Source organism: Melanotaenia boesemani, chromosome 19 (assembly GCF_017639745.1).
Source record: "Melanotaenia boesemani isolate fMelBoe1 chromosome 19, fMelBoe1.pri, whole genome shotgun sequence".
NCBI classification, from domain to species: Eukaryota; Metazoa; Chordata; class Actinopteri; order Atheriniformes; family Melanotaeniidae; genus Melanotaenia; species Melanotaenia boesemani.
This window is the reverse complement of record NC_055700.1, coordinates 25,749,859-25,821,947: the sequence shown is the minus strand read 5'-3', so window position 1 is coordinate 25,821,947 and position 72,089 is coordinate 25,749,859. Positions and strand designations below refer to the sequence as shown.

General features: G+C 40.0%; 1 protein-coding gene across 1 annotated transcript; it reads right to left on the bottom strand.

The window, feature by feature from the left end:
• Positions 1-35,118: 35,118 nt before the first annotated feature.
• parm1 (prostate androgen-regulated mucin-like protein 1) lies at positions 35,119-54,550 on the bottom strand. The gene is made up of 6 exons (XM_041970244.1): positions 54,479-54,550; positions 52,320-52,571; positions 52,089-52,238; positions 40,348-40,920; positions 36,946-37,024; positions 35,119-35,518 (listed from the first exon to the last, which is right to left on the bottom strand). The coding sequence occupies exons 1-6, from the start codon at positions 54,507-54,509 to the stop codon at positions 35,434-35,436; spliced, it is 1,170 nt and encodes a 389-aa protein (XP_041826178.1). The 5' UTR covers positions 54,510-54,550; the 3' UTR covers positions 35,119-35,433.
• Between the last annotated feature and the right edge of the window lie 17,539 nt (positions 54,551-72,089).

The following is a 72,089-nucleotide window of genomic DNA, read 5'->3' as shown; positions in this document are numbered from 1 at the left end:
CGCGCAGAGAAACCTGTGTGGATGTGTTGGAGAACTCGGCCACACGGCGACGCAAAGACTGTGTGGAGACGTTCAGGAAGGAGTGACCATGCAGAGTGATCATGCAGATGCCACCTCACTTGAACAGAGGCCAGAGTCAGGCCAGCGGTCCCGAGACCCAGGCCACCAGCCCCCCCGCAGGCAACAGACCCCGACCGGTCCACAGAGACGACCACTCGCCCGCCCAGGAAGGCAGCAGCAGGAGACCCCAGCAGGAGCCGCCCCGCGGACCCAGGGCACCGGCCCCGGCGGGCCGAGGCCAGCAGTCCCCGACCCCCCCCGGCACCGGCCGCCCGGGACAGACGGGGCAGAGGGCCCGGGCCCAGGAGCGCAGGGACACCCCCCTCCCCCACAGGCCGAGGGCCAGCACGCCACCCGGGGGGACCCGGCCCGCCCAGACGGCCACCACCAGAGGCCAGCCCCACACCCCAGCGCCCAGCCGCACACCCCGAGAACCAGTCCTGCCCCCCCCAGACCAACACACACACACACAAACACACACACTCTCCTTCCACTCCTCCATTTATCCTCCCACGCATACACCATTCAACCCTCACATACTCTGTCCTCCCACACACACACACCATCCTTCCACCATCCATCCTTCCACACACACACCATCCTTCCTCCCACACACTCACCATCCTTCCACCATACACTCTCCCACACCTATCCCATCCTCCCACACACACATCATCCCTCCACCACTCATCCTCCCACACATACACCATCCTCCCTCTCACACACCATTCATTCACCTTCACACCTCCCATACACACACACACACACACCTTCCTTCCACTACCCATCCTCCCACACATACATCATTCTCCTACACCAAACATCCACCTTCACGTACCCCATCCTCCCACACACACACACCACCCCTCCATCACCCACTCTCCCAAACATACACCACTCCCCCACACACACACCATCCTCCCTCCCATACACCATCCATCCTCCCGCACACACACCATCCTTCCACCATCCATCCTCCCACACACTCCCCCATCCCTGCACCATACATTCTCCCACACATACCCCATCCTCCCACACATACATCATCCCTCCACCATTCATCCTCCCACACCCACACCACCCCCCCTCCCACACACCACGCATCCACCTCCACACACCCCACCCTCCCACACACCATCCCTCCACCACCCATCCCCCCACACCCACACCACTCTCCCACCCCCCCCCCCCCCACCCCCCACACACACACACACACAAACACCATCCCCCCACCACCATCCTCCCGCCACCCCACGCCACGGGGGGACAGCCCCAGCCAGGAGGCGAGGAGACACGAGCCAGGCCCCCAACCCCCCACCCCGCCCCCGCCCCCCACTCCCCACCTACAAAACAGCACCTTCCCCCCAGGGCCAGCAGCCAAAACCCCCCTTGTCATATTTTGCGCCATTGTGTGATCCCACCAATCAGCTGTTATCTATGACGTGCAAAACTAGTGCTTTTTCAGAAGCTGAAAAACACCGGTTCTGCTGCTTGATCCCATTCTCTTTACTTTTGGATCTTTAAAACCATACATTGGTAAGTTTATGAAACTCTCACATTACATAGTTGAAAAGTAGTGCTACATAACGACACGTTTGTGTTCGACTTCATTAAATCAGCCAAATTGTCATGTGAAAAACAGAGTGATCATATTTGATCATACACCCTAAACAGGTAAAGACAATGTGACTATTTTGAGCCATATGCCATGTTCGTCCAGTGAACTATACTTACCAGATTTTTTTTATATCCAACAAACATTAAAACTTCAGATAGTGTATCACAATCTTACGAAATGCTAAAGGGATTTTTTCACAATGATTTACTAAGAAATAAAACCCACTTGCAGAGGTTATAAAGCTAGAAACAGTGAATAAGAGGGGTTTTCATTTTATATTATTATTATCAGTGCTTTTCAAGTATACAGTTGATTATTGTTCATGATTATGGTTATCATATATGTTAAACATTATATCAATATTAATACATTTATTTAACATTTCTTTTGCAGATCTCAGTGAAATTATGCTATGGAAAGATGAAAAAGGTTGCTGTTGTTCCAGCCCATCTGAAAATCAGTGACGATGATGAAAAGGAGGAAGATGATTTAGAAATAGTGTAACACTTACACTCACAATACTGCACACAAAATTTGCTTTGTTGCTACGGAACGTCTTAGGGGTGAATCAGGAACTAATGGGTAGTTAACCAGTACCACAAAGACCAGGCTTATTAGGGAACTACTGGTTAGTTATCAGGGGAACCACAAAGGAATGAATCAGTGACTAATCGATACTTAAGTGGGTAGAGTGGTTGTCCTGTAGCTTGAGGTTCGATCCTGGTCCAGAGAGCTCATTTGGAGGTGTCCCTGAGTTAAACACCAAACCCCTAATTGCTCCTGATGGGTTATGGTGAGCCCCGTGCATGGCAGCTACCACCATCAGTGTGTGAATGGGTGGATGTGATGTGAATGTAAAGCACTGTGGGTAAAAGCCCTATAAAAGTACAGACCATTTTACCATTTAGGGGAACAAACAACAAATTCTTCATGTGAGTATTGGATTAACTCTGATCCAGTGACTCAACAGCTCATCTTGTCAAAAACCTGTTTCCTAGTTATAAACACCTCTTTTTTTTAAACCTTTGTAAGGATGAAAAGCTTTACTTGCTCATCGCTTACAAAGTAACAAGTCTTTACTTGATCATTGACTGGTCATTATTTATTATATTGTTGACCTTCATGTAAAGTCAAACATCATACCAAGTACTTACTAAGGAACAGTGTTATTTTTGGCAGACATCTCAGTTTTAGTCTTAGTTTTAGTCAAATAAAAACTTAATTAATTTAGGTCAATTATGCATATTAAAAATGGAATCAAGGATGACAGGTTATAACAAGTATTGCAATTCATAAAACAAGTTAACTTTATTGCTTTTACATAATAACCAGATCCTTTACCAGACCGATAGATTTAGTTGAGACTTTCCCATCAACAGGGATGCGATGCTGCCGTGCTATACTTAACTGCTGTTGGGCAGAAACCTTTTAAATCTATATATTTCAGCTTTTTTCATGAATTGATGCCCTACCTCATCATACAAAAATGTCTTCCGACCACGGTCAGAAGAGGAAAGCGGGAAAGGTTAACATATGAATGAATAAACTACTTGTCTGTGTGTGCTGCACGTCTGGTGGAGGGCGTGGCCAAGGTGCAGCAGCATTGCTGACTGACAGATTGCACTCACAACAAGCAGAAATGTTGTGCATTTTTAATGTCGGACAATCAGCCCTTGAACATTTTCGTCTCGTCAACAACATTTCACAAATGTCTCGTCATGTTTTCGTCATCAGAGAGCCATTTTTAGCTTGTCACTGTCTCGTTATCGTAATGAAAAAAAGGTTTGTCATCGAAATAAATTCGTCATCGTTGATGAAAACAACACTGCTGAGGAACGCATCATTAACTAATCAGTACCTGACCAGTACCTACTACTTTTGTGTACACTAATGTAAAGTCAAACATAATACCAAGTACTTACTGAGGAACGCATCATTAACCAATCTGTACCTGACCAGTCCCTACTACTGTGGCATTTTTTTCTATATTGAAAATAACTATTGGATCTCTTTCTAACCAAAGGTATTATCCTATGTTAGATACCATTTTTATCATGATACGTATCATGACTTTATGCATAAAGCTATCTAACATGTGCAAACCATTCAAGATTGATAACAACTGCAGATTAAGAGATAGTATTTATTAAAAAAACTGTACTTTAAAGTTAGACACAGACACACACAAGCATTTCCCCCACCCTAAAGATACTATCGTTTCCATATATTTTAAACTTTATATTGTTCGCGTATCTCGTAAAGCATACTTCTAAGTTCACCATTCTTGTAAGATTTGACCAGCCAATGTGTCCACTCTGTTGAGGCAAGGTGTTTCTTCAAGGTCTTCTCCATTTGATTGCTGCACAGTCTCCAGACCTGGGATTTGTAGGTAGACCACGCACACTCAATGTTTTGTGTATGGGCACCTGTTTCTGCGTTTACAAATGACCGGCTGTGTTTTAATGAATAGTGAACATATTCACTATTAGCCAGTGCCGTCACGTAAACCCTTCATTGATCTGAGATGATAATGGTCCCTTGGCGAACATAACCTCATATGGCTGGGATCAGGTACAGCGGGCATCGTTTTCTGACTAGCCTCAGAATGGGTCGCCTTTTCATGCCTTTAATGCCTAGCATTCTAAAGACCCATGTTCGCCTCCTCCAGTTTTGTCCCAATCTTCCCCGACCATACTGTTTAAAAGAAAAAAACCATGGTAGTAAAAGAATGTTTAATGTTGTCCAGAAATTCACGGTTTTTTGTATTTACTTGTAAAAGCACAAAGAAATATCATATATTTGGATATACTATTGTAGCCAGGTCATTAATATCATTATCATTATATCATCATTAATATAATCTGTCACTTAGGCATATAATGTGTCCTGTAGTGGCCTTTATAAATGGCTACAGTGTTGTTTATTTTATTGTGCAATGTTTGTGGTTTGTGATATGTTTTCTGCTTTGGTTTGTATTATTTTGTGGTTCTTTGCATGTATAGAGATACACTAAATATGTTTTAAATAGTGTAAATAGATGTCCTGTGATGCGGCCATTAGATGGCAGTGTCACAAGAGCATATATTTTTCCGACAACACTTGGCCAGGGGCATTTTTGGGCCTTCTTCCTTTTTGACATCTGACTTGGCTAGAGACACAGAGAGTGCTAATTAAGAGTTCATCTTTTGGTAAATAGAGACCGATCTCTGAGTGAAGGTAAATATATACAACCCTTGTTGAAATGTAAACTTGGAGTTACATTTAAGATGTTGCTACTGCATTTTAATGAGATGTTATGGAATGGATTACACAGAGAGCCTGCATGTGGTGCAGGGCGGAGACTGCCATGTTCCTTTATGTATAGGAAGAGCAAGAACCTTGGTGCCTGTAACTTCCAGTGTCTCATTGATGTGTTGAAAAGAACTGCTGTGACATGTGGGTGTATAAAAAAAATAATACATTCAACATCTCTGCCAGTTGATGGGCTTTAGGTTAATTGTGACTAATGGTTTTCTTTTATGCTTCTCTGTGAATGACCAGAGCCCACTGCCGTATTTTCTTGGGTTTTTATTTTTATTACTTTTATTGTTTTCCCACTTTTGTATAGTTTTAAGTTTGTCATTTGTATTAAATTGCTGTAAAAGAACCCCAGTAATTGTGTCCTGTGAGGTAACTCATTTCCCAGGCTACACTATATGTTAGATCATTTAATTGGCTGTGTTAATGTCAGGGTTAAAAAGTACAAAAATAATGTATAAAAAAATTACTTATAAAGATCTTTACAAGATATTATCATTCCAAGTTTAGATCACAAAACCAAAGTGTGATCAAATTTTGTCTTTTTAATTAAGAAAAAGTTGTCAAATTACACTGATTTACCACAACATTAAAACATGACATCCGATATAACATTATCTTCTTACAATAGTGTTGAGGAATCTGACCTCTGATTCTGATTTTTTGCCTAACTGACCACTGCAGGGCTTTGGTCAGAAAGCATGTGAGCCATCAGTGAAGTTCATAATGTTTATTGAAGAACTGTATGAATACAGCGATGCGCTCAGAGTATAGAGCAGTTTCTGAAAATAACAAGAAACAAAAGATTTATCAGTGTGTACTGTTGTAAATTAAATACAGTGTCCTAAAGAAACACTTCACAGTAAATAAAATACATATCAGCATAAATCAACCAGTATTCATCAGTACTGCTATATAACATTTAGCATAAACATGTTAACTGAAAGTAATCTGAAGTTAACAGTCATACAAACTCAGTTAGCTAAACGATGTTAAATCCCAATCACGCTAATGGGCAGAAATGGGCATTTTAAAGAGTGCAAACAAGCAAGTGGGACAACACTAGCAGAAAGGGTAAGTTACATTTACATATTCATCCTGCTTCACAATAAACACAACTTACATCGTCAGTCATTGCCATACTGCTGGAAATATGTCGAAGGTAGTACGTGAAGGAAAGGAAGATGAACTGCATAAACCGTCTTTAAAATAAAATGCCTACTTCACATTAAAAATATGAATACATGAACATTTATAATTTGAAGAATCCATAACAAAAAGCATGAAGCTATTTAATAATTTGAGCAATAAGATTTTTTTTTTTTTTTTTTAAATCTTGAGTTTTATGTCTTGTAAACGGGCAACAGTAGGAGGAGTTAATAGAACCATTCAAGAAAGCGGGTTAAACTCATTTTAGAAAGAGATTAACTAAGTTTTAGGCTATATTCACACAGCAGGTCTTAAAGCTCAAGTGCAATTTGTTTCTGTCACGCCCTCACCTGTTCTGCCCAAGCCTTTCCTACCTTTCCTCCCCTGATCACACCCTCTCCTGGTCTGCCCAAGCCTTGCCTGCCTTTCTTCAGAGATCACTCCCTTGACTGTTCACACCTGTCCCAGATCAGCCGCACCTGTCTCCCTTTCACCCGTCAGCCCTTATATACCCCAGCACCACAGTCACTCCCTGTCGGACCTAAATCTATGCACTACATGGACTTCTCCTCTTCCCCAACTCAGCTCCATGATTCCTGTGCCTCAGTCTGTTCCACCAGTTTTCCTCCAGCAGTAAGCTCATTCTTCTTATCTCTGTCTGTTTAATAAAGTCTTGTTAATCGTTCTCTGTCTCCGAGGAGTCCATGCATTACAGTTTCAGTCGTCTTTCGTATTAACTACATGTGGCCCCTATTAGACTTCAGTATGAACCGTACACTGTCCTGAAGTGACCCACATGCACAGAAGAACATGTGACGTCACATGCAGCACACTGTGTCCATCAAAATCCTTCATCACGCAATGTGGACATGTAGAAACATCACATCACATTTCTATACTTGTTAGATTTGTAAATGACTGTAATTTGGGGTGTTTTGATCATGTTCATTCTGAATGTTACAATTGAAAAGTCCATTTTTCAAAAGTGATGTGTTTGATTTACTGTTCAGGGATATTTCTATTGAAATACATATTCTGAAGATTAATAAAACAGTTGGTAGAGTCCTGACTAATTACAGGTGAGAACTTTGATAGTGGTCAGGGGTGGAATGGAAACCATTAAAAGATTAGGAAAGAAAAAAAATTCTTTGAGTTGTCAACATGACTTTATAAGTGCTATACAAGTACAGTATATTTATCAAAGAGTATTTTTAATGGAGGGTCATGTGGCTTTCAGAGGTCCAACATTGTTTTCAAAGCGTATTACCACAAATTCAGCCTTGGTCCTTCATTCCAAAAGTAGCTCTAATGAGCTCTACTGAGAAAGGGCTGCTTCTGTGTCTAAAATGGTAAATGTTCATGAGTGGTGCCTGTTCACGCCCCTCTCTGGGAGAGAATCTAGCTTTCACTGGCACCTGCACTGTGATTTTAGAGGGCAGGTTCCACTAGCCGGGGGGACAGGTCAATGGCAGTATCCACTACAGGGGGTAGTGGTTATTTCCCTTCGTGAAGTCACAAAAGGAAAGATCTCAGACTCACCTGTTTAAGCACACATTCACTAAAAAGTGGAGCAAGCAAGTAAGAGAGGTGACAGAGGGAGTTTCGGGGGTCACGTGACCAAGATGGCTGCTCGTTAAAAAGCTCCTAGACCGTGCATTAATTTTGTTAAAATAACCCTTCTAAACTGTCAATGACTTTTATAAAACGACAAGAAATTGCTATGTCAAAACCTTCGGCTGTAAAAAAGTGTGACATTTTCACTTCTGGACTTCACTTCTGAAGTACTAAAATAACTCCAGCAAGTCCACTGAGTAGCACGGAAGCTAGCATAGTTAGCATGGAAGACGTATTACGTGAGCTGAGATCTCTGCGGTCAGACTTCGGAGCAAAGTTAGACAACATTGGCACCAGGCTGACTGGAGTGGCAAATGCTTTGACTGCACTAGAAAGTAAGATGACAGATTAAACAGGACGTTTTGACCAATGCAGCCCGTATCGAAGAAGCCGAGGCTTGTATCAATGAGACTGAAAAGTCGCTCGAAGAAACCGAAGAAGCGCTGAAATCAGCTATTAAATGAATTTCCTTTCTGGAGGCAAAGACGGATGATCTAGAGAACCGGGGAAGAAGGAAGAACCTGCGCATCTTTGGCATAAGAGAAGGCGCGGAGGGGACATGGCCGCTTTATGATTTTATTAATGACATGCTGCTGAAATGGCTGGGAATGCCCCCTCAGAAGTCATTTACATTGGAGAGGGTTCACCGCACAGCAGCCTCAGGGAGCCCAAACCAAAACAGAGCAGTATTTGTCCGCTTCCTGAAATTCCAAGAAAAGGAGTTTGTGTATAGAGGAAGATGGAAACAAGAAATTATACACGATAGGTTCAAGCTTGCATTTGTGCAGGATCTCTCTGCAGAAATGGTCCGCATACGATGGGGGTTTCACCTGGTCATAAAGAAACTCCTCGACATCAACGCCTTCCGTGGATTTCAACATAGCCCCTGCAGGCTCAGAGTCCTATATAGTGGCAAGATACACCTCTTCTCAACACCACAGGAGGCTGAAGAGTTTTACAAAAACCTTCCTCAAGCTACAGCAGAGGACCGAGATGAGTGAGACCAGAGGGGAAGGTTTTCTTCAAACACCATAGAGGCAATAATGACAGGACTGCACCTTTACAACGAATCAATAACAGGTGACACCTGAACTTAAAGTATTTTGAGAGTGCAGATAAAAGGTTTAAATATACAGGTTTTGTTCTGAAAATGTGTATGAAGTTCAAACTCTACTTTGAGCAAACTTTGTTGACAGATATGTTTTAATAAGATACGTTATTTTACAGATAAGGGTTAAGTGTACTAATTTTAGAGCACGGTTGATGGATAAAGCGAGAGTAATATAGGTGAGGTCACACCGACAAGTTGCTCCCCACTGCTGTGGATCAACTTCCTTAGAACTCGCTTTGTTCAAGGGGAAGGGACATGATTTCACAGGGGAAATGCAGATGTTCACTGGGGATTTGTTCAGAACAGGTTATAATGTTGAGTATGTGTGGGTGTTTGAATGTATGTGTGAGCTTGCACTTCTATGGTAATGTTCATTTTAACGTTATTTTATTTATTTTAATTTTCCTTGAGTGATACTATAAGCCCTATATGGAGAGAACAAAACAAACAAGTAATCTGAATGCAATATTTCAAGTTGGAATGTTAGAGGAATAAGGAAATTAGTCAAAGTAAAACAAGTATTAAATAGGATAAAGAGTTTAGAATCTAACATTGTTTTCATACAAGAATCACACTTGGTCGCATCAGATATACAAATGTTGACCAAAAGATGGCCAGGTCTCGTATTTCATGCTTCTTTTACTAGTCATGCCAGAGGGGTCGTTACCCTTATACATAAATCAATACTGTTTCAAACACTAAAACTTATCGAAGATCCAGCTGGCAGATACATTATTGTGCAAAGTAACATTCTTTCACAGAAAATAAACCTTATAAATGTATACGGCCCCAATGAAGACTGCCCATCCTTTTTTGATAGACTGTTTTTAACTGTGTCTGCTTTAGAGGGCCTTTACATTCTAGGAGGTGACTTTAATTGCACCTTAGACCCAGTACTAGATAGGCACACACAAGGCGACAATACTCATATACAAACCAGAAAAGTGCTCCACAACTATATGCAAGATCTGAGAATAATTGATATATGGAGGATGAAAAATTCTGAAAACAGGCAATACTCGTGTTATTCAAGTTCACACAAAATCTATTCACACATTGACTATTTTTTAATATCTATGGAGTTACAACCTCAAGTAAATAATTGTGGATATAGTAGTATTGTAATCAGCGATCATGCTGTAGTTTCGATGAAAGTGCAGCTGGGCAAGGTTGAACATTGTTCAAAAAGATGGAAATTGCAAACGTTTTGTGAAAGGATCCAACTTTTCTTAAATTTGTAGACAATTGCATCGACAAATATTTTGAGCTAAACAAGGAGGAAACCACAGCCAGTATTAGATGGGAAGCTTTTAAAGCTTATATAGGGGGGGAAATTAGTAGCTTCACCAGCACTCAAAACAAAAAATACAATCAAGAAATCCAATCACTAGAAAAACAAATTAAAACTCTCGAGAACGAATTTTACCGCAGCAAAGATTCTGGAAAATTACATAATCTTACTATTATGAGAGCCAAATATGATAAATTGACAACTGATAAAGTGGCAAAGAGCTTAATGTGGACTAAACAGGCATTTTATGATCAGGGTGAAAAAGCAGGCAAATTATTATAGAACAGAATAGAATAGAAATACTTTATTAATCCCTTCGGAGAGCCCTCAGGGAAATTTGGGTACCAGCAGCAATACAACACCAACAGTAAAGCAGGACAAGCACAAGACACAATATGCTGCTAATAACAGTGTCAGATGTGATGTTCTTTAGCCTGACGTACTGCGGTCTCTCTGTGAGGTAGTTACCATCCAGGACATCAAGCAGGGGTCCACCTGCATCTCCCTCAGTTTGTCCAGAAGCATAAGGGGCTGGATTGTGTTGAAGGCACTTGAAAAATCCAAGAAGAGGATCATCACTGTGACCCTCCCCTTATCCAGATGAACTTGGACACGGTGTAGGAGGCAGAGAATAGCATCCTCCACACCCACCTGCGCGATAGGCAAACTGTAGGGGGTCCTGGGCCTGTTGCACTTGGGGCTTGAGGAGATTGAGGATGAGCCGCTCCATCGTCTCCATCAGCTGGGATGTAAGTGCCACCGGTCTGTAATCGTTCAGCTCATATTAACATGGAGGATTAAAAAAACACAAGTCGAAAGAATGATTTATAATATAAAACAAACACCAGATAACTTGACAACTAACCCCTCAGAGATAAACCAAAGTTTTAGGGAGTTTTATAAAATATTATACACCTCAGGATGTAGTGTTAATGAAGAAGCCCGGAATACCTTTCTTGATCAACTAAAATTCCAGACATTATCAGAAGAGGATAAACTGACAATTGACTGTCCGTTAACAACAAATGATCTGTTGGAAGCTATAGGGGATATAAACAATGGTAAAGCACCTGGACCAGATGGACTGCCTGTAGAATTTTATAAAACATTTAAAAATAAGTTAGTACAGCCACTTCTTGACATGTATAAAGAGTCATTTGAATTAGGAACTCTCCCGGACTCTTTGAGGTTAGCTACAATAACTCTTATATTAAAACCTAACAAGCCCCCAGATGAGTGCGCCTCTTACAGGGGAATTAGTCTCATGGGATGTGACACGAAGATCGTATGCAAAGCACTTTCTAGACGACTGGACAAAGTTATACCGAAATTAATAATAGATGATCAACAAAGCTTTGTTAAATAGAGACAGGGCTATCACAATATTAGGTGTGTTCTAAATATACTATATGAGAAACAAAATACAAAAGATACAGCAATGTTAGCTGTGGATGCATGTCAAGCATTTGACAGAATAGAGTGGAATTATCTTTTTGACTTGCTTCCAAGATATGGTTTAGGTACAAAATTCATCAAGTGGATTCGATTATTGTATACTAAACCCACAGAGCAATTTTTAACTAATAACAATGTCTCAAAACCATTTAGCCTACAACGGTCAACAAGACAAGGTTGTCCTCTGTCACCACTACTTTTCACATTAGCAATAGAACCTTTGGCAATGGCAGTAAGAGCGCACACAGGAATACCGGGTATTGGAATTGGGGGAAACGATCATCTTATCTCTTTATTTGCAGATGATATCGTATTTTTCCTAACAGATTTAAAAAATAGTGTTCCCAACCTGGTGAACTTAATAGAAGACCTTGGAGAGTTCTCTGGATATAAAATAAATAATTCAAAATCACAATTAATGTTACTAAATAAGGAAGAAAGGGAGAATCCCACTTTAACCACTCAATTTGCAATAATCAAAAATGGTTTTAAATACTTAGGTATTAATATCACTCCAGAACTGGATAGAATAATCCCAGCTAATTATGACCCCCTGGTTGCAGAAGTTACTGAGACATTAAATCGATGGTCCAATTTACCTATATCTATGATAGGCCGAATAAACATTTTAAAAATGACAATTTTACCCAAAATTTTGTACTATTTTCAGACACTTCCTCTACCATTACCAGCTTTGTTCTATGAAAATTTAAATAAATTGTTCAGTCAGTTCATTTGGAATAATAGGAAGGCAAGACTCCGTTTAAAGTTGCTGTATCTGCCTTATGAGAGGGGAGGACTCCAGCTTACATCAGCTACACATTATTTCTGTGCAAATTCACCTCCAGCCTGGGTTAACATCAAACAAGACTCCATTTCTGATTTACCATTACACCATCTTATATTCATCAGATGTCAAAACGCTAAGAAAACGTACAAAGAATCCCTTCCTTAAAAATACTTTATCAGTGGCGCACACAGCACACAAAGGGGACGCTCCACCACTCTCACAGTTCACTCCGATTTGGGGCAATGAACAATTTACACCTGGTAAAAAAGATGGAGGATTCAGATTGTGGACTGTAAAGGGTATACGAAAGGTTAAAGATCTGTACATGGATGGAGTATTGCTTTCAATCAGCTATGTGAAAAATATCATATTCCGCATAAAAACTTCTTTAAATATCTACAGCTAAAAAGTTACATCTCATTCAGATCCACACAGGTAATGTGCGCTCCCCAGCTGTCAAAAATAGAAGAAATTTCTCTTGAAGGTTTGAGAAAAAAAGGTTGACTCTCTATATTTTATAATTTACTCATGTCTACTTCTAAAGATTCAACTATGGATAAGTTAAATGCCTGGAGAGATGACATCCAAGAAAACATTGACGAAATAGAATGGAATAATGCTTGCTTGAAAGCACAAAGACAAACAATCAATACACGATGTAAGCTGCTTCAATACAAATGGCTGATGAGGATGTACATAACCCCTGTCAAACTCCATCATATGTCAGTGAATATTCCTGACACGTGTACTAAGTGTCTAGATGAAAAAGGAACTCTTTTTCACTGTTTATGGAAATGTCAGAAGATACAGAAATTTTGGAAAGATGTAATTAAATGTCTGTCAGAGGTTTTTAATTTGAATATTCCTCTAAATGCGAAACTTTGTATGCTCGGTGTGTATCCTGAGGACTTCATACAAACACAGAAACTGACTAAACTGTTAGACTTTGGGCTTGTACAAGCGAGGAGAGTTATTGCACTATGCTAGAAAAGTATGGATCCTCCCTCTGTGAAGCAGTGGATAAAGGAACTCTCAACATCTATTGGTCTGGAAAGACTAACATATATTGCCAAAGGAAAACGGAAAGAATTTGAATATCTTTGGGATCCATATATGATCATTATAGAAACTGAGAAGTAAGGATCATTCCTGCATTTATAATTTCTTAATGTCGTTGGTTTGTTTTATATATATTTATTTAGTTTTTTTTTTTTTTTTATTTCTCACTTTGTATGCTATTTTTGAGGACACATATGACTGTTAGAAAACCTTTAGAAAGTGAATTTTGCATGATATGGGACCTTTAAGTGTCCTGTAGCAAATGATCATAAAGGTACACAAGTAGTACAGGTTAGGTACTGATTAGTTAATGATGCGTTCCTCAGTAAGTACTTGGTATGATGTTTAACTTTACATAAATATAATAAATAATCACCGGTCAGTGATTGAGTAATGACTTGTTACTTAGTAAGCGATGAGCAAGTAAAGATGACACAGCAGTACAAGAATTTTAAATTTGGACTACTTTTCACCCTTACAATATTTTCCAAAATAGAGATTATAAACAATTAGGAAACAGGTTTTTGACATAATGAGCTGTTCACTTACTGGGTCAGAGTTAATCCAGTACTCACATGAAGAATTTCTTATGTTCCTCTGATACCTAACCAGTAGTTCCCTAATAAGCCTGGTCTTTGTGGTCACCAGTAAATACTGGTTAACTACCCATTAGTTCCTGATTGACCCCTAAGGCATTCCCTAGTAACAAAGCAAATGATTAACCAGTAGTTCCCTAATAAGCCTAGTCTGTGTGGTCACCAGTAAGTACTGGTTAACTACCAATTACTTCCTGATTTGCCTTTAAGGCATTCCCTGGTAATTTACCAAATAATTATCCAGTTGTTTCCTAATAAGCCTGGTCTTTGTCTGCACCAGTATATATTAAGTACCAATTAGTACCCGATTCGCCCCTAAGACGTTCCCTTGTAACGAAGCAAATTTTGTGTACAGTAATGTAAAGTGTTATCAGAAATAGATCCTGCCAACGTATGTTTCTATTAATGTTTTATATTTTATATTTTAAGAATTTTATAGGTATTTAAATTGCTTTATATTATGTACTGGATTGTTATTAAATGTTTTATAATGTTAAATGATGTTTTAAACTAATGTTTATTAACTTGTTAATGTTTTTTTTTTTACATTTTGTTCCATATACATTTTTGATACTTTTCTTTACCTGAATGGGGCAAGTGACTATTTTTGATCACTTTGTTTCATTCATTTTAAGTATAAAAAATAAATAAATAAATAAATAAAAGAAAAGAATAATTTAAATGTCAGAACAGATTGTAGGTCTTGTTATATACCAGAATTACACTTTAGGATTTAAAGTTTTTCATTTCAAAATGGTTCAATGAGTCCCCTATAAAGAGATAAAGTAAAGAAATGATATAAAGAAGCAATGATAGAGAGATGAAAAGCTTAATTAAATTCAAGAAATGACATAAAGCCACCCTAATGGATAGACCAAAGGCTTTATTAAGGTCAAGAAATAGCAAAAAGCCACCATAATAGGTAGTTCAAAAGCTTTACTGAAGTCAAGAAATGACAAAGCAACCATGATATATAGATCAAATGCTTTATTGAAGTTAAGAAATCACATAGAGCAGTCATGATAGACCAAAGGCTTTACTAAAGTTCATAATGACATAAAGCAGCCATGACAGATATGTCAAAGGCTTTATTAAAGTCAAGATATGACATAAAACCACCATAATAGACAGATCAGTCTTTATTAAAGTTAAGAAATCAAAAGAGAAGCCATAATTGATAGATCAAAGGTTTCATTAAAGTAATGAAATGAAATAATGGAGTAATGATAGACAGCCAAAAGCTTTAATAAAATTTAAAAAAAATGACAAATTAACTATAACATTTACATTAAAGACTTTATTAAAGTCAAGAACTGACATAAAGCAGCCATAATAAATAGATCAAAGGCGTTATTAAAGTTGTGAAATGACAAAAAGCTTCCATAAGATTAAACACAGTCTTTATTAAAGTCAAGAAATGACATAAAGCAGGTATAATAGAAAGGTCAAAGGCTTAATTAAAATCAAGAAATGACATAAAGCACCATAATGGACAGATAGGTTTGTATTAATGTCATGAAATTACAAAAAGCCAACACAACAGATAGATCAAAGGCTTTATCAAAGTCAAAAAATTAAATAGAACAGCCATAAAAGGTAGGTCAAATGAAACGAAAGAAATGACATAAAGCACCAAGGATCCACAGATAACAAGCTTTATTAGTATCAATGAATGACATAAAGCCACCCTAATGGATAGATCAAAGACTTTATTACAGTCAAGAAATGACATAAAGCCACCATAATAGAAATATTAAAAGCTTTATTAAAGTCAAGAAATTACATAAAGCAGCAGTGATAAATAGATCAATGGCTCTACTGATGTCATAAAATGAGACAGAGCAGCCATGATAGATAAATTAACACCTCTATTGAAGTCAAGAAATGACATGAAGTAGCCACGGTAGACAGATCACTGGCTTCATTGAATCCAAGAAATGACAAAAAGTCACCATAAAAGATATATCAAAGCCTTTATTGAAGTCAAGAAATAACAAGCAACAAGCAACCATGATAGATAGATTAAAGTCTTTATTAAAGTAAAAAAATGAATAAATAAAGCAGGTATGATACATAAGACAAAGGCTTTGTTAAAATCAAGACCTGACATAAAACCACCATAAAAGATCTAAGGCTTTATCAAAATAAAAGAAATCACATAGAGCAACCATGATAGATAGATCAAAGGCTTTATTAAAATAAATGACATAGAGCAGCCATGATTGATAGATCAAAGTGTTTCTTAAAGTTAAGAAATTACATAAAACCACCATAACAGATAGAGCAAAGGCTTTATTAAAGTTAAGAACTCAAATAGAGCAGCAATAATATATAAATAAAGGCTTTATTAAAGTAAAGAAATTACATAAAGCAGCAATGATAGATAGAGCAAACGCTTTATTAATATTAAGACATTACCTAAAGCCACCATAATAAATAGATCACAGGGTTCATTAAAGTCAAAAATTGAGATAAAGCAGCCATGATAGATGGATAAAAGGATTTATTAAAGTCAAGAAATTGTCACATTCTGCTAAGCCAAACTCCTCAGTAACCTTCCTGATCATCAACACCTGCTCCTGATCATCTCATCCTGCCAATCAGCTAATCAGCCACACCTGTCCCAGCCAGTCACTCTCTGGACTCCTTACACTTCACACCTGTTTCCCATTCACTCACCTGGCAATATATACCCCAGCACCATGTTCACACCCTGTTGGATCTTAACCTATGCACCTACCTACCTACCTACATACGTGGACTCATCCTCTTCCCCGGCCCGGTGCCGTGTTTCCTGCCCATCTGTCAGGTCTATCGTTTTCTCAGGCGTAAGACCATTCTTCCCATCTTTGTTTATTAATCCTCTTGTTATCTTTATTTGTCAAGAACAGCAATGATGTTCGTGGGTCAGTTTGAGTCAGTGCATATTTAATTGCCCAAAAGATGCCCGAAACTACAAAAATCCTAATAAGCATTGTTAATATTTCTTTACTAACTCCATTACTAACTATTCTATCAATATTTAGTGCAAAGATGATTCTTACCTCTCACAGGTAATAGTTCAATTAGGATAATTCACTAGTTTTTCATAAAAAAAATGTTCAAACTAAAGGTGTTTTTTCCATTTCCTTCCACTTCTCCCCCAAAACATGCCTCCCTTCTAGATTAGTCATTTCCAGAATGATTTTCTGACATGAATGTCTTGCTTGGAGAAATAGGATGATGGCAATCCAGTTCTCTGGCAGACCTCAAATCTTCAGCACTGTCACATTTTCAGTATAAATTATGTGAAAAAACATTTAAACTGTGACATTGTTTAAAACAACAATGAAAAGGCTGCTTGTCATTCCCTTTGAACCTTTAACAAATTAGACTATTTAATAAAAAAAACTAGTTTTTTGCCATCTTTTTTTAAAACAACTGTTAATTTCTCTCACTAACTTTTATTTCTTGCATTTTCCTTATTTTATTTTAGCTTTTTCTGTCTTTATTTAGTTTCTTTTTTTAAAAGTTTGTTTTTAATCTAATTTTTAATGCTTCCTGCACCCTGTTCTAATGCTGATAGTGTTTTATGCAAAACATTTAAAATTTTCTTGTACATGAAATGTGCTATACAAATAAACTTGCCTTGCCTTGCAAAATTCTATCATGTCTTGAAAAATCATTGCCAACGTGTTTGCCACAGACACTGTTATGTGCATGGCATGTTCCAATCCTATTTTGTGCTGTCTGCCGTTAATGGGCTGCATTCCATTTCAAATTACCTTCAGCCAACAGTAAAAGATGTTTTATAGGCTTTGTTTATGACCTGTTTAGTTCCATGTATATTTCAGGAATATACACAAGCTTTTCTTAGTTTCCAGTTTCCAAAGCATGGAGGCGCCACCAGGAGACAGGCCAATACATCAGGAGACATGGTGGAGGCTGTAGGAGGGCAACAATCCAGCAGCAGGACCGCTACCTCCGCCTTGTGCAAGGAGGAACAGGAGGAGCACTGCCGGAGCCCTGCAAAATGACCTCCAGCAGTGCATGTGTCTGCTCAAACGTTCAGAAACAGACTCCATGAGGGTGGTATGAGGGCCCGACGTCCACAGGTGGGGGTTGTGCTTACAGCCCAACACCGTTTGGCATTTGCCACCAAGATTGGCAACTTCGCCATTTGGCGCCCTGTGCTCTTCACAGATGAAAGCAGGTTCACACTGAGCACATGTGACAGACTTGACAGAGTCTGGAGACGCCGTGGAGAACGTTCTGCTGCCTGCAACATCCTCCAGCATGACCGGTTTGGCAGTGGGTCAGTAATGGTGTAGGGTGGCATTTCTTTGGGGGGCCACACAGCCCTCCATGTGCTTGCCAGAGGTAGCCTGACTGCCATTAGGTACCGAAATGAGATCCTCAGACCCCTTGTGAGACCATATGCTGGTGCGGTTGGCCCTGGGTTCCTCCTAATGCAAAACAATGCTAGACCTCATGTGGCTGGAGTGTGTCAGCAGTTCCTGCAAGATGAATTCTTTGATGCTATGGACTGGCCCACCGGTTCCCCAGACCTGAATCCAATTGAGCACATCTGGGACATCATGTTTCACTCCATCCACCAATGCCACATTGCACCACAGACTGTCCAGCAGTTGGTGGATGCTTTAGTCCAGGTCTGGGAGGAGATCCCTCAGGAGACCATCTGCCACCTCATCAGGAGCATGCCCATGGAGTTGTGGAGTAAAGTAAATAGGACTAAATGAGGACACCTAGTTTGTTTTTAATCTGGGGTGATTATGATAGCATGCCAAGCTTAGAACTCCTAGCAATAACAACAGTTAAAATATAACTGCCTTACACAAGCAATAACAAATATACCAAGTCAACATCAGGGTTACATGTAAAATGTATAAGCCTAGAAATAGATAGTTCTTATTGACAATCCCTGGAAATGTACCGCATTTGCAATGTGGTTTCTTAAGTGACTCTCGATCACCCCATCACTAGCAGTCTTGATATTAGGGCAGAGAGGACACCCAAACCCAGACAGCAACATGTTTCACTCCAGAGGGGTATCTTTCTTAATGATTGATAGATGCATCTGGACAAGAGAAGGTCAGCAGAACACTTATTAGTAAAGAGCTTGTAATACAAGCTGACAGGTTGTACATTGAGAATCCTTTACCAATATAGAAAGCAAATGGAGGAAGAAGTACAACTCTGTGTATCCACAAAATTATTAAAATTGCCATTAGCAAGAGGCAAATTAAATTCCCATACAACATTGCCCAGCTTCTGATTAAAAGGACAGCTTCTTAGCAAAGCTAATGTTAGCCCGGTCCACTGAATTGGAAAGTGCACACCCTCTTTGGCAAAGCTAATGTTAGCCCACATCTTTGTATCAATCTGAAAGACGCACTTGGCAGAGAAACAGTAACTAATGACACTCTTTTACTTACATTCTTTCTCCATTACATCTTGCTTCTAGTAGTAGAACTTCTTTGGGCTCGGTCTGGACACAAGCAGGGTGTGTTGCTGCCACACAAAGAACAATTTCCCCTATCGAGGTCACCTGACTTCCGGAATAGAGTTGAGGTATGCCAGTTTTCTTATCTGCCATCTTAACTGCAGTTGGGTGCCTCTCGAGGATCTGGGCCAAGACATGCCTTGAAAGGCTGCCCCCCTGATTTACACAATGAGGCAGAAATGCATAAAGAAATGTAAAATGGAGACGTGGAAATGTAAAAATGAGATAAATTAATATGCTTGGAAAAGAAAATGTAAAAGGAAAATAACACAAAATAAATACTGACATAAAAATAAGAGGAAAGAATAAATCAATCACCAAATAAATGAATAAAATTAACTGAACTGACATGGAAAAGTAAATAAATAGGAATATTAACATAAAGTTAATTTAAAACAGCTGAAAATGACAAAAGAAATATACATTTGTGTCATGTTTTATAGGTTTCTTAGTGAAAAATTTTTTTTTTACATTTTGTTGTGTAATTCATTAGTACATCAATTTGTTTATTAAGCCATTTTTATATTTCTGTATTGATTTATTTTTTTTATTTTGACAGTTTTAGCCCTCCATAGGTTTGCACCATTACTTACAGTTATAACATCTGGGCTGCAGAATATTATGATATAAAAATGAATATGCTCCAAACGTATTACCAAACGTATCACCAATTTCTGTGGCAGAGCTACAGTTAATGTGATTGTATGGAGAGATGGTCTGTTAATTGATGCATTATGCAAGTATAGTGAGGAATCACATAGTTTTCTTTGGTTCATTCACTGCCCTAAATAACAGAGAAACAGGAAAAGACCTTTTCCTCCCTCATTCTTCACGAGCTTGAAGCTTGCAGCAGTTTGAAACCGCAGACTAGTAACAGGCAGAGGAAACCCACAATGCTGAGAGTTTATCATTAGAAAGTTATTTATGAGAAAATTGTACTTCAAAAAGAGAAATTATTTGCGATTAAACTGAATCCAACACTCTAATGTACATTTCTTTTCAATTCATTAATATGCAGAATATCTTAGAAAAGAAACAACCACCTTAGCAGCTCTTTTAAGCCAAATAATTTAAAATCTACAAAAGTTTACCACAGACATGAATGTTTAATTTATCATACTTGTATACAAAGCTTAAAAGGATCATACAGTGGAATAAGTATTAACCTGTGCCGATGCCTTAAAACCCATAGGAAAATTAAGGTTTCAGTTTCCTCTTCACCGAGAATCTTCTGCACACTGAAACCTTCCTGCATCTGTCTCAAAACATGGTGCAATAAAACTGTTTATGACCTGCTGTACTGTTGGAAGTAAAATAAGAACTAAACTGAACTTGTATCTGTTTCACCACACAGATTGTTCCCCTCAGTTTAGATATTAAAAAAAATGTAGCCAACTGTCAGTGGTGGTGAAGCAAAACCACAACTTTGGAAAATACCTTTGGGGGAATTTTTCTAAACTGAAACTTTGCTGTCTTGAATACATTTTGAGTTAAACTCAATAACATGCACCTCCAAATGCAGATTATATTATAATGCTGATACTGATCAGTTAAACCTTCCAATACCAAACAGTTGTGCAAAGCATTAGCTAGAAAAAGATAAATAAAGATGAAGTCGTAAGACTTCTTCACATCACCAATTTTTACTATATTACTACATTTTATTAAAAGTTGCCTGGATGTAGTTTTATTACTACTACCACTACTACCACTACTACCACTACTACTACTACTACTACTACTAATGATAATAATAATAATAATAATTAAAGCCGCAAGCGGCATCCATCGGGTCCGAGCGTCCTGGACCCCGCCACCCGATGTTGCCATGACAACAGGTGGTGTAATGCGTTAAGGACATAACGTGTATGAATCCTGTCAAGTTTGGTGGAGTTCCCATGTATTGCTATGGAGATATAAGCAAACCGTGTTTCATGGCGAGAAGGGTTTTTCCGTCGGTTGCCACGGTTACAGGCTTTTTCCTATTAGAAAGATTTGAATAGCGTTTGGTCCCCAACTTGTCAGGAAGCTTCCCACCAAGTTTGGAGTCAGTGGCACGAATCCCCTCAGACTAGTTCGTTCAAATGGCAGTGAAATCCAAGATGGCGGCCACTCCGTTGCCATGGCAACAGGTGTTCGATTGACTTCTTTGCTGGACTTGGGGTGTCACAGGTATGAATCCTGTCAAGTTTGGTGCAGATCCCATGTATGTAGAGGTGACGCTGGTGGCAGGTAAGTGAGCGCTGGTGGCAGGTAAGTGACGCTAATGCTGTAGGTGACGTAGTTCCGGGGGAGACGGCAGATTCAAACTAGGCGCCCAAACATTTATACTTTCAATCGATTGTATTTTGTGCCAACTTAATCAAAATATTCTTTAAAGTAGGACTATAGTGTCTTTAAAAGGTACACTCTGGAGCACAGCGGGGAGGATTTGGCCAGCCTGACAGATTTTATAGATCGTTGTTACGACAGAATCGTCATGGGGAAACCAAACAACACCTCCACCCCCTCCACCTCATCTAAATCCAAGAGACAGCGAAATGAGGATTCACCTGGAGCTGTTTCACCACCGGGGAACGACTCAACAGATGTTCTGATCTCCATAGATAAGAAACTCAGTAGTTTTGATGCGCGTTTGAGTCTGGTAGAAATTCTCCACAAAGAGTTCCAGGCGCTACGTGAATCACTAGAATTCAGCCAGAAGCAGGTGGAAAGTCTGGCTGCAGAAAATGCCGGTCTCAGAGAGACGGTAAAATCCCTCACCGAGGGCTTGACCCGTCTCTCAGATGAAAATAAGAAGATCAAGGAAACGGTGATCGATCTGCAGGCGCGGAGCATAAGAGAGAACCTGGTATTTGCAGGGATTCCAGAGCAGACGGAGGAGGACCCCGAGACCACGGTGAAAAACTTCATCAAAACCCACCTGAAGCTCCCAGAGGAAACGATAAAAAACATCTCCTTTCACAGAGTCCATCGGCTCGGCGGGAGGAAACCCGGGTCCAGCAGACCAAGACCCATCGTAGCGAAGTTCGTCAGCTTCAAACAGAAGGAGCAGGTGAAGAACCAGGGCCGCGAACTGAAGGGGACCAACTTCGGAGTAAACGACCAATATCCGAGAGAGATTCTGGACCGACGGAGAGTCCTGTTTCCCATCAGAAGGAAATCTATGGCTAATGGCGCTCGCGCTGTCATCGCGGTGGATAAACTGTTTATTAATGGACAACTGTACCGCGACCCGGACGTCACTCCGTGGCTCTTCTGATCCCAGGTGCTGTATGTCAATCTCTCCAAATGATCACTCTTAACTCGCCATTATAGATCACTGACAGTAGAACACACTGCTCGTCTCACCACAGCCTCTACACCTAGATCGATGTATTTTTTTCTGTTTTGTTTTTATATTTCACACAAATACTTTTCTCACTTTTCACTATCTTTCACGCTTTCACTGTTAATTGTAATCCAGCTCGTAATATCAGCAGCGCACCGCGGCCGGTCAAAAACCGTCAGGACGCACAGCCGCACCATACATGATAAATATAAACACTCGCGTTTTATGTATGAGAGAACACGCATTAAGGTACATATACGGACATTTAACATACGGACAAACGCGCGCAATCAGGCTGCATGCAAACACGCGCGAACACGCAAGAGGGGCGCACAAAGACACACGCGTCAGTAACACGCATGAAGCATTAAACCGTTCACAATAACCATGTTAAAAATCGTCTGTTGGAATGTACATGGAGCCGGTTCCAAGGAGAAGAGGTTGAAGATCTTTAATAAATTACAGGAGCTGCAGGCTGACATTGTCTTACTACAAGAGACTCATTTAACAAACTCAACCATAGATCTTCTTCAAACAGCTCAGTTTCCTCATGTTTACTCAGCTTGTTATAATTCTAGGCAGAGAGGAGTAGCTACTCTTATTAATAAGAGACTAAATTTTGACATAGATAGCACAGTAGTGGATCCGGAAGGCAGATTTCTGATAACTTTATTATCTATTTGTAATATCAAATTATGTATTACCAATGTATATGGCCCCAATGCAGATGATCCCTCCTTTTTCCACTCCCTGTTTGCTACACTCCAGAATTATTCAGATAACAGAATAGTGCTAGCTGGTGATTTTAATGTAGTCTTGACTGAACAAGATCGCTGCAGCACATCAGCCAGTCATCGAGTCTGGCAGTCGTCAGAAACTATCAAACAGTACATGAAGGATTTTGGTCTTTGCGATGCTTGGCGCTCTCACCATCCTAAACTAAGAGAATACACCTTCTTCTCTTCAGTTCACCACTCCTTCTCTAGAATAGATTATATATTAAATAGTAACTCACTAATGGGCGACATTTCAGAGACTCAGATACATCCAATCAGCATCAGCGATCACGCACCAGTTTCATTCACTCTGAGAAACAAAAATAATAAACCGATTGGTAAAAGCTGGAGATTTAACACCTCTTTATTGAAAGATCCTGAGTTTATTGATTATTTTAAAAAAGAATGGTCAATTTATATAGAAAAAAATGACATGCCTGAAACTTCAGCGTGTCTCCTTTGGGAAGCAGGAAAAGCAGTAATGCGAGGGAAAATAATTTCCTTCTCCTCACATAAGAAGAAGAAGGAAACAGCAAGAGTTTTAGAATTAGAACTCAGGATTAAATCATTGGAGGAGGCTTACCGCATTTCCCCCAAAGAGCACACAATGAATAATATAAGGAAAACTAAATTGCAGCTTAAAGAAATTATAGATAAAAAAACACAGTTTTTAGTGCAAAGACTTTGCTTGGAGAACTTTGAACACAGTAACAAATCTGGAAAGTTTTTAGCAAATCAACTAAAAACAAACAAGGAGAAAACAACAATCTCCTCTGTTAAAGATCAAGACGGAAACATCAGCCATGACTCAGACAAGATAAATGACACGTTTAGAAGCTTCTATAAAACATTATATGAATCACAGATTAATCCAACAGATGAACATATTGAACAATTTTTAAACAACATTAATCTACCAAAACTAAAAAATGAAAATAAAATAAATTTAGATGCACCTATTACTGTAGATGAACTCCACGAAGCTCTCCAACATATGCCCAACAATAAAGCCCCGGGTCCAGATGGTTACTCAGCAGAATTTTACAAGGAATTCTGGACAACGCTAGCTCCTACATTTTATAATATGTTGTTAGAAATACAGGAAAAACAAAAAATACCGCAAAATATGAACTTAGCTAATATAACACTATTGCTAAAACCAGGCAAAGACCCCACACTTCCATCTAGTTATCGTCCCATATCTTTAATAAATGTAGACCTGAAAATAATTAGTAAAGCTCTTGCCAGAAGGATAGAAAAAATAACCCCTCTTATAATACATCCGGACCAGACAGGTTTTATAAAAGGTCGACATTCATCTACTAACACACGTAGACTAATTAACCTCATTGATTACTCTACATAATCTAGAATCCACAATCATTTCTCTAGATGCAGAAAAAGCCTTCGACAGGGTAAACTGGAAGTTTCTATTTGCAACACTAGACAAATTTGGGTTTGGACCTTCTTTCATAGAGTGGATTAAAATATTATATAATAACCCAAATGCATGTGTGAAAACCAACGATCAAACTTCTCCAAGCTTCCGCTTACAGAGAGGCACCAGACAGGGCTGCCCACTCTCCCCCTCACTTTTTGCCATTTTCATAGAGCCGTTAGCAGCTGCTATTAGACAAAATACAGAAATTAAAGGAATCCAGGGCAAAAATATAGAACATAAAATAAGTCTTTATGCAGATGATGTATTACTCTTCCTTCAGAACTCACAAACATCACTCTCTGAGACAATCACAGTTATTAATAAGTTCTCATCAATATCTGATTATTCTATTAACTGGTCTAAGACTACAGCCATGTCCATCAACTGTGACCTACAAAACATCCCTAATATCAAAATACAGACAGGAAACATTAGATATTTAGGTATAAATATTTCCCCCAGATTATCAGATTTAACAAAATTAAACTATGTTCAGCTACTAAAAACAATAGAAGATGATCTCTTACGGTGGAGGCGCTTACCCATCTCACTAATGGGGAGAGTTGCCACCCTTAAGATGATGATTCTACCTAAAGTTAATTATTTATTTTCAATGATACCCACTAAACCCTCCACCAGTTGGTTTAAATCTCTGGACTCTTTCATATCCAAGTTTCTTTGGAAAAACAAGCCGTCATGTATCAGTCTTAAAACCTTACAGCAGACTAAAGATAGAGGAGGACTGGACCTACCAAACTTTAATAACTACTTTATAGCTAACAGGCTGCAGTACATCTCCAAGTGGCTCAAACCCAGTTATCTGGATGAGCCGTGGCTAGATGTGGAGCAGGCTTTGTGTGAGGACTTAGTCATCTCTGACCTGCCGTTCATCAGCTCAACCATTAAACCATATAAGTGCTTTAAAAGCCTTAACATCCGTTTTTCCTTAATGGCTTGGTGGGAATTCTGTAAGATAACCAGATCTTCCCTCTTTCCATGTAGACTTACACCCATCTGGAACAACCCTGACATCCTGCAGAACAAAAAGATGATAAACTTCACTCAATGGAAGACTAAAGGAATACAACAGTTAGGACAGATAATAGAAAATGGAAACTTTGTATCTTTCAACACAATTGTCTCACAGTATGGAATCAACAGCAATAAATTCTTAGAGTACCACCAACTAAAATCAATTATATGTAAGAAGTATACCCCTGTACAGTTAGACTTGCAGATTCCTGTCAGAATAGCAGAATTCTTGAATCTTAATACTCCAAAATTATTATCAAAAATATATAGATTACTTGCAAAGCTAGAAGACAGGATATCTCTCCCAACTTCAAAATGGGAAGATGATTTATCTAATAACTTTGATCAGAAAAGATGGTCACAAATATGTTTAAACACGTTTAAAATGACTCAGAATTCAAATATACAACTAATACAATTCAAAATTCTCCATAGAACTCATTATACAGGACACAGGATGTTCAGGATGGGCCTTTCACCATCAGATATCTGCCCACACTGCTCTGAGAACACCTCTGATAGCTACATCCATGCGCTGTGGTCCTGCACACCTGTCCAAAGGTTCTGGATTAAGGTGTGTGAAGATCTCTCAAAATGGTTTAAAACTAGTTTTCCTACAAACCCCACACTTTGCCTACTGGGCGACCTGGGTGACACTAACATAGGAATACACTCCATAAACTTGGTCCTCGCAGTCTTATGCATCGCAAAGAAAACTATTCTTGTGAACTGGAAAGATAAGAATAATTTGTCTATCCAGCAGTTTAGAAATCTCCTGTTAGATCACATCAGCATTGAGACAATGTCTGTCTCCTCCAGGAACCAGTCAGATGACTTTCATTCCCTCTGGTCCCCTGTGACTGGCTACATCACTTAATGTAGGTGGAGGATTGCGGCTTCGCTGGGATGGGGGCGGATGTGGGTGGGGGGTCCCTGGTGGCTTCAGGTCTCCGGTTGTCTCCTGGGTGGGGATCTAGGCTGCTCCGCTGCTGGGTCGGCTGGGGGTTCCGGTCTGGGCGGGCGGCATTGGGTGGGCCCCGGGGTGGGGCTGCCTCGTGGCGGTGGGGGGTGGCTGCCGGGGTGCCTGGGTCGGTGTCCGTTGGCCCCTGGCCGGGTGGCCGGTCGGGCCCGGGGTGGGCCGGGTGGGGGCCCCGGGCTCTGGGGCGTCGGGTCTCCCCCCGCTCCTGGGGGTGGGGGGTCTGCCGCTGCTGGGGGGGGCTGGGCCCGTCCTGATGTGCCGTGCTGGGGGTTGGTCCGTGCCCTGGTGCTTGGTCGCAGCCCCAGAACCTGGGTGGGGGTGTGTTTGTGTGTGGGTGTGTGTGTGTGTGTGTCTGTGGGTATGCTGGTGTGTGGGTGGGTGTAGAGGGACGTGTGTGCTGTATGTGTGTGTGGGTGTGTATGAAGGTATGTATATATGAGTGTGTGCACGTGGAGGTCGAGGTGTGTGTGGAGGAGTGAAGGAGTGGGTGGAGGCGTGAGTATGTATGGAGGTGCTTGTGTGTATATGCAGGTATGTATGTGAGTGTGTGTGTAGTGGTGTATGTGTATGGAGGGGTATGAGAGTGTGTGTGTATGTGGGCACCGGTGTGTGTGTTTATAGGTATGTGCGTGACATGTGTGTGTGGAGGTATGTGCACGTATTGAGGTGTTGGTGTATAGAGGTGTGTGAGAGTGTGTGTGCGTTTGCAGGGGGTTAGGACGTGTCCTCTGGGGGGCGCCCTGGCTGGGTGTTGGGGGCGGGGGCCTGGGGTTCCCTTCCTTCGCCTCGCCCCCCTCCCACTCAGAAAGAGGAAAGTGGCCCCTTGGCTGGGGGCTGGCCCCTGGGGGGGTTCGTGGCGTGTCTGGGTTGGGGTGCCTGCTCTGGGCCTGTGACGCCCTTCGGGGCCGGCGGGGGACGGGGGCGCCCTAAGCCACTGGCGGGTCGTCTTCCAGGGGGGAGGCTTACCCCCCTCTGGACCTACATCTCCTGACCCCTCCCCTCCCCACTCTTCACTACATACACAGGTAGGGCCGTGGGGGGTGTGCTTGTTGCGCTGGGCGGGGCAGGGGGGTCATCATAGTGGCCCCGTTGCTTCGCCGAGCGGCAGCATGCCTCCCAGCTTTTAATTCCACTTAGTCACTGAGCACAAATAACATTTGCAACATACAAACACGTTTTGGGGGGTGGAACATGCAAGGTCAGGTGGGTGGGACTGCTCAGGTGGCCCCACCCCCTCCTCAATGCAGTTACTGCCCCCCAATTTTAACCCTCTTTTTTTAATTGCAAACAGCACATAATATATTCCCTCACTAGTGGGGGAGGGAGGGGGGATGGGGTCTTCAAGCGCCCCTGTCTCCATGGATGGCCCGGGGGCGGGGCGGGCCGGGTGGCCTGTCGCGTTGGCCCGGGGCGTGGGCGGGCTGCCCCGGGGGGTTTGGCTGCTGGCCCTGGGGGGAAGGTGCTGTTTTTGGGGTGGGGAGTGGGGGACTGGGGCGGGGTGGGGGGGGGTGGGGGCCTGGTTCGTGTCTCCTCGCCTCCTGGCTGGGGCTGTCCCCCCGCGGCGTGGGGTGGCGGGAGGATGGTGGTGGGGGGATGGTGTTTGTGTGTGTGTGTGTGTGTGGGGGGGAGAGTGGTGTGTGTGTGGGGGGATGGGTGGTGGAGGGATGGTGTGTGTGTGTGGGAGGGTGGGGTGTGTGGAGGTGGATGTGTGGTGTGTGGGAGGGGGGGTGGTGTGGGTGTGGGAGGATGAATGGTGGAGGGATGATGTATGTGGGGGAGGATGGGGTATGTGTGGGAGAATGTATGGTGCAGGGATGGGGAGTGTGTGGGAGGATGGATGGTGGAAGAATGGTGTGTGTGCAGGAGGATGGATGGTGTATGGGAGGGAGGATGGTGTGTGTTTGGGGGAGTGGTGTATGTTTGGGAGAGTGGGTGATGGAGGGGTGGTGTGTGTGTGTGTGGGAGGATGGGGTACGTGAAGGTGGATGTTTGGTGTAGGAGAGGGAGGACGGTGTATGTGTAGGAGAATGATGTATGTGTGGGAGGATGGGTAGTGGAAGGATGGTGTGTGTGTGTGTGTGTGTGGGAGGTGTGAAGGTGGAGGATGGTGTATGTGTGGGAGGATGAGTGGTGGAGGGATGATGTGTGTGGGAGGATGGGGTAGGTGTGGGAGAGTGTATGGTGGAAGGATGGTGAGTGTGTGGGAGGATGGATGGTGGAAGGATGGTGTGTGTGTGGAAGGATGGATGGTGGAAGGATGGTGTGTGTGTGTGGGAGGACAGAGTATGTGAGGGTTGGATGGTGTATGTGTGGGAGGATGAATGGAGGAGTGGAAGGAGAGTGTGTGTGTTTGTGTGTGTTGGTCTGGGGGGGGGGGCAGGACTGGTTCTCGGGGTGTGCGGCTGGGCGCTGGGGTGTGGGGCTGGCCTCTGGCGGTGGCCGTCTGGGCGGGCCGGGTCCCCCCGGGTGGCGTGCTGGCCCTTGGCCTGTGGGGGTGGGGGGTGTCCCTGCGCTCCTGGGCCCGGGCCCTCTGCCCCGTCTGTCCCGGGCGGCCGGTGTCCGCGGGGCGGCTCCTGCTGGGGTCTCCTGCTGCTGCCTTCCTGGGCGGGCGAGTGGTCGTCCCTGTGGACCGGTCGGGATCTGTAGCCTACGGGGGGGCTGGTGGCCTGGATCTCGGGACCGCTGGCCTGACTCTGGCCTCTGTTCAAGTGAGGTGGCATCTGCATGATCACTCTGCATGGTCACTCCTTCCTGAACGTCTCCACACAGTTTTTGCGTCGCCGTGTGGCCGAGTTCTCCAGCATATCCACACAGGTTTCTCTGCGCGTGTTCTTGAATACAGCAGTTTCACTTATATCTATTATCATATTTTTTTTCTTTTTTTTTATTATTTCTGTTCTTATTATTATTATTATTACTCCTACTCTTATTATTATTACTACTACTATTATTATTATTACTATTATTGTGATTATTATTATTGTTACTATTATCAACTAGTTGTGTAATGACCTACTGGCCAGGATGATCTTAGCTATATATGTTGCAAGTAGTATGGATTACATGGTTTTCTGTATAATGTTTCAAGTCCCCACCCGCACTCCCCACACCCTTTCTGTCCCTCTCTCCCCCCTCCCTCTTCTCTCTACTTTCTTTTCTATCTCTCTCTCTCTCTGTCCCCTCCGGTCGAGTCCAGCATTAAGAGTCTGATTTAATAAAGTTTTTCATGTCATCAAGAGGGACTTTATACATGTAGTATAAATCCCTGCTTGATAGAGTAAAATTGCCCAGCACCAGACAGCAGCCAGACAATCATTCTGTTTGCAACGATGCTGGACAAGACAGGTTAAAAAAAAAAAACAAAAAAAAAAAAAACAAATGGCAGTGAAACCCAAGATGGCGGGCACGCCGTTGCCATGGCAACAGGTGTTCGATTGACTTCTTTGCTGGACTTGGGGTGTCACAGGTATGAATACTGTAAACTTTGGTGCAGCTCCCATGTATTTCTATGGAGATATGAGCAAACCGTGTTTCATGGCGAGAAGGTCATTTTCCGTTGGTTGCCATGGCAACAGGTGGTGTAATGCGTTAAGGACCCAACCTGTATGAATCCTGTGAACTTTGGTGAAGATCCCATGTATTCCTATGGAGATATGAGCAAACCGTGTTTCTTGGTGAGGTCATCTTCCGTCGGTTGCCACGGTAACACGCTTTCTGCTATTAGAAAGATTTGAATAGCGTTTGGTCCCCAACTTGTCAGGAAGCTTCCCACCTAGTTTGGAGTCAGTGGCACGAATCCCCTCAGACTAGTTCGTTCAAATGTCAATGAAATCCAAGATGGCGGGCACCCTGTTGCCATGGCAACAGGTGTTCAAATGACTTCTTTGCTGGACTTGGGGTGTTACACGTATGAATACTGTGAAGTTTGGTGCAGATCCCATCTATTTCTATGGAGATATGAGCAAACCGTGTTTCATGGCGAAAAGGCGTTTTCCGTCGGTTGCCATGGTAACACGCTTTCTGCTATTAGAAAGATTAGAATAGTGTTTGGTCCCCAACTTGTCAGGAAGGTTCCCACCAAGTTTGGAGTAAGTCGCACGAATCCCCTCAGACTAGTTCGTTAAAATGGCAAAGAAATCCAAGATGGCGGGCACCCCGTTGCCATGGCAACAGGTGTTTGATTGACTTCTTTGCTGAACTTGGGGTGTCACAGGTATGAATACTGTGAACTTTGGTGCAGCTCCCATGTGCTTCTATGGAGATATGAGCAAACCGTGTTTCATGGCGAGAAGGTGGTTTTCCGTCGGTTGCCATGGCAACAGGTCTTCAATTGACTTCTTTGCTGGACTTGGGGTGTTACACATATGAATCCTGTGACGTTTGGTGAAGATCCCATGTATTCCTATGGAGATATGAGCAAACCGTGTTTCTTGGCGAGGTCATTTTCCGTCGGTTGCCACGGTAACATGCTTTCTGCTATTAGAAAGATTTGAATAGCGTTTGGTCCCCAACTTGTCAGGAAGCTTCCCACCAAGTTTGGAGTCAGTCGCACGAATCCCCTCAGACTAGTTTGTTCAAATGTCAATGAAATCCAAGATGGCGGGCACGCCGTTGTCATGGCAACAGGTGTTGGATTGACTTCTTTGCTGGACTTGGGGTGTGACACGTATGAATACTGTGAACTTTGGTGCAGATCCCATATATTTCCATGGAGATATGAGCAAACCGTGTTTCATGGCGAGAAGGTCATTTTCCGTCGGTTGCCACGGTAACATGCTTTCTGCTATTAGAAAGATTTGAATAGTGTTTGGTCCCCAACTTATCAGGAAGCTTCCCACCAAGTTTGGAGTCAGTCGCACGAATCCCCTCAGACTAGTTCGTTCAAATACGATGTGTGTAAAGTGCAAAAAATGGCAAAAAAATGGCCGCAGACACCAAGATGGCGGGCACCCCGTTTCCATGGCAACAGGTGTTTCATTGACTTTTTTGCTCGACTCGGGATGTTACACGTGTGTGCCGAGTTTCGTGTTCCTACGTCGAAGTAGACTTTTGGGACCCCATTCATTTGGGTATTTTTGGTGACTCTAGGTGGCGCTGTTGAGCCAATTTTGTATTGAAGTGTATGCGGACCTTAGAATATCGCGATTTTCACCAGGCTTGACGTGTGTGCCAAGTTTCACAACTTTTCATGGGTGTTTAAGGGGTCATATTTTGGGTCGAAGCGCTTAGGAGGAGGAGGAGAATAAACATTTCAACTACAATAGGGTCTCGCCATACTTTGTATGGCTCGGACCCTAATAATGCAATTAATATATAAAGCACTTACATTGAAGGGCTACAAGAAAATCAAATATAAAAAATTAAATAAAAACACAGGCAATAAAACAATTTAAGAATAAAAATATCTTTTAAAAAGGAATGTTTTGACTCGCTTGTTTTTGGAGTCTGTGGAGCTTTCAGGTTATCAGCGACAGAGTTCTACAAGTGAGGAGCAGCGAAAAGCCCGGTCCTCCTGGTCCTGGCGGGAAGAGACAGTGTGTGTTTGAAGAGCAGAGGGATCATGGTGTGGTCTATGGGGTGAGAAGTTCTGCCAGATACTAGGGGGCATTGCCATGGATGCACTTAAATTCAGTCCAAACAGAGACGGGGAGTCAGTGTAGTGAATGGAGGATAGGGGTTACATGTGTAGACAGTAACCCTGTACCAGGCAAGATAACTGGACGATCTGGCAGAGGATAGAAGAATGAGCCGGTGGTTAAATACTGCTGGGAATGAGGGTGGCTTGATTGCAGGATGAGACTCTGGTGTGGTGATCAGCCCAGGTGTAGTAATGGCTGCCCTGGAGTGACCCTGTAGATCTTCTGGCCAGATACAGGCATGACACACAAAAACAGACAGAGACAAACGCACACACTTGGGCAATCCGGGAACCACACACACAGGGGAGACAGACAGGAACCCTAACAACATGCTCTCCTAGCAGCACTGTTCTGAATGTGCTGCAGCTTTTGGATGGATTTGCCGGATTGTAACCAAGTTCAGGCATGAACTCATGAGACACAGATACTTACAGTTTAACAACATAGTCACATTTACATGACCGCCATGTCACATAAATTAATTACTGAAAAAAGATTAAAATTGACAGACACATTAAAGAAAATTCTTTTTTTTTTTAACTTTGGAATTGATGCCCTTCAGTTGGAGGTTTCATTTCATGTCTGTACAACATTTTTTATCATATTTTTTTCAGCCTGTAGAAAAGTAAAAGTGTAGGAGTAGCACTTTATGAAAAGCAAACTAACACAAAGCAGACCCTGGACTGGTGAAAGACTAGAATCTTATTTTGACAAGAAGGTTACCACAAAGATCCAAGCAGTGGTCTCTTCTATTCCTGGACATCTGCAGACTTTTAGTAACAGAAAAGATGCTACACAGTGGTCACCACAGCCTTGTCTCAATGTTTTTGGATGTGTTATTCCTATCAAGCTCAAGATGAAGTTTGTCTTCAAACACAACAGTGTTAAACAAGGTGCTGAGCAATAATTTACAAAACGTATATCTATAAATACACTAAAACAGTCAAGAAATTAGGTTTAAATCAAATTAAATCAGATTTTCATTCAATTGTAAAATGTTTCACATTCTATATATATATATATATATATATATATATATATATATATATATATATAATGAATAGAACTTTTATTTTTTTCCTGGAAACAAACAAAAGACCTTATTGAAACAGCATTTCCAATGAGTCCTTTTGTCAGTAGTCGGGGAGTAAATGACTTGTTAACAAGTGTGAAAAACTTCAGGATAAGGAATGCAATGCTGTTGCATGCCTCGGTTCTGGTTTAACTGCAATGCAAGCTTGTGAGGCTGTTCATGCTAACTCCAGCATGCTAACAAGCATCATCGCAGCATAATTTATACCAGACTGAGAGTGTGTTATAGTTTATGCTAGCATGATTAGCTCTGCTCAAACAGCTGCGGCTAATAGTACATTTATGATGTCAGGATGTCAGGAAATCGTCAAGTCACTAGGATTCATCATTTTGGAAGTTCTGTCCTGCCAGTCCCCCAGTAATCACTCCCCTGATTATCCGCACCTGTCCCTGATCTTCTCTCTCTGCCACGTTCCCTCCAGGTCTGCACTGCAGCCAATCTCCCCTGATCAGTCACATCTATCTTCCATTAGCTCTCCAGTTGTTATATTCCCCTGCAGAACAGTCATTCCCTGTCGGACCTTAACCTACGCACCTAATGGACTCACTCCCTCTCCATTCCTGGCTCCATGGTTCCCGTACCTCCAGTCGACTCCTCCGTTACATATCTCAGTCAAACCATTCCTTTGAGTTCCTTGTGTTCAATAAAGATCTGTTAATCAAAGCACTACCTTTACAGTCATGCTATAATTATGGCTAAACAAAATAGAAATTCCCATCAATAAGTAAATAACTGTAATTATAAATTATTAAGGTGGTGACTCGTTTCTTTTATCACATTTATTTCACAGTTTAATCAAAGATTCAAACATGACAAAAACAACAGCACACAAAAAATTATATTGCATTATGAAAATGTGGTTAAAAGCATCAAAACTGCTAAAATGATTTCTTATCTAACTGACAGTAACAGATAAAATTACAACTAAAATGATGTTCTGACATTTATCCTAAGGATTATTGTGCTGGCTTGTTTTCCAAAATGAAAAATAAAAAGCTTTTTAATAATGGCACACATCTACTGCACACAATCACCACTCTACTGTCAAAATAAATGGGATACTTTTATTTAAGGATTTTTTTTTTTTACAACTTTGCACTATAATTTTTAATTAATATTTTAACACACTTTTTTTTTCTCAATTTTAAAACCAATTAAAAATGAATTCCTATAAGAAAATTCATAAACACACACACACACACACACATATATATATATATATATATATATATATATATATATATATATTTTTTTTTTTTTTTTTTTTTTTTTTTTTTTTTTTTCTTCTTGTTCTTCTTTTCAACAAGCTCCCCTGAGCATCTGAATCATGGTACCTGAGAGGATTCAGGACCTTCCAGGTGGATTATCTGGATGACATTTTAATGTAGTTTTTGCATCCAAAGTTGTTTATAAATCTAAAACTCAAAGCTGAAACATTTCTTTCTACAGCAATGTAGGCTTTCTGAGCAAGGATAAAACTAGGTTTCATGGCTGCGTCTCTCATTTCTAAAATCAGACCACCTGAACTCTTCCAAATTGTTTTCACACATTCTGGATCTGTCTGCAGAACTTCTGAGATTGGAGATCAAATGTTAAGATTCAGGGATCATACATGGGGTTGCTGAAGTTTGCTAAATTGTTGTGATCATTGCTGTTTAGTAGCGTACCATATGACGATGCCCGCCTGGAGTGAAAAGAAACAGAAAAGAGGAAAAAGTAAATTGAAAGATGAAGCTTAATGTCACAATATAATATCTAAAAACAGAGTGCACAAAATTTTAATATATTGAATGATTCTTCATTTATTCAACTGAAATATTCAACTATTTTTCTCAATCAAGCTCTGTTGTCAGGTGTCTTTGCACTTTAACAGAAGAGTTTGCTAGCCTATAACCAGCATGTGATTCCTGCCTCATATCCAGGTAACCCAAGATGTGATTCTTTGGACTTTCATTGAGTCTGGATTTTGTACTGTTCAGACTGAACATGTCAGAACATTAAATTAGAGCCGTCACATGAACCACAGCTTTGTAAAACTGCAGTTTTGACAGTTGAAGGTGACAAAAAAACGCCAAAACTGCAGAATCCACTTTTCTCTTTTCTAATGATTTAATATGCTAGCAATAAATGTTCAATAAAAACAAATGTTTATAGTTTTGACATTTAAAATCAAAAGGCAAAGACTGCATGCTAAACCCTGGAGGATCAATGTTAGAAGAAGGATCTGTACACCTGTTCCATTGCTGGTGGCACAGGGTTCAGGGTGTCCTGAGTTGCAACTGCCAGGGTGTCTAGAAGACCGTTACATGTCGGTTTCCCATAATTAGACCATACTCCTAAACCAGGGGTCTGCAATCTGCAGCTCCGGAGCCACAAGTGGCTCTCTGGATCTTCCACAATGGCTCTTAGTACATGGCTAAAAATGTAAAAGAACTAACTAATGGTTTTAAATATAGATATAATAACAAATGCAGGTTTTTAGCTATTTTTCTGTTTTTTCTTTTTTTCTTTTTTTTCATGGAATAATTGCACTGAATTTCCACATCATAATGACAATAGAAGTACCAGTAATATATATATAAATATTTTTTATCTATTTTTCTTTTCATTAGGTTGGAAACTATGGACTTTTTTTTAAACACCATTTGCCACTAATGTCTACATCCCATAGAAGATAGTCTGTCTGCTGCAAAAGTTTTATGTTTGTCTTTAATTTAAAACCAATAAATAGAAATAAAAATGTGGTTCTTCAAAAATGAGAACACATTTCTTCTATTAGATATTTATCAAAAATGATAAGTTGTCTTTTTTCAGAAGGTAACACTGTAGCATTTGCAACTTTAAACGAGTTTTAGCTGAGGAGAAAAAAATAGCTCTTTGGGTTGTAAAGGTTGCAGACCCCTGTCCTAGATCTTGCTGGGACAATGGAGTCTATTTAAAGTTGATAGTTTGAGCAATTTAACCCCAACTTCCTGTCCCCTACCCTCATGAATATTGTATATATATATCATACTTCTCTCTCAGTCTTACACCTCTCAAAATGATGCAGACTTTTCAATTAGCCAGTAGAAATTATGGCAATTAACTTTCAGGTTTCTGTTTTGTCCTTACCTGATCCTGTAATAGTAGAGCCCTCCAAACATTGTAATAATCACTAGGGCCAACATAAAAATGAGAACTGTGATACTTCCTGGGGAGAGAGTAAACAAAGGGAGAAAAGAAAGAGACAATTAATAAGATCATATTAATCATTAGTTAAAACTATAGTTCAAGTTTATCATTCATCTGAGAAGAGTCCATGCTGGACTTAATGACAGAGTGTGAACAGTAAGACCGTCAACAAACTGATGTCAAATGACATTTTAATATCAATGACATGTCACCTTAATTTTAGATCAATCAGTTTTACAGGTGTTCTATTAGCTATTTCCACTGGTCCAGGCAGATGGAAGATTGAGTCAGAGAGAACTGGATCGAACTGGACCGTTTTGGTAAAAGTACGTTAAGATTGGTAATGAAATGGTACTATACAAATACAGCTGAAATAAATTAAATTTGTAAGTACTTCATTAAAATAATGAATAACTCTTTCTTTTTACTTTAAGGTTTTAGTAAATCTGCAGAAGTGGTTCTTAAAAAAAACACCTTAAAGAAGCTGGAAAAGTTTACATGCCCACCAGCAAATGTCTCTTAATGCTGTCAACAATGATCAAGGAAGATGCTGATAAAAATAAAGTTGAGTTTCTGTTACTGTTATCATTAATCGTTTTATGATTCTTTGAAGTTTCTGAGTTCCTAAGGGACACCAAACAACAGTCGATGGCAGAATCAGCTGTCTGGCATTGGTAGAGAAGATTTGGGAAGTTTTATGGGTGCAGCCCACTTACTCACAATTTCTTACGAATGTGACTCCATTTTAAAATGAAGATAAACAGGCTTTCCAACAGTATGACGTTTATTATAAAGAAGCATTATTATAACAAAACAGTTTTTGTTTTAGTTTTTCTGCTTTTCTGGTGTTTTTTATAAGCTTATGTAAACATTATTGATGCTGTCAGTCTTACTGCATGAAGCACTTTGAGCTTTTTATCAGTCAACTATATGAATAAAGTTGAATGGCTGAACTTCACAACAAGAACTTACCAAGTTTGCAGCCTGTGAGAAACATTTTAGGTCTTTCTGGTAAATATTGTTGTGATTGGTTGTTGAGTAGATGGTTGGGGGCTGTGGTTTGATTTTCTGACTAACTATCCCCACATGATTTGCTAAATTTCTGAAAATAATCTTGACGCTCATACTGACCCCATTACATGCTGTTCTTGTCTTGTGCAAAATAGCCATTATAGCAGGAGGATGGCAGTCTGACTTTGGAAACTTTTTCTGCTCAGTACTGACTGCTGCTCATCTCTTTCGTTTCATGTTTGTGACGTTTGTGATGTTTGTGTAACGTTTACAATCTTAGTTCCCATTTATCTGCTAGATAGTACATAGTTAATTGGTCATAAAACAGAAATGCTGGACAAATTAAATATTTATCATGGTAATAGGCCAAGTTCTTTAAAGTCACAGCCAAAATAAAATGATGTCATTGTGGACATATTGCTTGTAAAACAGAGGCAACAAACCCTTAAAAATAAAAACATTGACGATTCATTCACTGTTTTAGATTCACAGGCTTCACATATCAAACAAGTCAGATTCAGACAGTAGCTAAAAAACACAAAATAGTGCCTGCATTCTAGCTGATTATAATTCTGGAACGATTTTAATCTTTCCTCAGGTTAATCTCTTCACCTGTAAGGTTAAATACCCTGGCTACTTTGTATCAGTGCACTATGAACTTTAGATAAGTTTTTCCTCCACCTGAGCAAACTGCCCTTTGAGCTTTAAAATTAATTAGTAAACTCCTTTTCAGAAACTGGATCAAAGACCGGACTTATTTTGTTGGTTTCTGAAGACGTTTCAGCTTTCATCTGACTGCTTATCTGGTTCTGAATAGAAATCAGCCAGATTTACCAGGACTTGGATGACCGAACATAATCCATCCATCTATTTTTTACACCTGTTTAATCCTATTAAAGATGTTTCAGGTGCCATCAGGCCAGAAGCAAGGTACACCCCCCTGGACCAGTTAGGCTAGTGCAATATCACAACTTTATTGCTTTGTGTTTGTAAAATACTACTGATGTCCAATCCGATATTCACATGTGCTAAATTCAATGACACCTCCTTTGAATGAGCCTGTTGTTAAGTGTTGAGAAAATGTACTGCGGCACATAAAAGGGTACTCTAGCCAAAAGGGGGGGGGGGGGGGGTACCTTTGTGAGGGCTAAAGTGATGAACCATGACATCCTTAGTTCACATCTGACCAGTTCCAGCAGAACATTTGGACTTGTTTTGACTGATCTGGATCTGTTTTCTCTCACACTGTTACCTCTATGAGGTAATCATAGATAAAACATGTCTTGTGACCTATAAAGGTTCTGAGTCATATTTATTATACCATTGCAAAAGTCAGAAATGCTGAGAAGGAAGCAATAGTTTATGCACAATGGAAAGAGCGCAAAGTGATAATGTGGTAAATGATAGGGCTGTTGGGAAGAAATGACAGTTTTCGGTCAGCTACTTTCCTTCTTCACTTGTCCTTCTGGTAATTAAAAGGTCTGACTACAAAGTCAACAAGGAAGTGTGAGAGCAAACTTTTTGTTCACATATTAACTACAACTTGAGCTGCTGTGAGGTGGGACAGGAGGAGGGAGGGAAGGTGTGACGCATGGATCCTGCATGCTTACATTTGACCTCCTTAATTAGACTGTTGTGATCATGTTTACTTTGTATGTTTCATATTTGTTTGTGTCTTAGGCATGTTACATGTGTACGTCACATCTACATGATTTGGAATTTTAATGTCTCATTTACTTCTATGTTAATTCAGAAACTAATCAATTTGATGGTATATCTGAAATTATATTTTAACTATGTTCTATATTAAAATAAAATTTTTACACTGATTAATGGTATCAATAAAAGCACAGTGAGACTTCATCTATATTTATCCAGTTATTTCATGAGGATCATGGACAAAAGATGTGAGAGCTGCTTAAAAACCCCACTGCTAAACTTTGGCAGATTTTCTCAATGAGGTACCATCTAACAACGGCTAATTCGGCATCCATCTTGCATCCTGTCTCTTCTCAGAGCTCTCTCCTGTGAGTAAAACTCAGTCTGATGTTGATTCTTATCTTTTGTTCTGTCCCTTTCCCTTTCTTTTCCTTTTGTCCTCCAAAAATGTTGTCTTGGCTTTCTTTGCCATGGTGTGTTCAAAGTGACCAGTGTATTGATTTTCAGATGCTATAAAGTGATGTGCCAGCTACTGCTGGGCAAAGACGGCTCAAAGATAATAATAAATGTCACTTTACCATCAATTAAACAATGTACCATCAATTAAACTTGTAAAATTGTGTGTATTATTATGTATTTCTCAACATATACAGTATGTCTTGCATTGCCTACCTGAGCTCAGAGCGTTAGACTTGTCTTCCTCCTTATCCAGGGTGGTTATACCAGTGGTCGCTTGTACATTGGTGATCCTGGTTGAGCTGATTGTTTGTGAGGTGACGGTAATGATGCTATTCATGGCAGTGCTGGTGTTAATGTCTGTGTTGGTGGTTTTAGTTGCATCAGTGGTGTCACTCATCTGGGCAGTGGCAGTGTTGGGGGTGCTGAAGGTGCTACTTGATGTGGTGGTTAAATCTGTATCTCCTGTTGTCTGAGACTCAGTCCCTTCAGTAGAGTGACTTGTGATATATGTGGATGATGGAGATGGAGAAGACGGTGATGATGATGACGATGGAGTGGTTGGGTGTGGGGTGTTTGTGCTAGCGCTATCTAATGTGGAGGATTGTGTGACTGCAGATGTGATAGATGTGCTTCTGTCGGTAGTTTGACTGGTATCAGTGGATGATGTAGCTTCGGCTTCAGTAGTCCAAGATGTGCTGGAGGTGACATAAGGTTCCAGCGATGTTTCAGTTTCATTAAGAGCTGCTTGTACCCCTGTTGACATGGATGTTGTACATAACAGCAGACCTGTAATCAAAGACAAAATATAAGTTTTGACTTATTTTTTCAGCTTCAGCTTTTACATTTCACTGCAAAAGCTGAAGCTTTAGAGCAAAGCAATCTTCTATTGGGTTGGGTTCTGGGGGATTTTATTCTCTGTAAAGCACCTTGAGTTGCTTTTTTTATGTATGAAAGGTGCTTTATAAATAAAGTTTGATTTGATTTGATATTCTAATACCTTCAAAACCAGTTCCATGAACTTCTATATGATTAACCCACTAAATTAGCTGTATGTTTCTAGACTCTAGACCTGAGAATCTAGTTGATTTTCTAGAATCTAGAGCAGGGGTGTCAAACTTCGGTCCTTGAGGGCTGGTATTCTGCAGGTTTTCATTGTTTCCCTGATCTAACACACCTGAAAAAAAATCAAATGAATCCATCAGCTTCTTGTTAATTTCTTCACAATAACCCATTAATTTCAGTCAAGTGTGTTAGATCAGGGAAACAATGAAAACCTGCAGGATGCCGGCCCTCGAGGACCGGAGTTTGACACCCCTGATCTAGAGGGTTTGAATCTCTTATAGAAAGTAACCAGAAAGTACCTGTGAATATTCTTTGTTGCTGTTTTCTTTCTGACAGATACTAGTTGTGCTAAAGTACAGAGACGAGTTTGATTGGATTGACTGTCCCTTTACATTCTCTTTTCATGATTTTAGATCATGATTCATATGTTTTAATTTTGGAAACAATTAAGCTGAAAAAACTCCTACTTTAGCAGATTTTCTGGTTGCCATGTGAAGGAAAAATGGCTGCCCAGAGAGGAAGTTTGACCTGCCATGGCAGACTCTTGTAAGCTTAACCACTCCCATTTCTCAGGTGGAGCATATTCAATAATGAACCAGGCAAATTTCCCGAGGATAAAAAGGCCAAAAGAAAACCAAGATTCTTGTTTATCACAGGTTGAAACATAAGCATTTAAGCACATTTATAAGCAAGCAGCATCCAAAGTTATTGTCAACTAGTAAAACGCCCACTCTCACATAATTATTTAGCTACTTTAATGATGCAAATAATCTTTCAACCAATCAGACAGCTAAAGGCCTATTTATGCTCTACGCTAAATACAGAGCGAATACAGAGCCTGTCATACATCTTCTGCGTCCTTTATGTGAGCAATATGGTCCATTTTCGGGGTCCTTGCAGATCTGTACCCTGACAAAGTAAATGGAGCAGTAGCACCAGAAACCATGGGGGAAATGTTGGGCAGCATAGCTGATGTACAGCCAGCAAAAATAAATAAATAAAGAACAAGCAGTGATGCTTTTAATGGCTGTACAAGCCACCACCATTTACTGTGCAGCCTCCTCTCTGTCAATGTAGATTATCATGATATCCACCACCATTGCCATGTTTACTGTTTGAAGCTGATGTTGGAATACAGAGATGAACTCTGCACTCCCATCTCACTGCTGTAACAACCATGCCAACATAAGAATGAGAGTGTTGGGGTTTACATAGTTAAGGGAGCAGAGGCATTCAGGATAAACAAGAAGAAAGAAAGTGTGGGCAGATGACTAAAGTAATTTCTGAGATTATTGTCTTGAATTTTGCAGCAGTATGCTATCTAATTTCTGTGTAATATTTTTATATCTATATTCTGATCCACTACTAGGAATCACAAGTTGGATGATACAATATCATATCAATTCAATCGATAACAATCACATGTTTGTTGATATCAAAAATCCAGCCATGATGCGATTTCACTTTGATCAGTTTAGGAGCCAGGTAGTAATGCATTACTGCGATGGGCTCGACACATGGGGGGCAACCAACAACAGTGACAGGCAAAACTAATTGCCACCCAGGTGAAACCGAACACACAGGTCGCAACAAACAGCAGAGACAGCAGCAGTGTCATGCATCGCATTCTCAGATCGCTTTTCTGTAAGAAATTTGATTGGTTATGATATTGGAGGGAATCTGACTTTTTCAAAACAGTTCATGACAAAAGATTCTGCTTGAATTGACAGGAATCTTGCTGTTGACTCTATTATACAAAAGCAAAAGACAAGCCAGGGTATATCCGATTTTATAAACAACAGTGTAAATATCATCATTTGATGGTGGATCTCAAGACTGACCCAGATAAATCCAGGACCTACGTTCAGACAAATTCACCCTGCGGCTGCCTTTTATTTACATCTCTATAATCTTTGCGTGAAGTATGGGAAAGTATGGGAAAGTCAGACATGATTAAAATGATCTGTTCCTCCACGTTGAAAGTGTTTGCAGACTGCACTGTCTAGCCTGTTCTCAGCTCTTTGGTCAGTCAATGAAACCCTGGCTGGCTGGTTGCAGTGCCATACGACAACGACAAAAATTGAACATTTTTCTATTTTCTTGTGTTGAGCAAGCCCCTGTGTGCACATCTACATGAACGAGTGCAACATTTCACATGTATGAATGTCACCTGTCGCTTGGCTAGAGGAGGGCAGCAATTTTCACCTCATCGTGCAAGTTCCATAGGAAATGAAGAGAGAAGGAGCGACGTCGCCTCCCGTGTGTCGAGCGCATAATGCCGTTACTTTTGTGAGTAACAAATATTCTAATGCATTATCTTTAAATAAAGTAACTTAGTTACCATTGCCCTGTGGGGCATGTGTCTGTTACTAGCTAAATTAATAAATTTTGGCCAGCAGCTGTGAGCTCTTCCTGTTTACAGCGGTGATGCAGCATGACTTGGGCAGTGTTGCAAAGTCCACTTGTTGGGCTTATTTTTCTCTGTAGTCGATTGTAAATATTGTCACTCGCAGGTTTAGGGTTCCTCTGCTTCTTTTGTGAAAGGCCTCCCGATCTCCCAGCTGTCCACAAAGCTAACCCCTGGATGAGGAACGGAAAAGTGAACGCAACATTCCATTTTTTTCCCGGGAACTAGTCTCTACAGCCCTATTTCCTTGGTTACTGCAGGCGACCAAACTGGTTTGCCCCTACCCCCACACATGCGCACAACTGCACTTGATAGTGATAATGTCTACAAATAACTAAGGAAATATGTTAATAAAAATATAATAAACAGTAGGAGAAAGATAGATCATTGGAGGGCTCAACATGCAGCACAGATTTTATATATATTCATATATATATACACTACCGTTCAAAAGTTTGGGGTCACTTCCCCATTGAATCCCATGGCAAAGTGACCCCAAACTGTATATATATATATATATATATATATATATATATATATATATTAATAATCGTCTGTCCTGACTTAAATAAATCACTGTTGTATTTTTCGTACAACAATGTAAATTAAGTTATAAGGATAACAATAGGGGAATGTTCTTTTACAAAAATAACTAAAACAGTCCATTTTAACAGTAACACATTATTTTTGGTGTAAGTAATCAACAAAGTAACTGAGTTACTTTTTGAATGAAGTAACAAGTAAATGTAACTAGTTACTTTTTCGGTAGTAGAACACTGCCAGTGACAGTAAATGGGAACAGAGCATCTCAGTGACACAATGTCAGATGTCGAATGATGACATACTCTCCTGGTGTGATTATTTCAATAAACAACATTCAAATATGATGAATGATGTTTTAAATTAGTTCAGATTTAAACAAAAACAAACAAAAAAAAAAAAAACAAGCAAACAAAAAACAGCAACTTTTGTTCCAACTTTTCAAATAAGCTGCAGCAAAATGAAACATTTCAGGCTGCAACAGGGACTGATATGTCAATAATAATAATATTAATATTAACACTTTTATTTGTAATGCACTTTACATTGCATAGAAATCTTAACATGCTACACAGCAGGAAATGTAGTGATGGATTGAAAGTATTAAGGAACACAGTGTTGTTGGTTTCAGCCTGTCTCATAAGGGTTGTTAACAGCACAGAAAAAAAAAAAAAAAGAAAACAGGCTTATCTTTTAACATTGCAGTGCTTCCAGGAATTTCAGCAGCTTGGACTTTAAAAGGGGAGTTTTTCTACCATATTTCAATATAATTCCTGACCTGGAAGTTCACAATTAACAGTCTGTAGAGCAGGGCCAGATGATTTGTTACTATAGGAAGTGAAATTGTACCACCACTGTTTCGGTGAACAGGAAGTCACAGCAGATCTGACATGATGTGTTTAATGGTTTTTCCCCCCACTTACAGTGATATTCTGAATAGATGTGTTAGATTTTGCTATTAGAATGACTACTAGAAATGAATAAAACGAAATCTTGTTTATTAAACATTAATAAGCTCATAACATATTCATGACAACCCACAGGTTTCCATGCTGCCTTCATTACATTGTAAAAATAAAGAAAGAAATGCAAGAAACAACTTAATCCTTGTTTTAAAAACCAGTGGAAATGTTCAGTGATCTTTATTACCTAATCAAACATGTGACCTCCATTAGGAAAAAGCTGGTTGCGAGTTTAACTTTCAGGAATTGAAAATTAACTTCTAGCACCGTCGTTGCACGAGTGAAAAAACTCATTTGACTGCAACAGAAAGGGAAAATCCCACATAGCAGAAATGACACTGTTTAGTATGGTGTCTGAATTTCCTCCACATCAATACATTTTAATATAATCAGAAACAGTCACATAGTAGGAAGTATCTAAATAACTTGTGACATCTTCTCTGAATTTGCCAAAATTAGAGATGAGGAACCTGCCTGTACTGAGTGAAATGTTTACTTACATGTTATCAGAGTTTGCATAATGACTTTCATCATTGTTTTTCCTTTTCTTCAATAACCCTTGTGTAGCTGAGGAGCTCTGTGTTCTTTGTTCCCTGTGGACAGCTGTAGTGTGAGCGGCTGGCTGTGACTGTAGGTGACTAATTATATATTGTAGGGAACATGGGGGCGGGGCTATGCGATGGCTGAGTCACATAGAAAACCTCACAGGAGCTTGTTTTGATTAATAATAAACTGACGGTCACAGGAAGTTGAATAAGAGGTGATAAAATGTATTTTAGCTTTTCTTTTATTTTCCTTTTTTTAATGAAATGAATTACTGTAATGTAAGTAATAAAAAAAAAAACTCTTCAGATCTGTGGTTGTCCATATCAGTAATAACATCAACTAAATTGAGATAAATACAATGTCAGATTAACATAAGATATATTTATCTGTGTCCTTGATTACTTAATAAAACAAAGCCTAAAATGAAGAGGCAGTGTATTAAAATATAGACAAATAACATAAAAGAATAAATAAATAGAAATAATAAAATAAAGGGAATAATAATAATAATAATATGGTGACCTGTCCCAGGTGTACTACCCCCCTGTCACTCCAGTGCATGAATAGGCCCTGTGATCCTTTTTCATTCATTTCATTCAGTCAAAAACATTAATTTAATTTAATTTCATTTCATTCAAGAACAAGTCACAGTATTTTATATTACTTGAATCTCATCGTGTGATTATTTATAACCAAGTGTATCGGGGAAAACAGGTTTCAGTGCATGTCCTTGTCATCTATTTATTTTCATTCATTCTTTTGTTTCTTTTTCCTTGTCTCTGTCTCATATATCCAACATTGTTCTATTGATTGTTGGAGTTCATGGTTAATGCAATGACAACAAGTGATCCAGGTGCTGTCATTGCAAAACAAGCCCAAATCATCAGCCCTCCACCACCGTGCTTGACAGTTGATATGAGTCGTTTAGTGCTGATATGTTATGTTTGGTTTTTGTCAAACATGGCGCTGCACTTCATATATATGACTCCATGACTGAAAATCTCCATGAACTTTAACATATAACATGCTAACTGATGCCTGTAGAGTTGGACAAGTGACTCCTGGGTTTTTTGCAGTTTCTCATTACATGTTCTGATCATAGAGTCAAAATGCTAGGAAATGAGCTCTGAGGATGACTGGCAACTGTCTTAAAGTCTCTTAACTTCCAGATTGATTGAATTCAACAAATGCTTCCCTAAGATAAATAATTATGTATTTCCTCTTTGAAACTGTGTTAATAAAAAATGAATGTCGCAGATCAGTAAATCAAGTGCATCCAATTAGCAGCACCAGATTACCTGGCTGCTTAATTCCTATAGAAGCAGTAAGGGTGTACTTTGATTTTAACACAATGCTTCTACAATTTCAGGTGCAGTTATAAAATGCACCAGCAGATGGCAGCACATGCATTTCTACTGTTGCCTAGAGATTGAGCAGAGGGCAGCAGATATCAAAAAGAAAGAAAGAAAGCAAGAAAGCAAGAAAGCAAGAAAGAAAGAAAGAAAGAAAGAAAGAAAGAAAGAAAGAAAGAAAAGAAAAACAACATATAGACAACTTGAAGTGCAATACATATACGAACGTTAAGGAATAATAAGCTGAACAAAAGAAACTGTGTGACTGTGTAACAGAGCAAATTATTAAAGTTACATATCAGCAGATCAGAATCATTAGCTGAAAATCTAATGACACACTCATCAACCTGGGCTGTGCTGACCGATATGATAAATGTCATTGGTGATTTGTTAACATTATACAGTAAGTAATGCCCTTCTAACAACCTTGCTTTCAGTGGGATTGTTTTGGAGTTGCAGAAGGGTTGACAATTAAGAATAGATGACATTAACAGCACAGGTGCTACATAATAAGCTTTGAACTTTAGAAATGACTGTCAAACATATTTGCAGTGGGCTGTTTGGCTGCCTTATTTAAAGATTCATTCCAGTGTAAAGAGACTTCATTTGCTGATTTTACTTCTTTTGAATATCTTAGTTTTATTTTAAGGGGCATTCCTAAAATCCTATTTCTAATCATCTACAGACGTCCAGGACACTGTGTAAATTTTATTGATAAATTTTCTGAATTATTGTCGGTTATCTCTACTGATTTTAACCATTTCAACTTAACTGGGGATTTTAACATTCACATAGATAACATGATGGATGGTAATGTCAAGGAATTTTCTTCCATATTGGACATGTTTGGTTTGTCGCAGCATGTAAAAGAACTGACCCACATTCGAGGTCACATTCTGGACCTGGTTATTTCAAAAGGTGTTGATATTTCTTGTGTTGTGGTCACTGACTTGGCCTTGTCTGACCATTTTTGTATTTTGTTTGATTTACTGATCACTCAAAATGTCCAACCAACCTGCTCCTCGGTTAGGAAGAGGTAAATTAATGAAAGAACAAGTGCTAAGTTTGTGGAGGCCATAGCTATGTTACCAACAACCAGTGCAGAGTCAGTCTGAAAGTCTTGTATGTAATGGATGCTGTTGCACCGATAAGAATCAAGAGCACTTTGAGCAAACAGAAAACACCATGGAGAAACTCCACTGTGGTTACCAGCCTAAAAAGAGAATGCAGAAAAACTGAACGGAAATGGCGGAAAAATAAACTTCAAATTCACTATGAGCTGTACAAACAAAGCCTGCATAACTATAACAATGAGCTGTGTAAGGCCAGAGAGCTGCATTTATCTGAAATGATTAACAGGAATGTCAACAATTCTCGCACTCTGTTTGCTATGATTGAAAAACTTACAAATCCTCCTATACAGATAAGCCCAGAGCTCCTTTCCACTGAGAAATGCAACCAGTTTGCCAACTTTTTTAGCCAAAAAATTAAAACAATTAAGCAAAATATTAATTCCACACAGTCACACAAGAAAACTAGTCTGTGTCTAAAACCCGGAAATAATTCTGTTATGTTGCAATTTAAAATGGTTGATTTAAAAATCCTACAAGAAACAGTTTGGCATTTGAAAACAACAACATGCACTCTGGACATGATACCATCTGACTTTTTAAAAACAGTTTTTATCTCAGTAGAAAGTGATCTCTGATGATAGTTAACAGCTCACTGGCATCAGGCATTTTTCCCAAGTCACTAAAGATAGCTGCTATTAAGCCACTCCTAAAGAAAAGGAATCTAGATGCCACTATAATGAACAACTATAAACCTGTCTCTAACCTCTCTTTTATTTCCAAGATTATTGAGAAAGTTGTATTTCATCAGTTTAATGACTTTTTAAATGAAAGTGGAAATCTTGATAAATTTTAGTCCGGCTTCCGACCTCATCACAGCACTGAAACAGCTCTGGTCAAAGTGTTAAATGACATTAGGTTGAATACTGATTCTGGTCAAGTATCAGTCCTGGTTCTGTTGGATCTCAGTGCTGCATTTGACACTGTAGATCACAGGATCCTGTTGCACAGGCTGAAAAACTGGGTTGGACTTTGTGGAGCGGTCCTTAACTGGTTCGGGTCCTAATTAGAAGGCCAGAGTTATTTTGTTACGATCGGCAGCTATGAATCTGAGCAAGTGGCCATGACTTGTGTAGTCCCCCAGGGGTCAGTCCTTGGACCTCTTCTGTTCAACTTGTATATGCTCCCTCTGGGTCAAATATTACAGAACTATAGCATTAATTATCAAAGTTATGCTGATGATACACAACTTTATGTGTCTCTGTCACCAGATGACTGCAGTCCAATTGACTTATTGTGTCAGTGTCTGGAGCAAATAAACACCTGGATGAAGGAGAATTTCCTACAATTAAATGAAGACAAAACTGAGATTATTCTGTTTGGTTACAAAGAGAAGAGGGTCAGCATTGGCAAACACCTGAAGACTCGGGCTCTTAAAATCCATGACCAAGTTCGAGTTCGTAGCCTTGGAGTTTTGCTAGACTCAGACCTGACTTTCAGCAGCCACATCAAAGCTGTCACTAAGACAACTTTTTACCAGCTCAGAAACATCAACAAAATTAAAAGTTTAGTCTCCCAGAAAGACCAAGAGAAACTCATCCATGCATTTCTTTTTTTAACTTGGGCATAAGTACACGATTTCGTCACACAATACCATCTTGGGCATAAGTGCACACAGCTTATTCAGTACTTGGTTGAGCCAAAGAGCTGGACAAATCTTTCTAACTCATTCTGTTGAGTAGAAGAGTTAACCTACTGTAAGTGAGGAAATGCTCCTTAAACAACTGAGTCAAAAAATACTTTAGAAAAGGTTAGATGGTTAATTGCCTTTTACCATTTAGTGGGCTCCATCAGTATAATTAATGTTATAATGCTTAATATATTAAAATCTCTGGGCTTGTTTATATACATATATATATATATATATATATATATATATATGTATGTATATATATTAGGGCTGTGTCTAGACCCGCCCCTGCGTAGCTAAGGTATAAAGCCTTTCTACCACCAGCTAGTTACTTTGTTGGAGAAGAGTCCTGCCTAAACAATATTTTGGGGTAAATATGTAATGGTGTGAACCATGAACCATTAGTTGCTTCCATGTCAGCTGAACAATAAACAAACACAACAAGAGAGAAAAACTGATCAGCTGACCACCGACAGCTGTCATGATTCACTGAACAACCAGAGAGAAGAGGGAAAAAGCAGCTGCTGCACAAACGGAGATGACCAGAGATCAACTAGAGCAAATACGTTAGTGCAAAATACAGCTGGGCTGTGTTTAAAAAAGAATGCAGAAAAAGTGCAGGTGTGGAACTCTCTTACCGGGAAGAGTGTGTGTTAAAACACCCCCATTCTCCACGTCCATGGGTTCCTCCATTAATGCTGTTATTCTCAAGTCCATCCATAGAGCCAGCTGGCTTATCTTTTCAATCGTGGTTCTCCTCGTCCCACCGTCATAACAGAGAAATGATGAATGTATGGGGCTTGTCATACCACGCATGGTTTCATTGCATTAAAATATTAACGGTCTCTCATCCATCCAAGCTCGGGTCCTCTACCAGAGGCCTGGGAGCTTGAGGGTTCTGCGCAGTATCTTTGCTGTTCCTAGGACTGCACTCTTCTGGACCAAGATGTCTGAGGTTTGTCCTGGGATCTGCTGTAGCCACTCTTCCAGTTTGGGGGTTACTACCCCGGGTGCTCTGATGACCACGGGCACCACTGTTGCCTTCACTTTCCAGGCCTTCTCAAGTTCTTCTTTCAGTTGACTGATGGTGGACCCATTCCTGAGGTGTAGATCAGCTCATTGGTTTCAATGATGGTCATTGTAGGAATCATTCTCAAGGCTGCATTCACATCTTCCAGGAGACTTTCCGATGGTGCTCCACTCAGCCTCTGTAATTGGCCGACCGGGATGTGAACTGAGGTCTTGCTGCGTGAAAGGATAAAAATATACATATATATATATATATATATATATAGGCACACAGATGTTTAGATAAAACTGTTTTCTCACCCACCCTCCCATCTCCCCTGGGTGGGGTGGGTGCGGTGATGGGGGTATAGGCATCTGACTGTTACCCCTTTTGTGGTTGCTCCTCCTCTCTGGAATTCTGACAATTGGCTTACTTCCCTCCAACTGCCTTCGTCCTGGCTTCCAACCTCCTCCACCATGGTGCCTCCTTCTTGCCCGTCATGTTACAGTTATCTTGGCCCAGCATCACCTACATGACCGTTGCTGTGCTTTACATCAGCTCACTGGTTTCAGTGATGGTCGCAGTAGGGATTGTTCCTAGTATTGCATTCACATCAGCTATAAAACTTGCCATGGATACTTCACTCATTCTTGCTCATTGGTGTCAGGGTTGACAGGCTCTCATCTTAGCCATGATCTTATCCCTCAGTTCATTTACTCGCTCATTCAGTTCAAATGTCATTGGGGCTTGGTACCCATTTTCTTGGGGTGAGTTGATGTTAACTTTCCATTCTGATCTGGTGTCCTGGGTCCCCCTTGCTATAGAATTAATGTGTTATACCTCCTCGATCTCAAGCTGTGATAGCAGTTGCTGTTTGCATATGTTGGAACACTGAGTTACAAGCTGTTTCACTGTCAGCGTTGGGTATCAAAACATCCATATGTCCATCCATTCTCTTCATATATCCCCACTCACTAGGGTTACTAGCATTCCAACAGTGCCTTGTTCGCATAGGGGAGAAGGGATGTAAGATGGATGACTGGTCAAAGTCCGAGATCCAAGTCTACATAGCCTGAAGTGGGTTTCAATGAAGAACAAAGAACTAATCCAGGATCCAGACTTTGTTGGCGTCGTGGCAATTTTTTTTATGTAAAATAGGAAAAAATTAAAACTTTTTAGAAATTTTACATTTGGGATAACAATGTGTTGCCTGCGGTGACACATTTTACCCTTAATAGCTTTTTGATATTTTGGACTTTTTCTGTTTATTTTAATGTCAGTTTACTAATTACATTAAAATGTCCAGACCAACTTACCTGAAATATTCTGACCAACATAGTTCATGTCATCTGCTGAACTGGTGCTGCTGTTGATGCTGCTTCCAGCTTTACTGGTTGTGATGGTAGCTGATGTATTCTGGGCCACAGATGTGGGTTCGGATGCTGAAGTAGAGACTGTTGGCTGGTCTGTGGGAGATGGGGTTAACTGTGAAGAACAACCTGAGGAGATGATGTAGCTGGAAACAGTACTGGTGCTGCTAGTTTTACCTGTCCTGACCATCATTGGGTCTATAGACTGAGTAGAAAGTGTTGAAGTGGCACCATCATCATTGCTGGTCTGTGGTGAAGTTGTGTTGCTTCTTGGAGTGTTTTCAGTCACAGAAACAGGTGTAGTTTGGGAGTCGATGGCAGCGACATTGCTGTCGGCTGTAGAAATGAACGGTGTTGGTGTTGGAGGTGAAGATGATGGTTCAAGTGGATCTGGACTCTGTGCTTGAGTGGTGCAACAGACCAGCAGCCCTGCAATGTCATGAGAGACAGCACATTTTCTGAAATATGTTCACTTCACTAACAAAAGACTCTTTTTGGTGTTTCATAATCTATTGAGATCTTAAAACATAAATAATAATAATAATAATAATAAAAAGAAATATAGATGTACTTGTTTAAAACTGAAACTCAAGTCAATTGAGGTATTATTTTAATCACTCTCAACCTTCAAGGAGAATTTTTTTGTTTTTTTGTTCTCTGAAAGATGATTGATTTTTATTTATTTATTTATTTTTTCCCCTATGGGGTGGAGTTCTAAGATCTGTAATGTCCTACAAATAATAATATAAATATAAGACCAAGGGGAGAAGGCAGCATAAGTGTGGAGAAGAGGACGATGGAGGACTGGTTAGAGATAGATAACAGTTTTGCGAACCAGAAACCAACATAATGAAGAACTACTCTGGCTACTTTCTTACATATTTTTCATGCAAACCATTAGGAAACAACTAAGATAATGACATTTAAATTAGCATGTGTCTCTTCAATTGGCATGTTAGCGTACTGGTTTTCTTGTATTTCTTTCTCCATTTTCCTTAGAATTTAGCAACCATTAACACAACACCTGCACAAACACATCACGCTCCTAAGAAGCAAGAGGAAACATTTTCAAGTACAGCCACGTTTACTTATATTTCAAAGATACGTCAAATGAAATTACCAATGCTGAGGCTGCACAGGAGCATCCTGGTTATTTTTTGTTTGTTTGTTTTAGAGCAGTGCATGTACGTCTGCATGTAGTTATGATCATTACGATAGGTGTTAACCGTTTCTGGGTAGGGTGGTGTGTCCAGCATACCACTAATTCGAAAATTTCCTTACATTGGTCTTGTTTCTGTTGCATGTTTCAGTCCAATTAAGTAAACGATTTATGCCACTCAGATCCTAACATTTTAAATAAACTCATGATTTTAATAATCAAGTTCACCCACAAAGTATCTGCTAAATATAATTCAGTGAAAAATAAATATTCAGGCCTATTGAGTTGATTATTAAAACAAATCTAAATAAATTAAAAAAAATTTTAATCTGATGTAAATCTAATGCAATATTTCATGGTTTAACCTGTCGAGGGAGACTTCCTTTGCTCTAACTGTTTTGGCAGTTCATTATGTGAGTGTGTGATAGGTTTCTGTTTCCTGTAAACCTGAACAGAAACGGTTGGTTCACTGCGTTTTGTGGATTTACACTGAAATAAAACAGTGCTGCCCTGTTTTTAAGTCCATCATTACTGTCCATTTCAGCACTGGGCTAAATTGGAGACTAGTAATTTAAACTATACCACTGGAAGAGCAACCTGTTGATTTAATAAAAAGTTATTCACAATAAATAAATAAAAACATATAAACCAGTATTAATTTTAAACTCTTTTTTTATCAATGCATGTTTTATGAAATAATTTTATTTCCTTGTTTTTAAAATGTCAAAATGTGATTAGATATCACATTGTTTAATTTTATTCTTTGTTTTTTTTATTATTATTATTTTAGGATAAAATAATTAAATGTATTAAGACTTAGAGGTAATTTTCTTCATTTCAACAACATATATTATGGAAATGCTATATTGTATATCATTAAAATAGTTTGCTGTAAAGACACTGAAAATGAAAAACTGTTTCTTTTCTGAACATGACTATACTGAACAGTAGCGTTTCGTAAAAAAAAAAAAAATTAAAAACTTAAAAATAGAAACTTAGGGCAGTTTTAAAAAGTGTGTTGAAAAGAATTTAAAAAAAAATCTAATTCCCATGTATTCACATCATCTTTGTTTTTCATGCATATTTTCATCTTTTAGAGATTGGAAATAACTTTTCAAGCTTCTCAAATATATGCAGATGAGCATGTAAATACGGGTGGACGGAGGAGTTTACTCACATGCCAGCAGGGTGGTAAAGTTGACCTCCATCACTGTGAGTCAGTAAACGTCTCCCTGATTGTGGATTTGTGTTCTGCATGCAGAGCTCTGTCTGCTCCCTCTGGACAGCAGTTATGTTTCCAGCTAACCGTGACTGTAACTGACTGATATTAGAGTCTGGGGGTGAGGCCAAATGATAGAGAAGCCAGTGTCGTGTTTCATTAGAATTAAGGATGTTTTCATTTGGCAGGGAATCGAAAGTTGAACAAAACATAAGTTGATATACAGTAAACTAAGAGGCATGAAGACTAATTCAAAAAGAGGATGAATGTGCCTTCACTGATGGAGAATTCAGAAAACAGAACTTGTTTATATTGTTTTAAAACTTAAAGCCAGCTGATCGCCCTTATAATGACTAACAAATGACTAACAAAAATAACAGGACAGTAATGTTTACTTTTTACTTGTTGCTCAAAGTTTAGACATTTTGTATTTTAGTGCAAATATTAACTTTTAGAAACAGCCTTGTTTCTAAAGGCTGAAATATCAATGCCTCCAGGATAAAATTTTGGAATTAAATATTAGTGATGTACATTTTAAGTGACTACACAGTGACTTGTCAGGCCAATTAAAATCAATCAGTTCATTAGTGCTGATGTCATAATGTATGCCCTCATTCCACACTAATGCCGTTTTTTCTTTTTTCATTTGTGGGCTTTAGCGGCCTTTATTGTACAGTAAAGCCCTGTTTCCACCAGCAGGTCTGGGTTGGTACGGGACGGTTTGTTTTGGTGTGGTTTGCTAAGTCTTGATATCTGTTGTGTTTCCACAGCCATCTGTACTTTTACCTGGTAGCGGTTGTATTGGCTAAGGCTGTCACAATTATTTAATTTTACAATTAATCTCGGAAGTAAACACTACGATTAATCAATGACAAAGATCCCTCAAAATCAACACTTTATAAAAAATATTATGTGTGAATTATATCAGCACAACTGCTGCATGGAACAAAACAACGTTCCACCACCACGTTTCTGCTTGTGTTGCTTTGTTTTGTTCCGTGAGGGCTGTAGAAGAGGCTGCCTGAGTGGGAGACTATAGCAGAGGAAGAGCTTTCCCCTCCAAACAAAGATTAAGACAAGCCTGTAGGACTATCCTTTTTAGTTTGTTTCTGGGTTAAAGACAAAAGATGACCAAGGTGTCAAGTGATATACTTTCACCAACCTTTAAAAGGTTGCAGACAAAGGAGGAAATACATTCAGTACGTTTCACCACCTGTAGGATAACCAGCAGCTTTTTATGCTACAGTAAATGTTAATGCACAAGAGTTTGGATAAATGACTCTAATATTTATCTAATTTTACTTTCCCTGAAAGTTTTCGTTTGGACCAGAGAAAGCCACGCTCCAACTGATGATTTGGTTGCATTTGTCACAGCAATCAGCAGTTCTTCTTATATCACTGGACCTGACCAACAACTTCCACGACCAACCATAAATCACTGTGAAAGACAAATATAACCTTTTATCAGTAAAACGATTACATATATGAAACCAAAATACAATAAAATATATACAATTACCGTGTGCGCCTTCTGACCAAACATTCAGGAGTGGTTAATCCGTTTTTCAGAGCATTTTCTTCGCTCTTAGCATGAGATACATCTCTGTGTCCATGCAGTCTCATTCTAGTCCTTTCTCATTTTCCAGAAGGCACGTCCCTCAGTTCCAAGTGTCACTAGCATGTGAACGGTGCATGCACATGTAATTCTTCTTTTTACCACAAGAGGTCAGATATGGAACACTGAGTAAAGGCTTTACATTTCTCAAACTGAAATACAAATATTATTCACTTCTAAGACAGTTACACTGCCACCAAAATTACAAAAGATTTATATTTACACACAAAATAAAATCTTGTAATTTTCCAAACCACAACCATTATAATCAACCTCTGAACTTTTATTAATCATGTTATACATGTTGCACTAGTATCACTAGTTTCTGAACTGGTCTTTCAATAAAAGACACTTGTTTCAAGCGTTCACCTTTCTTTCCCAAATCCCTTTGACCCATTTGTATCTTAACCTTTCGCACAATCGTCATCCTTGTGTGTTTCAACTACTTTTGCTAGTTTCCACTCATTTCTTGGAATGTTGTCTTCCTTGACTATCACCACGTCTCCTACGTTTACATTCCTTTTGGGTGCATGCCATTGCTGTCTTAGGTTTATGCTGGTTAAATATTCTTTGTGCCACCTGTGCCAGAAAAGTTCTGTCAAATATTGCACTCAGCGCCATCTCTTTCTTCCATATAAATCTTCCCTGACAAATCTGCCTGGAGGTGGAAGTGGCACTGTTTTTTCATTGTGAGCAAATGGTTTGGTGTTAAAGGCTCAACACCTTCTGGATCATTGATTGTCTTAATAGTGAGTGGACGATTGTTTACGATTCACATAGCCTCATAACAGTTCTGATTTTGCGTTACCAAACACCACCTCTGTGAATAGCATTGGGAATGTTCATTTGGAAGTAACATTGGTTTTTAGCCAAAAAGGTAGCAATCCTGTACTTGTTTAGTTCTGAAAGACACCTTTCAAACTCATTTATAGCTCCGACAAAATTAGTACCTTGGTCAGATCTAATTTGTCTCACTGCTTCTCTGATGGCAATAAAGCATCTCAGACCGTTTATAAACGAGTCAGTGGACAGATCTTCCAGCATCTCAATGTGAATGGTCCTGGAACTCAAACAGGTTAACAAAAGACCATAGCACTTACATTCTTTTCTGCCTTGTTTGGTAAGAAAGGGGCCAAAACAGTCTAATCCGGTACATGTGAAAGAGGGAGAGGGATTGACTCTCTCTGTTGGTAAGTCGGCCATACTTTGCTCTTCTGTTAACCCTCGCACCTTCCTACATGTCACACAACTCCTAATGTGCTTGCCCACAACCTTGCTGGCTCCAACTATCCAATAACCATTGGCTCTGAGTGTGTTTAGTGTTTGGCTTTTGCCCTGATGCTGCGTTTTCTTGTGACAGTAGTCAAGAATCAGCTTAGTGACAATGCCTTCCTTAGGAAGAATAACTGGGTGTCTAAGTTCGAATGAAGCAGTAGATTTTCTTAACCTGCCTCCTACCCTAAGTAGGTCATCATCCAGAATGGGATCAAATTGGTACAACTTGTGACTTTTGGGTAATTTGGCAGCATTTTGACTCAACAGTTTCAACTCTTGTGCAAAGGTTTCTCTTTGTGCAGCCTTTATGAGCGCTAAAGATGCTGCTCGTCTTTCTTCAACACTAACTGGTCCTGTGTTGTTTCCTTTAGCAAGTTTTTTTAGTCTCGCAACAACATTAAGAGCTGTATTCCAGTTTGAAAATCTAGAAAACCTTTCCAGAAACCCTTTTCTCTCTAGTGCTCGTGTTTGTAGAATTTTCACTTCAGGGTCTCCAACTAAAAGCTCAGGAGAATGTGGTTTTGCGAAAGTTTTTGCTCCTTACAAAATCTAGGTCCAGTGAGCCAGTTCGATTCTATAAGCTCTGCCACCTTGAGTCCTCTAGATGCGTGATCTGCTGGGTTTTGCTTTGTTTCTATGTAGAACCATTGTTTTGGGTCTGTGAGGTCTCTAATTTTCTGTACTCAGCCACAAAAACAGGAAAGTGACGTGCTTCATTTTTAATTTAAGACAAGGCAGTTTATTTGTATAGCATGTGCAGGACAATTCAAAGTGCTTTACATAAAACAAAGGCATTACAGATATAAAGTACAACTTGAGAATCTGTCCAGAAAAACGAAAATATGTACCCGTATACGATATTCTTTGGGCTCAGTGACAGTTTTCCCATCCTGCCACCGCAAGAACCTTAAGAAGTCTCTGTCTTCAGGACTGACATGAAAGTGGTGGAACATTTTTTCCACATCGCATGTGATGGCGATTAGGTGTTGACAGAATCTGCAAAGAACATCTATGAGAGTATTGGTCAAGTCTGAACCAGTGAGAAGGTGGTCATTTAAAGAGGTGTCATCACTTTTAACAGCATAGTCAAACACAACTCTTATTTTCTCTGGCTTTCTGGGTACACCCCATGGTGAGGTATATACCATGTGTTGCCATCCTGGGATATGCAATCTGCTTCTTCAGCATCACTATCCTCAAAGATGCTTTTCATGAATCTCACATAACCTTTGTATTTCGGATTCCTTTCCATTTTTACTTTCAAATGTTTGAGGCATACTGCTGCAAGCTTTTTATTATTTGGAAGATGTGGGTGCTTTCTGAAAGGTAAAGGCATTTCCAAAAGCCCATCATCACTGTAGTGAACATTTTAATTCAAGAACTGCAAAAACTGAACGTCCTCTTGAGATATGTTTCCTTCTTTAGGATTTGTGTCTGCAAAATCTGTTTCCAACACATTTATGACAGAAGAGGGTGTGATAGGGGCAGCTCTTTCACAGTAATATGATGGCATGCTGCTGTTACATCCAGAGTGTTTGACGAAGGCTTAATGGATCCCACTATACTCCAACCTAAGTCTGTTTTCACGGTATAGGGGTCGTCGTAGTAATTGGTTTTAGAGCTCTTGCACAATCATAACCAATCAGAAGTGCAGCAGGACAGTCTAACAGATTGGGCTTTTTTTTTTTTTTTTTTGCAATACCGCTCAAGGGAGGTCAAACTTTTGCTGTGTCATAAGTGGGAATACTGTTTTGTTCAAGGGGAATGTATTCACAAGTGTACGTGGGTGGTAGCTCTATGTACTCTTACTCTAAGTCCATTCACCCTGTCACTTGGGACAATTGAGCCTTTGTCATTGTCATAAGTTTTAACTTGACAGGTTCGGTGACTGCTTGAATCCTTTCACAAATTTCTTGATCAATGAACGCATTACTGCTTTGTGTGTCTAGCAGAGCATAAACCAAGGTTTCCTGTCTGTTACCTGTTGTACAAGACAGCCAGACAGGAACGATCATTGAAGTACGACTACTATTGTCCACTTGTTTGACACAGCTGAAGCGTTTTCTTCTGGCAGTGAAGTTTCAGATCTATCCACTTGTAGACGTTCTTCATGAAGTGGAGTAGGATGGCCTTTCCTGCAAATAGTACAGTTAGCTCTTTGGCAACAGTTTTTGGAAATGTGTCCAACTCTGAGGCAGCCAAAACACATGTTGTTTTCAGTAATGAATGTTTCTTTTCATATTTGTAAATTAAGTGACTTTCCTTACAGCAAATGCATTCAATCTGTTTTTTGCTCCTAACCGGAGAAAGACACTCACTTTAACGCGTTTTTGTTCTTTGGTTTTTCAAATGTTCTTAATGCAATCAAAGACGAGACTAGGTTGCATGCTATTTGTCAGCCACAAACTCTGCAAACTCAGCGAAACCTGGGTATTCTTTTCCATCATCCAACATTTTAATCACATGCCTGTTCCACTGAGTTGTTGCCCAGTTTGGAAGTTTCAAGAGTAATTTTTGATTTTCCCCAGTCATCTAAAACCCTAAGACCTTGCACATGGGGCATAGCATTTATACAAGACATCAGGAAATCACGTAACTCTCTTAATTTAAGTGACTCCTTTGACCCAATCTTTGGATTATGATTTTATATATATATATATATATATATATATATATATATATATATATATATATATATACGCACACACACACACACATATACACCACCCTTTTTGACAGTTGCTATGAGGTATTGTTTGGTTTTCTCCTAAAATGCTGCTGTACATTTTGGCTAGATATCTGTACCTTGGTCTCATCTCTCCAAAAGGACATTATTCCAGAAGCCTTGTGGTTTGTACTTTTGTTTATATTTAGCGTTGCATACCTAAATGTTCTACACACTACATTTAGCGAGAAGGTCAGGTTTTCCAAAGGTACCCTCCCAAATAAGTTTTGTGTTCATTCGTTTGCTAATTGTACAGTCATGAAGTCTAATATTTTACCTGTTAACTAAGGCCTGTAGAGTCTAAGATGCAGATTTTGTCACGATTTACTGTATGGTTAAATGTTCTGGCTTCTTGTAATTGGTTTTTGTCATGTTTTTAGTTTGATTTTGGTTTCCTGTATTAAGAGTCATGTTCTGTGTTTTTTGGTTTCTGCTCAATAGTTCACCTGGTCTGGTTTGTTCATTTACATCACCTGTGCCTCATTAGTTCCTCAGTGTCTTTATTCTCTATGGTTTCGGTTGTCCTGTGTCCAATCATGTCTTGTTTCCTTGCCATGTGGTTCCTTGAGTTTTTTTCTGGTTCATGGAATAAAAGCTTTTACCTGCATTCCATCTGCCTCCTGCTTCTCCGCTGTACCGTGACAGACTTGGGGTTTGTTGCACTTTTTTTTTTTTCTTGGATCTAAGTCATGTCCTTGATTTAAACTGTTTTAAACAAATACAAAAACAAACTAGTTTCTATTTTATTGTGTTTTTGAAACTCAAAGCTGCAGTTGTTTTAAGGGACACATAAATTCAGTTCTTATTTAAGCCAGCAGAGGGCAGCATTCTCCATCAAATCTTGGCCTGTGCTTTAAACTTGAAAGGATTGATAACAAAGTGGTATTGTTCTGTTTTGATCCCTAATAAGTGAGTCACCACCTTAAAAATCAGCTGGAGTATAACACCAAAATCACTGTCTGTGAACACTGTTTATCCACAAATGCAGGTTAAAGCTCTATCATGCAGAAAAAATCCATATGTGGACACAATCCACAATCTGTCTTATCAAGACCAAAGCTAATTTAAAATGGTCTGAAACAAAATGGAATATGGTTCTGCTGGATCAAAATCTGAAATTCTATCTGGAAAGCATGGATGGCGTGTCCTGCAGAGTAAAGAGGAGAGGGAGCATCCAGCTTGTTATCAGTGGACAGGTGAAAAGCCTGCATCTCTTATGGTATGGGGTTGCATTAGTGCCTATTGCCTGGGCAGCTTCCACATCTGTGAAGCTCCATCAATGCAGAAAAGTACATGGAGATTTTAAAGCAAAATCTGCTCCCATCCAGACAATGTTTCTGAAGATTTCAGCAAGACAATGCTGAACCTCATCCATCACAACAGCATGGTTTCACAGGAGAAGAGTCCACCTGCCGAACTGGCCTGCCTGCAGCCCAGACCTTTCAATAGAAAACATCTGGAGCACCATAAAAGCAAAGATACAGCAACCAAGGTCAAGCACTGTAGAGCAGCTAGAATCCAGCATCAGATCAGAATGGGACAACATTCCTCTCCTAAGGGCTGGAATAAACTTGCTGTGAACACAAGCATACACGTCAACGTTCTGCTACGTTTGTGTATACTTGCTGCAACCGACGGAAGCATGGTGTGGTAAAAATGCTCCATGGTGGAGGTCACCACAAGGGGAAGTACCGCATTTTAGTTACCAATTAATGTTTGAATGTTTATTATGGCATTACAAGTTATAGTTGTGTTTTACTCTTGTAGTGTATGGCACTTTGGTTGACAGTGTGGTTTTAAAGTTTCAAAGTGGATTGGATGGTCCACTGGCAATAAAATATGGGTTTATGTAATTGGCAAATCTGGAAATTTATTCAGTTTTTATCTCTATTTCACGCCTTTTTGGAATTAGGTTTAAATGTACCAAATGCATTAAACAAAGTGAATTAGAAGTTAGCATTTTCTATTTGGAGTGTATTTAAGTGTATTCTGAGGGAACACATTGAGGAGACAGTCTGGCACTGATAACCATCATTCCAACTTATAGTCATTGGTTTTGTCAGTGTTCCTTAAAATAAGGCTTCACCATACTCGCCTCTTTTCACTTGCAGAATCAGCTTTGTTCTTAAGACAGGGCCAAGATGGCAGCCACACAGCCCTTATGGGGGGGTCACAGTCAACGTGGCATCTACTCGTGATTATGTTTATGGTAATGACTTTTAAATGGTAAGTGTGTGCCATGTCTGCTTACAGGTAAGCTGTGTATTGTATGCAACAAAAAAAAAAGAATATGATAGTCACAAGATCAGAGGGAATAAGGGAGTTGGCTGCTTACCCATATTGTGTTTGTTGTTTTGTGATTTTTGTCTGTATAAATTAGCCACAATGCTATCAGTTAGCAGCTAGAGGTAATGTAAAAGAGTTGGGTCATCAGCTGAAAGAGAGACTTCTAGCATCATCCAAAGAGCCAGACACAGATGAACAGTACAGTGCCGAACTGATTTCAAAGTTCTTGCAAGCTGTTGATACAGGTTTAACCAATGTGAAATCAGATTAAAAGCTATCTAGATCACACCACCACTGAGGATGTTCTGATAGCTAAGACAAATGAAACAGCAAGCTTTGAGTGGGAGAGACAATAGAAAATCAAGAACAGCAGAGAATCAAGGGTGAGAGAGGTAAAGGTTGAGGCACAACCAGTCCATGAAACAGTTGGTGCAGTAGGTGGATAGGAACAATCATTTTCCGCATCAACAAAGAATAAAATAGTTAAAACACACCAGCACTGAAATGGAGCTTCTTGAGATCTTCAATTTAACCTGTTAAAAGGGTTTATGGGTAAAGCCCATCATTTCCTATCTGCTAGATGGCATAGAAACCAAAACATTGGGGGACACTGGGAAACTGGTTTACCTCAAATGAAAAATGGGGACGTCAGAACATTCCACACACCAGCATGAGATAATCAGATGTTTCAGGAGCATTTCTACTATACACTTAAAATCACACCCCAGTTGCAGCCAATTAAAATTTACAATAAAAACAAAATTTAAATAATTGTGGAATGGACAAGACTGAACAAAAAAGCACCAATCATTTTAACCAGTGCATTCTAAAAAACTGGTTGGTGACAACACTGGGGCTGTGGACCCAAATGCAACACAATGAGTCAGGAATGAAGGAAGAACAAGCTTTATTAATGTCTCCGGGTAAGGTCAGGTGGCTCGGTCTGCAACTGCTGTGGGTACGGGTTGGTATCAAACCCCAGTCTCCCACTTGCCTGGTAAACAGGTTTTCCTTTGGGCCAACAGGACTGACTGAGACATGACAGGACTGGTGAGTGAACAGAAGTTAAGCAAGAGACAACAGGATGGTGTGAACTTGTTCAAAACGGGTGAGACTTACTGCGTATGCTTGTCCTTCCAGACGTGATTCTGGTTGATCCAGAGATTGAACAGGGCTGAGACGAAAAGCAAGGTCAGAAACAGGCAGGGTCGGTACTGAGAATTCAGAGATGGCTTCAGACAGATTCTGGACAGGGCTGAGCTGAAAGGTGGTGGTCAGGAGCAGACAGAGTTGGCAACGGGATCAGTTCAGAGATGAACGCTGGAGAGTCAGGCATGGGAGCAAAGACAGTCTGGCAACTACAGAGTGAAACAGAACAGGTTATATAGAGACACTGATTAGTAATTGGCAGGTGGCATCAGCAGGTGGAAGTGGTTGAGCTAATGAGGGAATGGCAGAGCCAGAGAGCTGGGAGCCATGGCTGAGTGTGACAACATGTCTCTTAAACTCAACTGCCATTTGTCCTTCCCCCTCAACCCCTCTGCACGTATTCCTCTTCATGCACGAATCGTGCGCTCTCAAATGCTTGGAGCATTTGTAGAGGCAATGAAGCGAGAGCCAGAACTTGGCTAGCTTACTACAACAAATTACCGTACACATGGCAGAAAAGGTTTCAGCAAGGGTAAGGTAAGATAAAATTATGTCTCTATGACTTTTGAAGAATATTCATAGGTTTTTTGCATTATGTTGTCATTTTAACACGTATCCAGCCAGTTAGAGGATAAAACGAATTGGACGAACTGGAATGTTAGTAATATTGTAGCATTTGTTTTTACCTGGCTAAGTTTGCTAAGTAAAAAAAGCTGACAACACCTACATGATATGTTTCCCTCGATTTCCAGTTGTGTGTAGTTGGCACTAGTTGCGGGTTGTCAGCATGACAAGTTGGTGCAGAAGTGTGTGATGGGGTTCGGACATGAATTGGCAAATGTTAGGTGAACAGACTGTGCCTGACTGCAGTTGCAGCGTATCAAGTGTTTTTCACTTGAATCAACGTTTTGAATCAAAATTTTCAACGTGAATCTGGTAGTGTGTGTGGTTTACTGACTCAACTAAAATACACACACCAACTGTAGTGAAGGTTAGCGAATTGATGCTGCCCAGCGCTCATGAACCCTCGTGAACAAGCATTGTGCATTTCTGTGCTTTGGAGGCGTGGCTTCGAGGGGAAGTCTGAAGAAAGGGATTTGGACTTTTGATTTGTGTATTTTCAAAATGTGACTTGCTCGAAGCATTTTCCAGGATCTCCTACCCTACCTTTAAGGGAAAAGTGCAGTCTTCGCTCGTGATGAATATGATGTTGGCACCATACCTTCCCTGCAACTCAAGATTTGCCTCAGAGACCTCACACTGATAAGACAAATCTATGTCAGTCCCAAAATCCCTACACAAGGAGGAAGAAGAGTCCCTGGAAAATTTGTTAAACAGAGGGTGTATAAAAAAATCCAAATCGGCCTACTCCAGCCCTACCATATGTGAAGAAGAAGGACAGTAGCCTCCAGTTGTGACTGCAGGGAGGTAAATATGAACTCAATCCCTGATCGGCATCCTATCCCAGTCATACAAGATATGAAAGGAAGTTCCTGGTTTCCATCTTAAGGAAAAGGTGTACCATCAGGGCTCCCTGGAGCAATGAAGCTGTTCTCCCACAGCATTTATTACTCCATGGGGACTGTATGAGTGGGTAAGAATCCCTGCTGGTTTAAAATCTGCCCCTGCTGGAAGAATGGAAGAATGCCTGACTGGACAGAGATGACATATGCTTACAGGTTGCTGTAGCTCAGGAGGCTAAGCAGTCATCCACCAACCGGAAAGTTGGTGGATCGATTCCAGGCTTCCCCTACTCAATGCCAAAGTGCCCTTGGGCAAGATGGGCCTATCAGGGTATGAATGTGTGTGACTGGGTGATTGTAGTGTAAAGGGCTTTGAGTGTTTAACATGTCTGGAAAACTGCTATATAAATAGAGTTTGTTTACCCTACTTGGATGACAATCTTCACCTAAACCATTAGGTGGATTATGCATCATTTAGGGATGCTAGCCTTTAATACAAACTCAAGTAATCAAATGCTTAAGAGTTAGATTAGCCGATGTGAGCCATGTGACTGTTGCAACCACTGATTGTGTTGGTTGAAATCAAAGGGATAGACTTCAATATCAAACTCAGCTTTGACCTATTTGATACAATTATGCCATGGACTGCTCATGTTAAAATAAAGAGCTTAATGTGTGAAGAACACTTGCAGTAAAGTAGTTTTTAATACACAGCTATGTAGAGATACTGGCTGTCAGAATTAATTTTACAGACACAGGTCAACCGCGGGAAATTTCCACACACCTCAGTGGGAGCTGAGGATAATAGACACCTTATGCAGTGACCTCGCTGTGACAGACTCCCTCTGATCGCAACAGATTGCCTAATTAATTGGCCTGGCTGCTAATAGCTTTGAATTAGTTTGCAAAACAAATGAGGATGGCTGCTGTTCTCTGGAAACTCTGGAGATGGGGGGGGGTGAAGGAGACGTTCAGTGAATAGCAAGATGTCTCTAATGTTTGAATAACTTTCTGACTTTCATGTTTTATGATGATTGTCCTTGGGGGTTCAACAACAGGGGATAAGGCTTTGTTTTATTTATACTTTTAAAGCAAAGAGAAGCAGCAAGGTGAGCTGTTACTTCTTTAACTTCAGTTTAACAATAGTGGGTATTTAATTTTTCCAAATGTTGAACCTGTGCCCACATAGTCTTTAGAGCCCCCCCCCCCCCTTTTTTTTTAATTTTTTTTGCTTTTTTTGCTTTTACAACACAAGAGCTGTGTTGCTCCTGCTAAATACAAAGAGAGTAAAACATTAAAGGGATTTTCAGGTGCCACTTGATCAATACAATAATGGGGGTAATTATCTCTGAAGTGGAGAAAGGTCTGCAATTTAAACAGACTGTTTGATTGAGGTTGGAGTTTAGCCACCACTAGATTAAGTCTAAGGCAGAGGTGTCCGTGTGTGTGTGTGTGTGTGTGTGTGTGTGTGTGTTTGTGTGTGTGTGTGCTGTTTCTATGTGCATGCGTTTCAAGACTTAAGGCTGTTTTACAAAATAAACAATTTTGTTTAACCATGTAGGCTTAAAGTCCCTCCTGATTAAAACAAATCCTGGTTACTTGTTGGGTGAGGAACTAATTAAATAAGAAGCTAAAGCCAGAAGATGGCTGGCTGTTAAGTATCATGATGGGAATATATTCACTTCTATGCATTCAGTTGGACTGTATTATCTCAATTGCCTTTGAGAATTTGGGAAAACCAAACTAACTGAAGTGACTGCATCCATTCAGATTATGATAATGTTGTGGCTGTGAAGTCAATGCAGTATTGCTCACTCTACTGTATAGTGTTTTCACCATCATGCTTATGAGGGGTGGGGTTAGGTGGAATTTGCTCTTGAGGCCAACTAGATGTGACGTCAGAAGATCTTGGACTGGTAAAGTTGAAGAAAAGTCAAGTATATGCTTGGAACTTTCACCATCTGTCACCCTGACATACATCATTGTTTTCGTGTTTGTTTTTAACTAGAAACATTTGTGACACACAGCAAATAATTTTACACCAGGAGGACCTGGCCAAGTGCTTTAGACAGGTTCAGGTGGTCCAGTCTAGACAGGTAGGCCGGCGTGCTGGACTGGAACTCTGCCAGTAGACCCTCCACCCTTCTGCAGTTCATTGCAGATTTATTCTTATATGCATGGTGCTGAGCTTTGAAAGATCATGTGGTGACAGAGTCATTGTCTAAGACTGTGAAGATTGGGCCGATGTGCATGGCAGTAGAAAGTGAAATTGACATGTCAAGTTATTTGGTGTTAAAATAGTCCAAGTAACCTTTTTATCCAACCTGAATGCTCCCCTGGCTGTTAAACTGATCTCTAGGAGTCCTCTCAAAGCTTCTAGTTAGCTACTCCAGCTATGGTGTAGCTAATCACTAATCTGATTCTTGATTACAACAAAAGTGTTTGTCATTCAGTCTCACATTTAATTACATAGCTGTGTTTCACTCAGCTTCAGCTTGGCTCAGAATCAATGGGAACATAATATCTGGGTGTAGATGCTCATTTCAATTTAGAGTTGTGCTGTTGGGCAACAAAATTGGGCATTGCTCACATTTTCTTCACAGAAACTCTAAACTACTAAATGCATCATTTCACATGGAGGCTCTGAAACTGACAAAAAACAGCTTGCAGACAAAAAGAAAGAAGACAAAGAAATAAATAGCCAGCCTGTCATCGACATGGCAGGAATATTACTCTGTCGCAATTTGCTGTGCACACTTCATGTTGTGAAAGTAATACACTTGTTCTCCAAGTGGTAGCCCGATAAGTTTACAGGGAGCGCATTTACAGGGAAAAATTTTGATCCGATTAAACTTCCAATCCCAATAAAAATGCATCATATAAACGTGTCAGCTGATCTGATTGGCCTTGATCAGAAAGAATTTTCAATCCAAACAGGAGGGGGGTTTAAACTTTGTTTTTGTGATCCAATTATAAAAAACAAACAAACAAAAAACATGTATACTAATTCTGAGGGTTCTGTGGTGTATGTTGTTTCTGTGCATGCTTGAACCAGATGTGTGACGTAATGAGTTTCAGGGAAGACTTGGAAAATGGTGGCAGCCAAACAGAATGAGACTCTGGTGGATATGATTTTGCTAAAAACTGAAAAAGTTAAGGATAATTGAGTATTTCAATGGTCAAAAGGTTCAAAATAGAAAAAAAAGGACTTCTTCTAAACTAGCAGGCATTGCGCATGTCAAAAGCTTTACGATCATATTAAAAATGTACATCATATGAATACAACTGATTGGATTACTTTATCTAGCATCCAGTAAACAGCTGGATCAGATTGATTTCAATCGAATCAGATAATATCAGTCCATGTAGTGTTGATTAAACTGGTACTACATGCAATGAAAAAGAATTACATTGGCTTCTTTTTTAAGGGAAATTACATAAAGGAAAAAATAAAGGAAAAACACTAGTTTGGTGGAAAAAATGGTATAGTGATTGAACTGATATTCAACCAAAGTTATCTGGCAGCCAGGAAATATTTGTAGAAAATTTGTCATCTTTCCATATGGTAAGAGCCTAAAAAAAAACAGTAAACACTGTAACTTAGTGGTTGAGATTGTCCAGATGTCCATGGTCATGTGAAAGATAGTCTTCCTTGAACACAGATTTACTTTAAAAATATCCTTTTTTTTTTCTATGTCTCTGAAGATGTAAAACTCACTACATAAGCCTCATTTTCACCAACTGTGCCGATCAGGTTGGGATGGTTATTATGAGGATATGGTTTTTAAACTGTAATCTCGTTGTGTTTCCACAGTCAACTGTAACCTTATCTGAGAGGTGGAGTATCAGCTGGATAACAATAGATGCCTCAGCTAAGTAATAGCACGACACCATCGCAGCGCCTTACTTAAAGCATAACCAAAACACGACTCTGAGATAAAGGAGGAGAATGGCAGCTATCCAACAGTTTGTGTACTTTCTTCTTGCCAGTGCTTCGTAATGGCATTTTAAATGGAGATTAAATCAACAAAAATAAAATGTGCTTCTCTAAACAAGGAGCCGTTGCTGCTTTGTTTTTGTTGCACGAGAAATGACTTTTTTTTTCCTCAACCGATCAATGGATTGCAGTGTGTCAAACCCCAACAAAGTAGGACAGGTCGGGTCAGAAATGAGGGTACCCTTCCCAGTTTTCATGAGTGGAAAAAAATGCATCCCAATCCACACCCGTCAGTGGAAACCGGGCTATATATAATTCTTCAATGTTGACTTAGTAATGAGAAAAGTGAGGCAGAGGTCAGCAGAGGATCAGTAAGATGGAAACTATGATTGGGAACATCAATGTATTGATGGATATTTCAGCAGCCAGCAGCACAAGGGACTGGAACTCTGCCAAAAGACTCTCTACCCTGCTGTAGGTGACAGCCGAGTTATGCTTGGTGCTGAGCTCTGGTAGATCGTAGACTGGTGACCGAGTCCTCAGGTTTGGGAACATCACTATGTTTATATGCTTCAGCTGCTGTGATCTAGTTGTGAGATCCATTTTTATCAGACACAAATCTGCATCTATTTTTTTGTGCCCTGATTTTAAATGTGGTCCTATAGAGAAAACAGCAACAGAGCTGGGACTGGTTTTGCAAATTATTTCTATGTGATGACAGAATGTGATGGCTTTCCCCTGATAGCAGCCAGTAGAGATGTAATAAAACCTCGACCTTAATCAATATATTGATTCAAATTGAGGATATCTATCAAACATTCACACAGTAATTATTTGTAAGATTTGCTTAAGAAATAACATGGAAATGTTTCCATTTCCATGGTTTGGCGCATGGGCACCAAGCAGCCCAGGGCGATGGTGAGCAGGCCCAGTGGGCACCAGGCGCTGCGGCGCAGGTCACACGAATGGCAGGCACCTTGCAGATCCAAGGGCCACCCATCCTCCCCAGCAGAACCCCGCCCAGGAACCCAATGGAACCCGACCACCCCAGGCAAAACCACCTAGGTACCCCAGAGAGAAGGACATTTCCGCAGGTCCCCCTACCCTCCCATTTACTGCCCCCAAAACCCCCCTCTGCCTTTTTGTATATGGTCATAAAAGCTTACATGTTTAGCTCACTGTTTTTGTCATAAAATTGCAGTCCTAGATGTCTACATCTTAAAGATTTCTCACAATATTGTTGCTCTATGTAGTGACGAGCAGCAGCTCATCTCCTTATGCTTTTTGTTCCCCTCGTGGCTATCACACAAACTTAATGAGCCCGTGACCTTTTCTCCACATTTGCACAGCCAGGCAACTACCAAGTCCCCCACCAGATTGTATGATTTGCATTTATATTGATGGGGTGGATGTGATGATTGATGATTGCATCGGTTGCAGGGCCTGCAGTCTGGACACAGTTACATAAAATGACATATTGAGTCATTCAGACACTTTTTGGTCTTCTAAGCAAGCCCAAATCCAGGCTTTTAAAATTTCTGTTTTGTACATTTTTCTGATGATGTTTCAAAAGTCTCTGGCTAGATTGGGGTCAAGAATGATGATCAATCTGCAGCTGCTGAAAGGAGATATGAAAAGAAGAAAGAGTTTGGACATTATTGAGGAATTACACTCAATATTATATTTCTTTTCATTTCTTTTCTAATAAAGAAGACTAACATTCAGTGTGATGGATATGGAATAAACCCCCATGTGCTTCACACACTGAGTACAAACAGATGCTAGTAGTGGGGTAACAATGAGGGAGTATGGTAAGCATCATTACATTAGATTTCTAGATATCTGGTGTTCCCTCTTTCTAGTTTGTTTGGAGCAAACTAGAAAAAGCAAAGCTCTAAAACAGATGGGGCATTTAACTGTTTAAAAGACAGATAAAAATTATTCAGTATCACATGGTGATTACAAACCTTTGCTTTGAGTAGGTGAGGATGGTGGATCCAGGCCAGTTAAAAAGCAGACTGAGGTCCTGTGTGTCCCAAATGCAACTAAATCTGCTCCTCTCACTGTATTGTTTGTCCGCTGGGACACCAGTATTGTTGTGGATGTCTAGATTTAGCTGCTTTTGTAGCTGTTTTTATTTCCAAACCGTACCACACATCCCTTAATATGTAGCCTGGGAGGGATGAAGCTTTGAGTGACAAGCAGAAGCTTTTCTATGCTTTCCCCACAGGTTTTTAATTCAAGGCCAAAAAGAGCTACAGGCTTTTTCTTCTTTGTCTTCTTCTTCTTCTCCTTCTTCAATCCTTCTTCCCGCAAGCAGAGCCTCCTGATCAGCAGATGGGTTCTAACTTCAAGATGTGAGAAAATGACTCAAATAAATCAAACACATATGGAAACAGTGAGACACAGGCAGCAGCATTAAAACTGAGGTCATCCATCTATCTACTATCACACTGTTAGCCCTGTCTTAATGCTTGGTGTCATAGATTTAACAAGGTGTTTGAAACCTTCCTCGGGGATTTTCCCCCATATTGACATGACAGCATCACACAGTTGCTGCAGGTTTGTCGGCTGCATCCATGATGAGAATCTCCCGTTCCACCACATCCCAAAGCTGCTCTACTGGACTGAGATCTGGTAGCTGTAAAGGCCATTGGATGAACCAGCTCTGGCTCAGTTCCAGAGTCTTAGAACTTTGGTGGTTTCTGGCAACTCGTGTTCACAGCAGTTTAACCAGAACCAAAGAACCAGAACCCTGCAGGAGTAAACACAATCAGTCTACATAGTTGATTGTTACATTGTCAGCTCCATTATTAACTATGCTTTACCAAAATAAACAATATATCCAGACAACCAAGCAAAATTGCAACAAACCACTTCTGGTCTTTGTCTATTTTATTTCTTTTATGAAACAAATTTAATTATTTATTTGCTTTTATTCTCTCATTTATGTATTTATTATTAGGTTATTATTCCTGTATTTAATTTATTTTCATATAATTATAAATAAATTTGGGCATTTAGGGGTTTAAGTTTCAACATGAACTTACATTGATTAACTACCAAAATTGAAATTTGGTCACAGGCAACATAATGTGGTGGCATTCAGGATTTTATGT

Coding starts and splice junctions, on each gene's coding strand:
- parm1 (XM_041970244.1), bottom strand. CDS start 54,509: ATGGAGGTCAACTTTACCACCCTGCTGGCAT. Junction 52,572..54,478: donor CTTTACCACCCTGCTGGCAT/GTGAGTAAACTC, acceptor ATGACATTGCAG/GGCTGCTGGTCTGTTGCACC. Junction 35,519..36,945: donor CTCTACTATTACAGGATCAG/GTAAGGACAAAA, acceptor TTTTCACTCCAG/GCGGGCATCGTCATATGGTA.